This window comes from Hevea brasiliensis, chromosome 9 (genome assembly GCF_030052815.1).
Source record: "Hevea brasiliensis isolate MT/VB/25A 57/8 chromosome 9, ASM3005281v1, whole genome shotgun sequence".
Classification (NCBI taxonomy): domain Eukaryota; kingdom Viridiplantae; phylum Streptophyta; class Magnoliopsida; order Malpighiales; family Euphorbiaceae; genus Hevea; species Hevea brasiliensis.
The window spans coordinates 89,675,865-89,747,635 of record NC_079501.1 but is presented as its reverse complement, the minus strand read 5'-3'; the positions used below and the strand labels follow the sequence as shown (position 1 = coordinate 89,747,635).

Below are 71,771 nucleotides of genomic sequence, written 5' to 3'. Positions count from 1 at the left end.
AAAAAAAATGATGGCATAAAACTTAATAATGTGGCATGCCACGTCAATACCACGTCATAGATGGTGTCACATCAAAATGCCATGCAAGCACCATATTAACATTTCATGTCATACATGAGTGCAACATCAGCATGCCACATCATATATAGCGCCATATCAGTAATGCCATATCAGTGTCATTTAATACCGCTAGTAATTTATCCTTACAGTGCAAATGAAGCCAAAATTTATGTCCTCAATTGTAACAAAACAAAATACATGTCCTCTACACCAAAAAAGCCAAAGTACAAGACACTAAAATGCAATCAAATGCACAATTGGAAAAAAAAAAATGAAAAGCAAATCATTTAGCACAATACATGGCCACTTATGCAGGAGAAAGATGCCATTAATGGTGATAAGTTCATTCTATAATTGAATTGTTCATTTTTGTTATGTTCATAGTTTCTAAACAATAAGAAAGACTTACCAAATTACTAAATAATGCTCAAATGAACATCATGATGATAATATGCTGTTGTTGTTATTATTATTATTATTATTATTGTTATTATTATTATTATTATTATTATTGATAGAACATATTTAAAACGCTTAAAACAAAAATTATATTTTTTAAAACATTGAAAGCATAAAACATTGATAACACATTTAAAACATAAATTATATATTTCATGATTATTTGATATTTGGTAATAGTATTTGACTAACTAAATTGAATTTTCTAAATAATTTTTTTTAGCTCCCTGTATGATAATCATATAAAACTAAATGTACTTGGCTGAGCTGTTGTCTAAAATTTTGCAAGTTCACAAATCATTGACTAGTAGTATAGAAAAATTATCGTTCTCTCAAAAACTATGTTGACTACTGAATTAAGACAATCATAATTATCTAGATGATCAATTCGAATTTGAAAACAAAAGCGAAATAAATATTACCAAAGTAAAATCTAGACTAGTTAACTAGATTTGAAAATCAATGAATTAAAACATTTCAGAGTTAGGGTTCACACTCTAATTAACCCTAAGTTATCTCAAGTCTTCTATCAAGACACTTGAGATGTATTTCAATTAATTTAAACCCTGTTTTCATACTATTCAATCAATCAAAATCAATTAAAATTCTTTGATTTAGTTTTAGATCCACATTGAATTTTAGTCTCTTTAGATCAAAAACCCTAAGTTCAAAGTCCTATTCATTCAACATCAATTTTCACATTTTAGTCTTTCAATTGATATTTAAAGTCAATATTAAATAGGTACCAACACATAGCATGTATTAAGAACACAAGAAATTGAATCAAATAACAAAACTCTAATTATATTGAATAAAATCAAATCAAATCCATAATTAAATTGAAAATACTACATCCCTAACATTAAAATAAAACAAACTGAGAATTGCAACCCAGTTCATAAAATAAGAGAAACAAGACATAATAGGAAAAAGAATTAAGGAACCTAGAAGGAAATCACAACCTTGAACTTGTGGAACCTCAACTAGAACACCCTCTTGCCACAAAGTGATTCTCCTCCTCAAGCTTGATCTCAAATGTAAATTTCCTTGGAAGAAATGTTGGCTTTCTTGTGCAATTAGGATTCCATATGCAAGTTTCTCATATGAAAACCCTAATTTTAGTGTCCTAAGAGGCTTAGGAAACCCCTAAAAATGGGAAGCAATTGAGAGAAAACACCTATGAATTTCTGCCTTCAAATCATTACACAAGCCGTGTAATTCTTTTAATTTACACGAATCAAACCCGTGTAGTTCTCTGCTTCTCTTAAACTTGAATTTCTTTTGCATAGAAAGTTACATCACCCTGAAAGACTTGTGTAATTTTCTAGATTTACACTGCTCATGTAATTTTAAATATTCAAAAATCAGCATTACATTGGCCATGTAATTCATTACATCTCGGTGTAATTCTCAACCTCCAAAACTTAAAATTAAACTTTTCTTCTTTTCAATCATGTTCATACCTTCACGAACTATTTAATCTTATCCAAAGAAATCCAAAATTCAAAGAATCAGACTGAATTAAATAAAAAATGACGAATAACTAAAAACACATAAAAATTAAATATAAAAATAACTAAACATGTATAAAATGCATAAATAATATAATAACCTAAATGCTTATAAAATGTGATTGCATCATGAACATAATTGAATAAGCGCACATATCAACTGAGGGGCTGGTTAGATAGAATTCCATTAATAGCTAATGATAGGTATGCAACTATGCAAAATTTGAAAAAAACAAAAACCTCAAATATAATTTTTTTTCCTGTAACGGAAAAATATCTACTTCTCTTACATCTCTTACATGTAAAATATTGTATCATTTTCCTTCTATCTTTAAATTTAAGTATAAATTTTAATTATTAATTTATTTTAATGTATTTACGAGCTTCGTTTTCCTATGAAATAAGGTTTTATTTACTTCAATTTATATTAATTTACATTTTTTATTTTTCGTCCTTTTAATCAATTATTTTTATTAGTAATATTAATTGTGAAACAACAAAGGTTTGTTCCCTTTTAAAATTACCACCTATACAAATTATTTGTGCTTTAATAGTTAGTTATATTGTATCGTTAGAAGGTAAGCCTAGTTAAAAGGAGAGATTAGTTGGCAAAAAGAAGAAGAAGAAAAAAAAAGACATTAATTATTTGAACACTAAATTAAGGGGTTCATTATTTAGTTTGGTTGATTTGAATTAGATATTTTAAATTAAATCAAATCAAATAAATAATTGATTTATAAGTAATTAAAACTTCAATCAAACCAAATAAAATTAATATACTCTCTCTCATGAAGATGTTGCACATTACTTGTGTTTTTTGGAACGGAATGACCCATTGATTTCTCAATGAAATGCAAAGTAAAGGGTGTAATGGCATACATGGAAAGATATGAACTTAAATATTATGAAATGTTGGAGATGTCGGGTAAGGCAATTTTACGTCCCTACATCCGAATGTCCAGGTAAAGTAATTTTGTGTCTCTAGCATCTACCAATGCCATGTGATGATTAAGAGAGAAGTCGTGAGGAGATCATATAAAGGTTTGGGCATATTGGATCAATGTTATGTTAAAGGGAAACTTTGATGACATTATTACCATGTTGTGAACTATTTGTGTTGTGTAAATTCATATAAATGTTGCATTAATGAGCTTGTAATTATGGAATTGTATTTTTTTACTTTCCCCTTATAGTTCTCTGCACATTGACTTTATTACTCACTCCCCTTCTTTTGTTTATCCCTTTTTTTTGTTTACCCCTTCAAAAACAAAAGTAGAAGAGCAGTCAGTTGATTTTGACAATAAGATCCAAGATTTGATGAGACTCCTTTTGACGTGATAATTCATTCTTTTTGTTGGAGCTCCCTTTTGAAGGCATGTGTAAATTTGATAACTTTTTGTGTTGTGCATGCTATTAAGAATTTTAAATTGATGTTGTCCATGGAGGACTGTTTGGTGGGTTGTGCCCATTTGTTAAGTACTACGATTATGCCATGTTTATGTTATGAATGGACCGTGTTTACCTTAATTCCACTTAAAGTGCATAAAAATGAAAAATCTTGTTTGCTTATGTTGGCATGAAAGTTATGGTGATTATGAAATTTTATGTTTATGTGAATGATGTGAATTCTCATGTGGATTAATGGAAATTTTTTACATTAAATGCATCATAGTACCAAATGGAATTTGTTCATAAGCAATAAATAAGGTATAAAGTCTAAGTGTTAGCCATGCTATAAGTTCTAATCGCCTTAAACTTACTTGTCCCCTAGAACCGATAACGATCTCGATTTAAGTCATTACAATAGGAAATAAGTTGGCTTAATGGGCTAAGTTAATTAGTTACCTTTAGACCCGATAACTGCAGCACTATTATAAGGCTCGTGGCGGAACAAGAACTTATTAGGCTAGAGGTTTTTGCAAAGGATTATTTTAATTAAATAGTTTTCAATTATTTTTGAATTTTATTGAATTTAAATTTATGGTTATTTTATAATTATTTTTACTAGAAACAAGTGAGCTCTAGTCTACAACCATTGTGAGTATATGTTAAACAGTATTCTATAGCATCAATATTATTTTTTTAAGGCTTAAAATGGAATAATTGTTAAAATACTATGGGTAAATATATTATTATGGTATGTTGGTTTTTTATGGATTTAATGACTATTAAATCTAGGATTATAATTAAGGGAAGAAAATGAGAGAGGGAAAGAGAGAAAATAGATATGCAAGGATAATTTTTAAAATATATGGATGATTTTGTAATTAATCAAAAAATTTGAGGACTTTAAAGTAATTAATTTATATGTTGATAATTTAAATTTAAAAATTTTTAATTTAATGAGATTTATATTTTAAAAATACAGGAATTAAATTGTTAAAAAAATTCAATTTCAGGGACTAAAATATTAAAAAAATAAACCTTAGAAATTAAATTGTTTTCATATTAAAAATAAAAATAAGAGTGTTTTAATTATTTTTATTAAAATTAATAGTGACTTTACGAAATTCTAATGGTAATGATTAAATTGTAAGTTTTATTAAATTTTAAAGATTAAATTGCTTGATTTTAAAAATATAGAGACTAAATTATAAGTTTTATCAAATTTTAAAGACTAAATTATAATTTATCCACGTATAAATAGTTGAGGCTGCATAACATGCCAGAGGTGGGAATAAATTAGACTTATAGATGAAACATGTTTCCACACATGTCGCATATTAGAGAAATTCGCATGTTGTCGATCGACTAAATAATCTCAACTTGTGTGTTACATTGAAATAAACAGCTGGTTTAATTCCATATAGATTATGAAATAAAGACTATTTATTTTGTGAAAAATAATTTATATATAAAGAAATATCTTTTATAAAAGATATTTTTTAAATATTTTTTGTTGTATAGTTGTAATGTTAAATTAATGGTATATATTTATATTATGTATATATAAATATTTTTATATTTTAATAAGATTATTAAAGTCTAAAAAATAGAAAATGACTTTATCTTTTGATTAGGAAAATAAAGCTAATCTAATATCTAGCTAAAAACTCAAAACTTGATATTTAGCTTCATCATTAATTAACACTTAGCATAATTAAAAAATAATAATTTTATTTAGAAATTTCACTTCAATTGATTTTTTTTAAGGGCAAATTATACTTTAGTACCCTATAGTTTGCGCATTTTATTGATAGGGGTCTGATGTTTATTTTTTTGCACTTAAAAGCTCGTGTTATTACACTATCAGCACTTATGGACAAAATTACCAAACGATGTAAATATATACTAACATGACAAGTCTCTTTGTACTTTTCAGTTATCATGGCAAGTGAGCCCCACATATTTAGATGTATATACCAGTCTACTGCTGATTTCCTCAAAATAGATGAGTAAATATTAGCATATTATGTTTTTTTTCCTATTCTTCCTAACTTGGTATTAGATATACAATATGATTATATATAGCTAAATATGTGAAATTCACTTGCTACGCTAGTTTAAAAGCACAGGAAGACTTGTCACGTTAGCATACATTAACACCATTTACCAATTTTGTCCTTAAATACTTATAGTGTAATAACACGAGCCCTTAAATGCAAAAAAAATAAACCTCAGGCCCTGATTAATAAAACGTGCAAGCCACAAGGTACTAAAATGTACTTTTCCCTTTTTTTAATTATTAGTATTAGATAATATTTAACTAAATAATTTTGTATTAAAATATATAGTTTTTAAATTTGAATTATAAGATAAAATGAAAGGTAATATATTTAATATAAATATAGTTTCAGTTTATATATATATATATATATTATTTTAAAAATATTCAATATTTAATCATATTTTTTTCTTAACACATTCATATTACTTCATTCTTTCAAGCATGTTAAAAGAAGTTTTACTAATCATCTTTTGAGACAAAGAATTACAATTTTATCTTTTAAGAATCTTTGTTTACAGAATTTCTCTTATCTTTATTTTAATTTAGTTGATTATTTTAGTTTATATTAAATGCTACTAAATCTATATATATTAGTAAGGGTGGCCATGGTCTGGTTTTGAACCGAAACTAGTTCGGTCAAAATTGGATCAAAACTGGTCAAAATCAAAACCGGCTTTAAATCGGACCGAAACCGTCATTCTGCTATTTGGTTCAGGTTCATAATTTTCAGAAACCGTGAACCGACGGTTCCTAATTGGATTAAACCGGTGACTTAAATACAAAAAAATTCAATAAATATGTTACCTCCTAATTAATTTATATATATCATTATTTCTCTACACTCTCTTCAATTCTCAATACTTTTTTAATTTCTCTCAAATTCTCTAAATAATTATTTACTATACTCCTTTTAATTTCAGCACTCTCTCAATTTTCCTAGTTTATTATTTTATATACTTACTGAAATTTTCAATACTATCTCAATTACTTTGTTATTATTTTAAATCCACAATTAAATTTCTAATACCCTCTATTTTAATTTTTTTTCTCTTTTATTTTTTTTAATTATCAATTATCATATAATTTTAAAAAAAGGCAAGTAATAGAACTAGAAATTTTGATTCCTCTAACTCATAAAGAGATACATAGGCAAAATTAAATTCATACACTTTTTACTAATTTCTTTAAAAAAATTAATTTCATTTCTAGTTTTTTAATCAGATTCAAGTCTTTACTTATTGAATTTTTCTTAAAGATAAATTTTTTTTTCTTATTTTATTTTAATTAAAAAATTTCTAAGAAAAATTAAAATATTTTTATCAATATAACTTAAATTTTGAATCAATAAAAATTTTTTCTAATTTTTTTTGTCTAAGCTACCCTTAAATCGCCCCTACACTGCTCCCAAATTGTCCTCCAAACCATCTTGAATTGTCCTTTTTCGAACTATCATTCAAACCGTTTTAAACTGGGGCTCGAACCAGAACAGACGGTTCAGGAACCGTCTTCCAGACCATCCCGTAGCGATTTGGTTCAGGTTCATAATTTGATTGAATCTAAACTAGTGGTTCATGAACCGTAACCGGCGGTTCCTTAACTGTGGCCACCCTTATATATTAGTATATAAATTAATATGATATTAAATTTTTTGTTAAAATAAATAACTTAATCAATTAAAGTTTAATTAATTTAGATTAAATAAAAATTGAAATTATCACTGCGCAATGCACAAATAGATGGCTAGTTATTGTATAAACTGGAAACATTAAAAATAATGATTCGTTAGATAAATTAAAACCGATTTTTACTTATTTTAGGGAGTTGGGCTCCTATAAATAGAGAGATAGTGCATATGCTCACAGTTTAGTGTCAAATGAGTTACCAAATTAAATAAATTTTCATTTTATGAATTTGGAAATTTTATATCTTACAGATGAAAAAAATAATAATAAATAAAAAATATTTACATATAATTTAAAATAATGTAATTTTAGTATAATTTTTTGTACGAGACAAATAATTTAATTTGACTTATATATATAAATTAAAACCATAATTTTAGTTTGGATTAGATTAAATTAAATTGATTTAGTTTATTTTGTAACACCCCTATTGATATAGCCTAGTACAATTCACTGTTCCGATGACCGGTGTCGGTCCGGACAATTAAAAAAAGTAGAACCACATCTAAGACACCTAGATAAGCCCTGAATACAAATAATTAGTAATTGCCAAATAGTTAAGTATAAAAAAGAAAAACAAAGCATAAAAAGTTAAATGAGCCGGAAGTCACAGCGATGGGTGACCTTCTTAAGAATGACTGCGAGATCAGTCTAAACTCAAATTTCGAACCGTAAAATGTGACGCCGCGGTCCTTAGGACTATTGCGAACATAGTGGAAAAGAGAAAATCATGAAAAAGAATTGTTAAGCAGATCAAATAATTAGGTCAGAAATTCGGAAGAAATATTGAATTACTTACAAATCGGATCGAACCGGTGAGGGGCAATTTGGTCAATTCACCCCTAGAGCTGACTCTTGACCTAACTGTCCAATAAAATTGGAGAAAAGAAAATTTTGGGATCAAGAATTAAATTAAAGAACTAGTGAAAAAATAAATGTAAAAGAAAAAGAAAAAAAAAAGTTTAGTTACATCATGCTTACATCACTATTATGACATCATAAATAATTTTATTTTTGCCCATCAATATTGACCAAGTCAAAAGCAATTTTAAAGACTTAAAAATATACTAAAAAGAAAATGAAAAAGAAAAGAAATTCAAAAAAAATAAAATGCTTTATGACATCATGTATGATCACATAAATAATTTTCCATTTAATTACCATTTTGACCAAGTCAATTTGATGATAAATACACATAAAAACAAATTAAAAGAAAAAAAAAACAATTTAGGTCTTTTTTTTGTGTTGACGTCCTCATCTCTTTCCCTTTCTCATCTCTTTCATTTCCACCATGGGAGCTCACCTCAAGCTCTCATAAACCTTAAGTTTAGCCACAAATTTCCCTAACCCCCTTAAGTAAATCTTGCAAGTGGACCTTGATATGAAGCTTGGATGTTATTAAAACCAAGGAAGTGAGGAAAATTGAAGGATAGAAATTCTGCTCCATAAGGTAAGTAATGGAATTTGAAAACCTTAGTTTATATGTTGTGTTTGTATCTTAATTAAACTAGAAATCAACTTAAAATCAAACAAAAATAATTGTTGAGGGACCAAACATGAATTTCATCCAGCTAGGGTTAGGGTTTGATATGAATGAGTTTGATGGTTTTGAATGGTTATTTGAGGTGAATTAGGTGTGTAGATCATGAATGTACACTTTGAAATGCATTAGATTGAACTTTATGTGTAGCTAGGGTTTTGAGCATGTGAAAAATTGAAGAAAAATTTAAGAATTGGTCAAATGATGTTATTAACCTTATTTGAGTTGAGAAATGGTCAATTGTGACCATTTGTGATGTGTATGAATTGTTGGAAACAAGTTTCAATTCGGATAGGTTAAGGTCAATCTACAGGCAGCTTGACCTAGGTTCCTTTCAGGGATCAAAACTGAAAATTTGTGCCTAAAAAACTTAAGATTTGAGAAAACAACCAAAACCAACAAGTTAGGTAACCAAAATGTGGTATGTGGGTGAAATTAGAATTCCCATACTTATTAAGCATTAGAAAGTCAACAAATTGACTTGAATAGTATCATGAATAGTAACACCGAAATACAAATTTTAAATAACTTCAAGTTAAGCATATTAAAGTTAGATATAAATATATTTAAAATTATTTTTGAACTTATGATAATTTATGGTACTGAAACACTGTAAAATTGTGTGTTTCAGTTGAAAAGAATATCGGGAAAGATATAGAAATTTGTGCACAATATAGAAATTTCTATAAATTTTCTTCTGCAAACTGTTTTGAATGAATTGTGATATTAAATTGTAACTTAATTATATTGAAATGTTTATTATGCTTTTGACTTAAATTGTTGAAAGTTTACTTGTATGTGTTTGAAATGGCAATAAATGTTTAGTAAATTGCTAAGACAGTTTTGAAACCACAGTGTCATGACCATATATTTGAATGTCTCACTAGCATGACTAGTGGGAGAAATTAGTTTTGAATTTTGATTCCTTCTCTAGCTGAAGTGTTGAGGTATGTGCCAGTAGAAGAAGAAATTGAATGGGTACCCATATATTTGAGCTAGCTAGCCTTGTGATTTCTCATAAGCCTCTAGCTATTGAGATAAATATTGTTTCGAATGGCATGATATAACTGTGTATTTTTATGAAATTCATTTTGAGAATTCCTAAATGAAAGTGTTTGGACTAAAAGTTTATAAATCATGTTTTGTATCTATTTTTCATGTTCAGTTCAATATTTGAATAAATGTGATTTGAATTATGCATAAATATTATTTTAATATGTTGTGCAACACTGAGTCATAGTACTCAGCGATGGCTGTTATTGCTGTCGCAGATATAGAGACTAGAGGAGTAGCAGAGTGAGCTGCTGAGGATCTTTGAGCCACATCCCTGAAGTTTTGTCGGGTATAATTTTATACCTTAAATGTAATGTTTATATTTTGGTGTATGTAAATGTATGTACATGTATAAACTGGTCATGAGCAGTTATATAGAGTTTGTAATAATCTTATTTTGGATTTTCTAATGTAAATTTTGATCGATGAATGTAAATTGTTTTTACTTTAATGAAAAATAAATGGAATTATTGAGTACTATATTTGATGATAATTGAGTTGAGAAATGATGTTGAAGTTTGTTGTGATAGTAGTGAGTTGATTTAAAGAATTATTGGAAGTATTTTTACAGGTTTTTGAAGAACTATTTTTCCCAAATATAAACGGTACTCTACCGAAATTTTTCAAAAATTTGCGTAAAAATAAAGTGGACAAAAATTTTTAACTTGCTTTTAAACTTCTATTAAATGTAAGAAAATGCTCACCACTTCTAAAAAGTAGGAAAATGGTTTTAAAATCCCTTGTAGGGTACTTAATGAGTTATTGGTAGGTGAAGTACAGTAGTTTATTAAGTATTCTACGGAATCATGTTATGTCTTACAGAGGGGTAAGGTGTGACATGTTTTAGTGGTATCAGAGCGAAATTTTTGAAGTATGTTTTAACTTGTGAATTTGTGTCTTTTCTTTGATAAGTACAACTGCTCAATGTCCTTATTTGTTATATACAGTGCATTACATCATAAATATGAACTAACGGAGGGAAATCTACTTGTGTTATTTGGTCAAGAGATATCCTAACTCCGGATTGAAATGGAAGAAGGGGATCGCTCTATTGAGCAGTCAGTAGAGGCTGAAGCCCAAGGGGAAGCCCCAGCTCTCCAAAATATCAGTGAGTCAGTGGCACCAGCACCACAAATGCCACAATTTTCGGCACAGTTCGCCCAGCAAATGGCTGCGATGTTCCAACAAATGGCTGGGGGTATGCCTACTGAAGCTCCACCCCAGACTTATGTGGTACAACCTCAAACCCCAGTTAAATAATATGACAAGCTGTTGAAGTATGGGGCGATAGAATTCAAGGGTACAGTAGACCCTTTAGAGGCAGAGCAGTGGCTAGAGAGGATGGATCGAGTGTTTAAGAAGCTGCACTGCCCGGATGAACTAAAGTTTGAATACTCAGTGTCTTTGTTGCAAGGGGATGCGTATGACTGGTGGAAGACCATCCCCCACAGCTTGGCAGAACCTCCAGTATTGACCTGGGACGACTTCATCAAAGAGTTCAGACAGAAATATGTCCCAGATGCATATGTGGATCAAAAATTACAAGAATTTCTGAGTTTGAAGCAAGAGAATAAATCTGTGGCAGAGTATGAAATGAAGTTCTCCCGCTTAAGCCACTATACTGGGAGTCTCCTGTCTACCAGTAAAGAAAGGTGCAAGAGATTTGAGATCGGTTTGAAGCCTATTTTGAGGATATAAGTAGTGGGATTCAGACACAGTAATTTCTCTGAGCTCATCTCTCAGGCACTTGAGTTAGAAATGATTGAATTAGAAGCAACACCAGGGAAAGAGAAATCAGAGAAGACTAAGAAATCAGAGAAAGATAAAGGGGAAAAATCAATAGAGCAAAGTCTCAGTGGTACATCTGGAAAGAAAAAGAAATTTGGGGGACCAAGCAGAGGTAGAGGTGGAAGGTTTGGAAGGGGCAGATTATCTGGACAGAGACCCCCTAGATCTGGTCAGCAGTCGACTAGGGGTTCATATCCTCCCCGCCCCTATGAGACATGTGGCAAGATTCATGAGGGAGAATGTTATTAGGCAACAGGAGCTTGCTTTAACTGTGGAGGCAAGGGCCATCTTCCTAAGGACTGCGCCAGTGCCCCTAGATTTGGTCCAACCCCTACAACTGCAGAAGGATCCATTCAGAGTCCTGCTACCAGAGGTTCACAATCGGTTAGCAAAGGAAGAGGCAAAGGTAGAGGCAATGCTTCTGGTAGTCAGGATACTGTTAGCCAGTCAACACAATGGAGTGCTCCAGCCAGAGTCTACACTATGAGACAGCGGGAAGAAGCTGAAACTTTTGACATTGTGGCCGGTACATTCTCTATCTCTAATCAAGAAGTATTTGTGTTGTTTGATTCGGGTTCAACCCACTCATATGTTAGTGCTAGCATAGTTAGTTCTCTTGCGATTCCGTGTGCCAAAATGGACTTTGAAGTGCTAGTAACTAGTCTATTAAGACAAGAGGTCCGGGTTAACCGAATATATAGAGATTGTCCTTTGGTGATCCAAGGACATGTTTTTCTGTCAGATTTGATTAAAATGCCCTTTAAAGATTATGATATCATCTTGGGCATGGATTGGTTAGCCAGGCATCACGCCATGATTGATTGTAGACTAAAGACAGTCACTTTTGGTCTCCCTCTATACGGTGATGTGGTAATACATGGGGAGAGGCAGTTACTGCCATCAAACATCATTTCGGCTGCACTAGCCAGAAGGATGACCAAAAAGGGATGTGAAGCATACTTGGCACATGTGATAAACACCCAAGTGGGGAGTCCAGCACTGAGGGACATCCCTACAGTATGTGACTTTTTGGATGTGTTTCCTGATGAATTGCCAGGATTACCTCCAGAAAGAGAAGTGCAGTTTTAAATTGATGTTATGCCTGGTGTGGACCCAATCTCCATAACACCATACAGAATGGCACCAGCAGAATTGAAAGAGTTAAAAGTACAGTTGCAAGAGCTACTTGATAAGGGCTTTATCCGCCCTAGTGTGTCACCTTGGGGAGCGCCAGTGTTATTTGTTAATAAGAAGGAAGGCACTCTCCGGTTATGCATTGACTATCGACAGTTGAATAAGGTGACAATAAAGAATAGATATCCATTGCCCCGCATTGATGATTTGTTTGATCAGTTGAGGGGTGCAGCTGTGTTCTCCAAAATTGACCTAAGATCAGGTTATTATCAGCTGAAAGTACAAGAGTAGAGTATTCCTAAAACTGCTTTTAGAACCCACTATGGCCATTATGAGTTCTTGGTCATACCATTCGGGTTAACTAATGCTCCGGCTGCTTTTATGGATCTGATGAACACTATCTTCAGACCATACCTCGACCAGTTTGTTGTGGTATTCATAGATGATATATTGGTCTACTCGAGGAATGCAGAAGAGCATGATAGACATCTGCGGATTGTACTGCAGACTTTGAGGGAGAAACAGCTATACGCCAAATTGTCGAAGTGTGAATTTTGGCTGAAGAAAATATCCTTCTTGGGCACATAGTATCGGTAGAGGGCATCAAGGTAGATCCAAGTAAGATAGAAGCTGTCCTTAATTCTAGACCACCCAGAAATATCACGGAGATTCACAGTTTTCTGGGTTTAGCTGGATACTACCACCGATTTGTGAAAGGGTTCTCCATGTTGGCATCTCCATTGACCAAGCTACTTCGGAAAGATGTGAAATTTTAATGGACGGATAAATGCCAACAGAGTTTTGATGAGTTGAAGAGGTGTTTGACTAAAGCTCCAGTCCTTACTTTACCTACCCCGGGTAAAGAATACACAGTTTACAGCGATGCTTCTCACAATGGGTTAGGCTGTGTACTGATGCAAGAATGGAATGTCATTGCCTATGCATCACGCCAGCTGAAACCGGATGAGAGGAATTATCCGACACATGACTTGGAGCTTGTAGCTATTGTGTTAGCTTTTAAGATCTGGAGACACTATTTGTATGGGAAGAAGTGCTACATCTACACATATATAAGAGTTTGAAGTATTTAGGCACTCAGAAGGAGTTGAATTTGAGACAGAGGAGATGATTAGAGTTAATAAAAGACTATGATTGTCTGATAGACTATCAGCCAAGGAAAGGTAATGTTAAGGCTGACGCCTTAAGTCGCAAGACTATGGCAAGTCTACGGGTTTCTCCTTTGTCTATGGTACATGAGTTGAGAGTATTGCATGCCAGCTTAGAGATTAATGATGAGGGAAGACAGCAGTTGCATGGCATGTACAACCAGTGTTGATTGATCAGATCAGAATGGCTGCTCAGAATGATCAGAAGTATCAGAAGCTGTTAGAGAAAGTCAGACAGGGCAAGAAACCAGAATTCTCAATAAGAGATGACAATCTATTGCTTCACCAGAGCAGAATGTGCATTCCTAATGACATTGAATTGAGACAGATCATTTTGAAGGAAACACATGAGTTTCCTTTTGCTATGCACCCTGGTGGCACAAAAATGTATAGAGGGCTGAAAGAGCACTACTAGTGGATGGGTGTGAAAAGAAATGTAGCAGAATTTGTTTTCAAATGCCTAACTTATCAGCAAGTGAAGGCAGAGCATCAAGTACCAGTTGGTTTGTTACATCTATTACCAGTACCAGAATGGAAATGGGAGAGAATAACTATGGATTTTGTGATAGGACTTCCGAGGACACAGAAGAGTCATGATGTAGTATGGGTTATAGTTGACAGACTGACCAAGTCTGCTCATTTTCTGCCTGTCCGGATGGATTACAGTTTAGAAAGATTGGCCAGGTTATACATTGATGAGATAGTAAGACTGTATGGAGTGCCAGTATCTATCGTATCTGACAGAGATCCTAGGTTCACTTCTAGATTCTGGAGTAATCTTTAGAGAGCCCTAGGAACTAGATGGAACTTCAGTACGACATTCCACCCACAGATAGATGGCCAGTCTGAGAGAGTAATTCAAATCTTAGAGGACATGCTACGGGCTTGTGTGATTGAGTTTGAGGGCAGTTGGGACACACACTTGCCTTTGATTGAGTTTGCTTACAACAACAGCTACCAATCAAGCATTGGGATGCCTCCATATAAAGCTTTGTATGACAGAAAATGTAGAACCCCATTGTGTTGGGATGAGGTAGGTGAAAGAAAGATGATTGGGCCAGAAATTGTTCAAAAGACTGAAGAGAAAATCAGATTGGTTAGGGATCGACTCAAAGCTGCATCAGACCATCAGAAGTCCTATATTGATTTGAAGAGAAGGGATATTGAATATGCAGTGGGTGAGAAAGTATTCCTCAAGGTTTCCCTTTGGAAGAGAATTATGAGATTCGGTAGAAAAGGGAAACTGAGTCCTCGTTTCATTGGGCCATATGAGGTTTTGGAGAGAGTGAGTCCTTTGGCATACCGTTTGGCACTACCTCCAGAGTTGGAGAAGATACATAATGTCTTCCATGTGTCTATGTTGAGGAGGTGTAGATCTGACCCATATCATGTACTACTAGTAAAACAAATTGAAGTGAATCCAGACCTCACATGTGAAGAAGAACCCATAGAGATTATGGCTTTTGAGGTGAAGCAGCTACGGAACAAGCAGATACCGTTAGTGAAAGTGTTGTGGAACCATCATTCAGGCCAGGAGGCTACTTGGGAACGAGAGGAGGACATGAGGAGACAGCACCCACAACTGTTTAGAAACTGATACCAGGTAAAATTTTGAGACGAAATTTATTTTAAGGGGGGGAGAATTGTAACACCCCTATTGGTATAGCCTGGTACATTTCACTGTTACGGTGACCGGTGTCGATCCGGACAATTAAGAGAAGTAGAACCACATCTAAGACACCTAGATAAGCTCTGAATACAAATAATTAGTAATTGCCAAATAGTTAAGTATAAAGAAGAAAAACAAAGCATAAAAAGTTAAATGAGCAGGGAGTCACAGCGATGGGTGACCTTCTCGGGAATGACTGCGAGGTCAGTCTAAACTCAAATTTCGAATCGTAAAATGTGACGCCGCGGTCCTTAGGACTATTGCGAACATAGTGGAAAAGAGAAAATCACGAAAAAGAATTGTTAAGCAGGTCAAATAATTAGGTCAGGGATCCAGAAGAAATATTAAATTACTTACAAACCGGATCGAACCGGCTACGGGCAATTTGGTCAATTCACCCTTAGAGCTGACTCCTGACCTAAACGTCCAATAAAATAGAGAAAATTTCGGGATCAAGAATTAAATTAAAGAACTAGTGGAAAAATAAATGTAAAAGAAAAAGAAAAAAAAAGAAAAAGTTTAGTTACATCATGCTTACATCACTATTATGACATCATAAATAATTTTATTTTTTCCCATCAATATTGACCAAGTCAAAAGCAATTTTAAAGACTTAAAAATATACTAAAAAGAAAATGAAAAAGAAAAGAAATTCAAAAAAAATGAAATACTTTATGACATCATGTATGATCACATAAATAATTTTCTATTTAATTACCATTTTGACCAAGTCAATTTGATGATAAATACACATAAAAACAAATTAAAAGAAAAAAAAAACAATTTGGGTCTTCTTTTTTTTGTGTTGTCGTCCTCATCTCTTTCCCTTTCTCATCTCTTTCATTTCCACCATGGGAGCTCACCTCAAGCTCTCATAAACCTTAAGTTTAGCCACAAATTTCCCTAACTCCCTTAAGTAAATCTTGTAAGTGGACCTTGATATGAAGCTTGGATGTCATTAAAACCAAGGAAGTGAGGAAAATTGAAGGATAGAAATTCTGCTCCAGAAGGTAAGTAATGGAATTTGAAAACCTTAGTTTATATGTTGTGTTTGTATCTTAATTAAACTAGAAATCAACTTAAAATCAAACAAAAACAATTATTGAGGGACCAAACATGAATTTCATCCAGCTAGGGTTAGGGTTTGATATGAATGAGTTTGATGGTTTTGAATGGTTATTTGAGGTGAATTAGGTGTGTAGATCATGAATGTACACTTTGAAATGCATTAGATTGAACTTTATGTGTAGCTAGGGTTTTGAGCATGTGAAAAATTGCAGAAAAATTTGAGAATTGGCCAAATGATATTATTGACCTTATTTGAGTTGAGAAATGGTCAATTGTGACCATTTATGGTGTGTATGAATTGTTGGAAACAAGTTCCATTTCGGATAGGTTAAGGTCAATCTGCAGGCAGCTTGACCTAGGTTCCTTTCAGGGATCAAAACTGAAAATTTACCAACCCAATTGGTGTGAGGCCAATTGGGAATGAAACTAGACACAAAATGACACATTTTTCATTTAGGAATCATGCCCAGAAAGTGACTATAACTTAGTGAACAATTAGGCCAAATTCAGAATTGGGCAAACTGACCTGTACAAAAATGACCAAATGAATAGTAGTTACATAAATGACCATAACTTGGTCTAGGAAGGTCCAAATGACCTGAATTTTATACGGAAAGAAATCTGAGACATAGCCCTACAACTTTCATGAAGAAAACAAACCCAAATTTTGACCATAACCTGTTTGAAAAACCACCTGCAGTCAATGTATAAAAACTACCATAATCCTGGAAATTACCCAGAATTCTGGGTAACACTAAATCTGGCCAATCATGTTCAAATGGCTATAACTAGGGCTACAAAACTCCAAATGGAGTGATTCAAAAAGGAAAATAAATTTAAGACAATAAGGAACAACTTCTATGAAAAAAACTTAGCCAAATTACCACAGCAACATGACCAATAGAACAGTGTAAAACAGGACACCAAAACTGAAAATTTGAAATTTGTGCCTAAAAAACTTAAGATTTGAGAAAACAACCAAAACCAACAAGTTAGGTAACCAAAATGTGGTATGTGGGTGAAATTAGAATTCCCATGCCTATTAAGCATTAGAAAGTCAACAAATTGACTTGAATAGTATCGTGAATAGTAACACCGAAATACAAATTTTAAAGAACTTCAAGTTAAGCATATTTAAGTTAAATATAAATAGATTTGAAATTATTTTTGAACTTATGATAATTTATGGTACTGAAACACTGTAAAATTGTGTGTTTCAGTTGAAAAGAATACCGGGAAAGAATCCGAAGCATCGAGTCAAGGCCAAGAGGTGACTCGCATAAGGTTTGTGCAAAACATAGAAATTTCTGTAAATTTTCTTCTGCAAACTGTTTTGAATGAATTGTGATATTAAATTGTAACTTAATTACATTGAAATGTTTATTATGCTTTTGACTTAAATTGTTGAAAGTTTACTTGTATGTGTTTGAAATGGCAATAATGTTTAGTAAATTGCTAAGACAGTTTTGAAACCACAGTGTCATGACCATATATTTGAATGTCTCACTAGCATGACTAGTGGGAGAAATTAGTTTTGAATTTTGATTCCTTCTCTGGCTGAAGTGTTGAGGTATGTGCCAGTAGAAGAAGAAATTATATGTCCCATATATTTGAGCTAGCTAGCCTTGTGATTTCTCATAAGCCTCTGGCTATTGAGATGAATATTGTTTCGAATGGCATGATATAACTGTATATTTTTATGAAATTCATTTTGAGACTTCCTAAATAAAAGTGTTTGGACTAAAAGTTTATAAATCATGTTTTGTATCTGTTTTTCATGTTCAGTTCAATATTTGAATAAATGTGATTTGAATTATGCATAAATGTTATTTTAGTATGTTGTGTACCACTGAGTTATAGTACTCAGCGATGGCTGTTATTGCTGTCGCATATATAGAGACTAGAGGAGTAGCAGAGTGAGCTGCTGAGGATCTTGGAGCCACATCCCTGAAGTTTTATCGGGTATAATTTTATACCCTGAATGTAATGTTTATATTTTGGTGTATGTAAATGTATGTACATGTATAAACTGGTCATGAGCAGTTGTATAGAGTTTGTAATAATCTTATTTTGGATTTTCTAATGTAAATTTTGATCGATGAATGTAAATTGTTTTTATTTTAATGAAAAATGAATGAAATTATTGAATACTATATTTGATAATAATTGAGTTGAGAAATAATGTTGAAGTTTGTTGTGGTAGTAGTGAGTTGATTTAAAGAATCATTAGAAGTGTTTTTACAGATTTTTGAAGAACTGTTTTTCCCAAATATAGACGGCACTTTACTGAAATTTTCTAAAAATTTGCGTAAAAATAAAGTGGACAAAAATTTTTAACTAGCTTTTAAACTTCTATTAAATGTAAGAAAATGCTCACCACTTCTAAAAAGTAAGAAAATGGTTTTAAAATCCCTTGTTTAGTACTTAATGAGTTATCGGTAGGTGAAGTTCGGTAGTTCATTAGGTATTCTACAGGATCATGTTATGCCTTACAGAGGGGTAAGGTGTAACATATTTTTTTTCCAATCCTACTCTAATATTATACATTAGATTATTGGTCAATGAAAAATGAATTTTTATATAAAAATCCAAATTTTGTATTATATAAAAAAAGAAAAGATAAAATGGAGATAAATAGAGTGCTATTGCCATTTATATTGGACAATGTTAACCCCAGATTGATCTAAAAGAGTAAAAATTATTTAAATAGCGTTTTTTAGTTTGAAAAAAAGCTGTTTACTTATTTTTTTATTTCTTTTGGCTAAAATATGTAAAATTTAATTAATTTTTAATGCCCTTTAATTAACAGTTTTAAGAAGATCTTTAATTAACAATTTTAAGAAGGTATTATTTTCAAAAATAACTCTAACAACTCTAACAGTAATGCTAAATAAACCTTTATTGGGATGCTATCGTTTCCAATGTTCTTTTCTTTAGGCGTACTCCTAAGCTGATGGAAATTGAAAATTAAATTTTTTCTTATGAAAAAAAATTTCTATACAAGATAGATTATAAGTAAAATTGGGTAATTTTTATAATTTTTATTTAAAATAAAGCATACTTATTTTATTTTCAAAAAACTTAAAATTTCTATATTTACATATTTTTTCTAATAAATTTTATATAAAATAATACATTTTCAGAATTAATTATCTTGTAAAAAAATTACTAGATTAATAAAGTAATAACACTTTATAAAAATATAAGTATGTAATTTTTTTAATAAATAAAATAATAAAATTATTTTATAAATACTTATTGTTTCAAAGTTGTAGTTAATTTTTTGTTTATTATATAATTTATACTTATTTCATTATTACATTTTTGAGTTTTTTTATTTATTCGGTTTTAAATTTGAAATAATTTTCTTAAATAAAAAGAAATTTTAAAAATTAAGATAACAATATTAGATATATTATTAATTATTAAATTTTTTTTATTAATATAAAGTTTATGAAAATTAATAAAAATATATATTAAAATTATTAAATAAATTAACAAAATTAAAAAAAAAATGACTAAAGTTGATAATAAAAAAACTGAATTATTTTTATTAATTAATGAATTTAAATATTTTAATTAAATTTATTGTTAAAATTAGAAAAAATATAAAAATTTAAAATTATTTAAAAAGATTATTTTAAATTTAATGGAGGCAAAATGGTAGGTAATAAGATAATTAGAAGTAATCATCTCTTTTTTTTTATAAAGATGAATTCTACTCTTTCCACTTTAAAAATAAAGAAAAAATCTCTAATTTGTAAATTAATTAAAAGATTTAGCTAAAACTAAAAAAAATTACAAAAACTTAAAATTTTTTTATTTAACCTTATAAATAAGAACATTTTGAAATATAAAAGATTAATTGACGAAATTAAAAAAAAAAAAAAAATCAGGGATCCAAATGGGATTTTCAGAGAAGTAAACTTCCTAGATGCTTCATTTTTCCACTTATTCCTTTGAATTTTTCTCTGCCATGCGTCTTACGTAATTGGGTTTCCCATTGACTACTTGCTGTCCAAGTTTTGGAGACAGAACGCTTCAGCCAAGTCGTGGAGCACAGAGGAAGTAGACGCCATGAACACTCTACAAGAGTAGCTCTCCCTTTCTCTGCACCCAATACAAGAATAGCTCTCTCATTCTGTGCTTTTACACCGATCTTAGCTGTTTTGATTGATTCATACATACCCTTTTAGGGAGAGAGGGAGATATGGATTCTGATAACTCTCCCCGGATTAAAGGGGTGGTCATTATTTCACTTCCACCACATGATAATCCTTCTCTAGGCAAAACCATCACTGCTTTTACTCTCACTGATGATTATTATAACTATCCACAATCTCACCAAACCCATCTCCAACCGCCCTCTCTAACCCTTCAAGATTACCAGCTTCCTGTCCAATCCTTACTACCACCAACACCACCACCGATGCCGCAAAATCCTCAAATTCAATACTCATCATCAAGGCTCTCCATTGCTACCCCGAGAAGGCTCTTAGGGCTTGTGTGTATCTATCTTTTTGCTCTTATTCTCTATAGTTCTGTATTTTCAAGAACCCTTCAGGAATTGAATGCTTCTGACGATGATCAAAAGACCAAGTCTTTTATCTTTCCCTTGTTTCATAAAGTTGTTATTCGTGAGATTTCACACAGTGATCTTAAACATAAACCGCTAAGGTTTGTCTACAAGGAGAGTTGGGTAGCACCTGCTGATGATGCGATTGGTCCCCATGAAAATAACAAGTTAGCTTCTTTAGGGGCTGCTGTGGATTCATCTACCAATTTGCCCGTTAGGGGCAACGTTTTTCCAGATGGGTATGTACCAATTTTGTTTCGTTCTAATCGTTTATTTTGGGTATGTAGCAATTGAGAGACGAGGCAAATTTCAACTTCATTTGGTTATTACTTGTTACGGCCTATATATGGAAGAGAAGGTGCAATTTGAAGAGAAATTAAACAAAGGAAAGGAAAAGAAAAAAAAAATGAAGTGTTTGGATAAATTTTAATTTCTAAAAAAAGACTATTGTACCTTTTTTTTTTTCTTGTGTCTATTATACGGTAGAAATATTTGAGTACTGAAACACTCACCTCTCTTTATTTTTTTTTTCCATTTTTCAATAACCGAAAATGTTGAGTTAAATATAAGAAGTTGAAAAATAAAATTTCTCCTCGTTTCTTCTCATTTCTCTTCCTTTGTCAGAATAAAAGAATTTAAAAAAATTAAATTTCTTTTCTTTTTTTATTTCTCTCAATCCAAACAAATACTACTTTTTGTTGTACCTACTATATTTGTATCTTTAACTTCAACTTTAAAATGTTTTGTCTAATAAACATGGGTACATTTTAACAATTACCCTTTATAGGCTTTTTGAAGGATCTTTTTGAGAGCCAAATGTAGCAACATAAACACAATTATTATTGATATTTTATATTTTATTATGGTATTTGGTATTGGAATCCAACTTTAATTAGCTTTTGTTCTTTCTTGCCGTAGGCTTGATTAGTTCAATATGATATGTGCTTACTTCAATATGATATGTGCTTACTTCAATATGATATGTGCTTTTGCTGGATGTACTAGAAACTCCACTCACTTTTCTGATGTGATTTGGTTGCATAATCACTGGGAGTTCCCCTTTAAATGCAAAACTTAATGCTCATCATTTATGTTTAGTATAAACACTTGTATGATGGCATGTAATTGTATGTGACATCATAGCTATCATGTGCTGCAGTACAATTTTAAAAACTGCTGAAGTCTTTACATACTTAAGTGGATGAAATTAAAGTTTCCTTTGCTCCACTTCCTCCCACTCCTAAACCTATCCTCACTTTCCGCCATGCCTACTTTAAACCAATCTTCTGCAATACAAGAGTAAATGGCTAGTTAAACAAGACCTTTTAGAAATAATATTATACTAATTATGGCGAACCATATGTTGCTTTGATGTTGTAGTGATGGCTGTGGAGGTGTGTTGGTTGAAGAAGAAGCTATAGAGTGAACAGTGATGATGTCTCTCTTAGAGCTTTGGCTATGGTAGGGTTTTCTGTTGAGCTGTCGAAGATGGCCGCATATAAACTCAGCCTTTAATACAACTTTGCTAAGGAAATGACCTTGGCGTTTTGCACTGTGGAAGTGCACATTTGAGGTTAAATTCTACAATGAAGCTTCGGGAGTCGTTAATTCTAATGTTTTTACCTTAGAATTGCAAAATACATTTAAATGGCAGCCTCTGTGGTTTGATGTTGACTCGTGGCAAGATTATAGCATAGATAAGTTGATGAAGATAGGTTAGGATAGTAAAATGGGGTTGAATGTGTATGCTGAACTGACCAAACCTGAACTATGTTTCGCTTTCTTGTTCTGTGGCCAGGATGTGATGATTCCTTGCATTTTCATTCTTTGGAGTTTAAATGGTGATGCCAGGAGTCCCTCTGGGATTGTTAGGTTATTGGAATTGAGATTGGGAGAAAGAAAATTTTTAGATGGGGACATATTCCCATGCCTTTTACATGGAATTCATGAATAATTAATTAATTGATGGTGTGCTGATATAAGTGGAGCTGCTGAAGCTACGCCTTTGTTTGGGTGGTTCACAATGGAAGAGTATATTTTCTTACATCTTGAGTTCTTGATCTGCTCGACCTGGAAATTGTTTTCCTCTTACCTCTATGCTTGTATCCTCTCTCTCTCTCTCAACTGTAATTCTTCTTCCTTTTATTGGTCACTACAATCTCTGCCTGACCATTGAGCTTTGGGGGTGTGTGCTATGCAGAATGTCACATTCTCATGTGGGTTAGTCTGTAATTAAGTGTTGGAATGTGAAAATACAACAGTTCTATTATTGCCATCACCTTCAGATGCCTTTTCTTTCGTGTTAAAATTCTTTTTATTTATTATATTTTTTGTGCAGATTGTATTTCACATATGTACTTGTTGGGAGTCCTCCAAGAGCTTACTATCTTGATATTGATACTGCAAGCGATTTATCATGGATTCAATGTGACGCTCCTTGCAGTAGCTGTGCCAAGGTAACGCCTATTTGTTACTGGTTCTTGTGCTAGTAGGTTTAACATAGGAACATGGACAACAATTTTGATTATGAATTTCCTTCTATTCTCAATCTTGTGTTTAATCTGTATTTGATCTTTCTTACGTTAGTGTTGCAAAATTTTTCCTTGAATACGCTTTCACTTGTTATATATAAATGTTTGGTAAATACATCAGTCTACCATGCCTTCTCTCGCTTTCACCTTTTTTTCTTTCCCCTAACCCGACACCCCTCGCTTTTCTGAGCATCTGTCCTTCACAATGTTATGAATAAGAGAACAGTACATTTTAGTACCTGTGGTTTGCGCATTTTATTAATAAGAGGCCTGAGGTTTTATTTTTTATACTGAAGAGCCTATGTTATCCCATTAGTAGCACTTAAGGATAAAATTATTAAACAGCGTCAATATATGCTAACGTAACAAGTCTCCCTATGCTCCTAACCTAGTGTGGCAAGTAGAACTCACATATTTAACTATTCATTACCAAGACAAGAAGAATGGAGAAAATAAAATATGCTGACATTTAGCCCCATATTGTGAGGAAATCAACTGGCAAATTAGTATATACAAGCAAGCAAGTGGATCTACTTGCCATGTCAATTTAAGAGCATAAGAAGACTTGTCATGTTAATATACATTGAGGTCGTACAGCAATTTTGTTCTTAAATGCTAATGGCCTAATAACATATTCCCTTAAATGCAAAAAATAAAACTCAATCCCCTGTTAATAAAAAGGCGTAAATCACAGAGTAATAAACTTTACTTTTCCCTATATATAATTACTTCATTTGTAATGTTGATATAATATGTAAGGAAGGAAAAAAGATAAAAAGAAAGAAGAATATGTGGATAAAATGGGCATTTTTCACTGTCTTTTACTTAATTTTGGCCGGCTGAAAATGAGAAATTTGGAAGATTAGCAGTTTTAGCAGGCTAATCATCGCGGGAAAAAATATGGACCAGTTACTATTATGTACTAATGTTGCAATAATTAAAGGGAAAGAAGTTAATATGCTGTACGCATACTTTATGCTGTCGTTGAAGTGTTCAGAAAAGAACTATTCCCATCACACATCAAAACTAGCATGCAGCCTTAACAAGAATCTTCTATCGTACATATTAACTGACTACAATGGTCAAACCTTAAGGTTTCTTTAAATTTATTGAGATGAAAATTATCTCGAGTCTAACGTACATGGTTGATGTAGGGAGCAAATGCTTTATACAAGCCAAGAAGAGACAATATCGTAACTCCCAAGGACGCATTATGCATGGAACTGCAAAGAAATCAGAAGGCAGGGACAGGGTATTGTGAAATGTGCCAACAATGTGACTATGAGATTGAATATGCAGATCATAGCTCCTCCATGGGAGTTCTTGCAAGAGATGAACTTCACCTTACGATGGCAAATGGATCTTCAACTAAGTTAAATTTTATTTTTGGGTATATCTTCATTTCCCACTAATTTTCAATTGTTATATCTATTTAATTTGATGCCAAAATGTTGATGTGCTTATGTTTGTTTGTCTGGCAGGTGTGCTTATGATCAACAAGGCTTACTTTTAAACACTCTGGCAAAGACAGATGGGATCCTTGGACTAAGCAAAGCTAAAGTCAGTTTACCTTCTCAGTTGGCAAACCAGGGGATAATAAAAAATGTGGTAGGTCATTGCCTTAGCAGTGATGCAGGCGGTGGTGGATATATGTTCTTAGGTGATGATTTTGTACCACAATGGGGCATGGCATGGGTTCCTATGCTCGATAATCTTTCCATGTGAGTCCATACATCTGAAGAATTTATTTTTTTTTAGTTTTATACCCCAGGAATTTGTTTCCTTACAATTTATAGAGAATGTTTCACAGCAAAAGATACATGCTTAAATGGTTCAATTTGGGTTTAGCAATTGTTTTGGTTAAATATCCCACTGTGGTTGGTTGAAATTTTTTCTTGTATTTGATTTTACAAAACACCTGCAATGGCATTTCTGCAGATCTTATTCTTCAAGTTTTGTTATTTTTCTTTCTCAGAGAATCTTATCAGACACAGATTATGAAGGTGAATTATGGAAGCACCCCACTTAGTTCAGGTGGACAGGGCAGAACAAGACAGATAGTGTTTGATAGTGGCAGTTCTTATACATACTTCCCAAAAGAAGCTTACTCTGAATTGGTTTCATCTGTTAAGTATTTTTCATCCACAGCTACATGTTGTCTCCAAACACTTCTCCTTTAAAGTTCTCTCACTGATTCTACTGATTATATATATATAGCTTAAAGTGGCTTCTTGGGAGGGACTTATCCAAGATACATCAGACCCAACACTGCCCTTCTGTTGGCGAGCCAAATTCCCTATCAGGTAGACTAGAAGTTGATTATGTACTGGCATAGTTTGAATTCCCAAAGAAAATTGGGACATGGGATTCCATATAATGTGTATTCTGCGTGTATTCTTTAGATTCAGTTTCACATTAAGGCTTCCTCCAACCACCACTTTTAAACCTGCAACCATTTATGTGCAGATCTGTTACAGATGTTAGGCAGTTCTTCAAGACTTTAACCCTTCAATTTGGGAGCAAATGGTGGATTATCTCCACAAAGTTTCGAATTCCTCCAGAAGGCTACTTGGTCATTAGTGTAAGAATTTCTTGAACTTTAAAGCACAGTTTAATTTCTATATAAGTTGGCTTTCATGTTCAACTTGGTCATCGTGTAATGAGACTAATGTTCTGCAGAATAAAGGCAATGTGTGCTTGGGTATTCTTGATGGAAGCAAGGTGCATGATGGATCCACAATCATACTTGGAGGTATGTTTGTTTAAAGAAACCTCATAATGTTAATATTGTTGTGTTTAAAATTTTTCCGAGAATTGAGAGTTTGAGCCTTTGAGGAACTTCTCAGATGCCAGTATAGTAGTTTCTATCCAATCCGATTCGTTCCGACCTACAAAGTTCACATCTTTTTCAAGTTTGTTTATTTCCATTTCAATTAGACCCGGCCATGGACCGATTTGAACAGTGAACCAAATTGGACTGGGTTAATGGTTCCCCCTCCTTGAACCTAAATCGGAACCAACCCGATTAAAAAAAATATATATATATATATATATATATATATATATATTGGATCCTTTCATTTTTACATTAGAATCAAGGCAGAATTGAACCAAAATCATATACAACCGTTTCAAACCTATACCGTTACGAATCGGAACTGGCACGAACCGTGTGACCAACCAAACTGAGTTCTAGCCTGGAACTGCCCCGTGGCCAGATCGAATTTATTTATTTATTTATTTATTTTATTTTTACTAATGACATGAAAATGGGTGCATTTTTTTCTTTTCCAGTGAACGCTTCATTCTTTACTTTCACTCTGCATTTCTATAATATGCTGCTAATTTGAACTCTTGCAGACATATCATTACGTGGGCAATTGGTCATATATGATAATGTAAACAAGAAAATTGGGTGGGCTCCGTCAACTTGTGTGAAGCCAACAAGACTCGAGAGCCTGCCATTCTTTGAGGGAGAGACCATATCATAATAGTAGTACAAAGTAGATATGTTGTACATTTACCAGTTCAGTTTCTACAAGTTTGTGAATCTTATACGAAAGGCTTTTAATGCTTGTTTAGTATATAAAGATAATTAATGAATTTTTAGTTCATAAATAACATTATTGTCATTACTTGATTTGTCTGCTGCATTGCTCTCAAATGCACAGCAACTTCAATTTTTGCACAGAACACTCAAAAGACAAACAGAAATGCAAAGATCGAAAAACCAGAAATGGCATTAACATGGCATGATACAAGCTATAACCTGTAATGTGTTTCAAGACACTATCCTAAAAATAGAACAGGTGTGCAAGTGAAAAGGAATGTCTCAGTGGAAGAAACCTCAGTCCCTTGTGTAAGCCATTACATATATCAGTAAGATGATGATTGATCACGAATTTGGAAAGGGGGAAAAGAATTCCTAATTACTACATTCAATCTAGGTAGACATCATTACCTGATCACTTGACTGTAGTGCTTGGGTAGCAAAGAATCTCACATCAACATCTGGGTCCTCACTAAGCTCAACCAAACATGGACGAATCGTCTTATCCACCACCTGCAAGGTTGAAGCAGCAGCGTCAATAATCCTCCCATCATTGTCCAGAGGAATAAAAAGCAAATATTCAAGTTCAAAATGACATCCCTATTAAAGAGTGTCAACTGCATCATGCATTGAAAAATAGAGAGAGAGAGAGAGAGAGAGATAGAGAGGAGAAGAAGAAAAAGAAGAAGAATGAAATCAAGCCTTATGATTGAGTTTACATGCTCCTACTTAGTTTTAAGCCCCAAATACATGGTGAATTATGTATTATGTGAGAGAAAATTGTATTGGCATTAACAATATATGTTAATTGCCACAATATATTCTTCTAACTATAGAGCACAGTGCTTCCAGCAATAAATTGTTCAAAAACAAATTAACTAAATTACTTACCGACTGATCAACTATGGGGATAAGAGACTGCAACACCTTAGCCACATTGAATTTAATGTTGGGTACCCTGGAACATGCAACTCTCAGCTATACAGCCCAGGTTATGATGGACAAACATATACTACTCATCAAACTTTGGAACCCAGCTACATACCTATCTTTTGATGTATTGACGACAACAGGGAGAAGTGTGGAACAAGTAATTTCAGAGCCCATAACAGGAGCGAGAAGAGAAATTGCATGTAGAATGGTCATTCGATACAGATAGTGTGGGTTATTAATCATGTCCAAAACCTATCAACACATCAACAAATAGTGAGCATCATATTACACCAAAGAAAAATTGAAAAGTAAAGGAAACTTAACAACTAAATTCAACAGATGGTGGTGACCGTGGAAATTCTCCATTTAGCTCAAGAATTGTTTTTCCTCAGTCTCATATTAACTTTATTCACCATATTTTCCTCTCTCATATGGGATGTACCAGGGGCACATAAATGAAATGAACTTCATCCAACTTTTCAAATGCTCAAACTCAGCTCAGGTTGTTTCCTGTGGCCCTGCCAGGGTCAAACTTGGGTAAAGCCACCATGTTTAAATTTTATGCGAGATAACTCAGCTTACTTATGAAGCCAGTGCTAAACACAGCCACCAGAAGCCACCCAAGTGGAACAATTATATAAACTAATTAGCTCAGCCCATTTTGGCTCGTGAGTCAGCTAGTCAGTAGGCTTATGAGTTGTGACCCAGCTTGAATATAAATTGATTTATAACTTCATATTAAATTGAAGGTCTATTGTTTTTAATTTATTATAAGCATAGAAATACTAAATTGAAGACCTACACATTTTTATCTGGATATGATCAGGTTGCTTGGGACTAAATTCAAGATCTCTAAAATTTCAATGGCAGAATTATAACCAATAAATTAATGGTTTTGGCATATACAATTAGGCAACATATAGAAGAATCCATTTAACAGTTCAATGAGACATATAACAGGCATTTATCATTTTCAGAATCAATACTTGTAAATGTCTTCACTCAAATTTGTTGTGCCAAAAACCTATATCCATGTTGAAAAGCAAAAGGGATCTTACTATCCTTTTCCCCCGAAATAATCAGAAACAAAAACATTCCGATACATAGTGAGACAAACCTGAGGAACTATGTGCTGCATTGCCCAATCTGGGCCAAATTCTTCTGCAAGGCGCTTCACATTATTAGCAGCTGCATCACGAATCGAGTATACCTACAATTTAGCCAATAGAGTTAGCTAAGCACATAATACACAACAAAGATGCTAATTTCTGAGTTTTGCAGGACTATGCCCAGTATAGCTGGAACAGAAAAAACATAATCAAGTGACAAGATACAACCTTCATGTATTACATTGGGCAATACATGATAACAATTTTACTGCAAACCAGTAGAACAATGAAAATGGACTAAAAACTTGATACTGATAGAAGGGGTGCATAGCAATATTTGGGGTGATCCACATATGCTTTTGACATGTTAACCAGGAAAATACAATTTAGCTCTACCTCGCAAAAGAGAGAACTACACAATAATGAATGCTCAATATAACAAGATTGTATGAATGCAATATTAAATGGTGAGCACCTAGATAACCTTTGATCAAAGGAAGAAGTGTAAAAATCTCCAGCATTAAATTGCAGATAATCACAGATTTAAGGACAAGCCTAAATCAACACAATGAAAGGTCTTACAGCTTCACAAACCTTATCTTTTAACCACTGCATGCAAAGAGCACCAAGCTTATCATCAAAAAATCCAACACCCAACTGACTAGCCAATAAAGGTACGTATTCTATGATTGCAAGACGGACCCTCCAATGTCTATCCTCGGCAAGCTCTACAATTGCTGGCAACAGGGACTGGGAAAGCAAGTCAATTCCAATTACCTGCATAATCAGCACTATCATTAAAATGACAATCAGAATAATGTGGGAAAAAACTACCCGTAGGAATTGTAGCTCTAACATTAATTGGCCCTAAATTAAGCCTCTAGAAATCCTATAAGAATGAACTTGTGTGCAATGCATCATAATGAAAAGTGTAAAATCAGAATTTAGTAAGACTAGATTTACATATAGCTAATTTCCTAACCCATATATTTGACATATCAATTTAGAATACAAGTTCAGTTAATCTATGCCAACAAGTAAACAATACATGTTCAATGAAACCCATAAGACTTCTAGAGAATCACATTTCAAGGGGTTTTTCCTAGTGAAAATAATAAATCAGCTTGTGATCTGACATCATCCCCGTCAACTTAATGCTTCAATGAAAGAGAAAACGTATGAAAAAAAAATGTTTTGAATTAGAGTTAGTCCATTAACAGTCTACTGTTCCCCAGTTCAATATGGAATGCATAGAAACAGTTTGATGCTCTACTAAGATTTAAGAAACAAATGCAATGTCAAATATTCCCATAAACGATTAAATTAATTGATAATAATTTTTTAACATTAAATGTTTCTATAATTCACAACAAAAGATGAGAGATGGGACAACTTTTGGTTCACCAAGACAGAAATAGAAGGAGCAAATTCAAGAGCACTAAGAATTAGAATTTAAATTATCATTTGAGTCAAAAAATTTGTCTGCTTCTATGTGTTCATATCAAAATTATTCCTTGGAACAGTGTGTTGTTTCAAATACTGTATTATAGAATGGAAAAAGATGCAACTGCATTCATCAAGATCTTTCATAACACATGAAGATAGAAAAAACAAACATATGAATTTGGATGAACCTGATTGACTTGATCAAGCTTGCTAATAATATTCAGGCGAACATCAGGAAATTCATCTTTCAAAAGAGAGAGAAAAATGGGCAGCAGTTGCTCTATTGTTGCATCCTACAACCATGAATAGTAACTTTTTTATATGCCAGGATAGAAACATTCTCTACAAGGAACATGCAACTTAGATGGCAGTCAATAGCAATAACAAAAATAATGCCAAGTCAATCATTGCATAAAAAAAATTTTGGGACTAGCATGTCTAGCCAAGGAAACAAAGTAAAATGAAATCCAGTGTTGTCAACAGGCGCCTGGGCACTCGCCTAGGCGCCTTGGCGAGGCAAAATCCAAGCATTTTGCCTAGGAAGCCTCCACGTGAGGCGACTTCAACCAAGCGCTGCCTAGGCACCTAGGCGAGGCAAGGAAAGGCGAGAAAAGGAGAGAAAATGCAAGAAATTAAAAAAAAAAAAAGTTGAGAGAGAAGCTGATCATGGCCACCTTTTCCTCTTTCCTTCTTTCTTTCTTTTTTTTTTTGGTTAAACATGTCCATTATTTTTCTTCATTTTTCTCTTCTATCCTCCTCAAATTCTGAAATTCTTTTTTCATTGTCACTTTTTTTTTTCTTAAACTAGTATATTATTTATAATTCTGCATGTATTCTATATTTTTTTTTTGGTCTAAAATTCTGTCACATTTTTACTATTCCAGCCAAGTATGTTTATTGTTCCTCTTCTTGTTCTTATTACTCCTTATTAGAAGTGTCATGGAATTCTTTGGATTTCATTATTCTTATACTCGGTCAATGGAAATAAAAGAATCTTTTCATTCTTTTCTTTCATTGATCTATGATTTAAATTCCTAACTCCATCAAATAAATTGCCCATCCCAAATTTTTTTAACCCCTCTTGAATATTATTTTTTAAGGAAACATTCAACACATGCAATGAATATTGTTTTTCTAAAATTATGTTACATTACACACTACAATCTATTTGAGTACTCTATTACAATAATCTAGTCTATTCTAGTATTTACAAGTTACCATTCTAATCTATTCTAGTGTTCTTAATTCTCATGTTGGAATTTTTTTTTTAATTTTTAAATTTTTTTATTTGGTTAGAATCAAAACAAATGGCTCTATAACATCATCACACATAAACAATAAAAACAATCCAACATGAAAGCATAGATGAATACTTTTGATCTTGAAGCTTAAAACATGTAATATATTATTAAATATGAATATAAAATTTGGCAATTTATTGATTGTGTAATATATCAGAATTTTTTACATTATATATTTAATTATTTATTATTTTAGAATAAATTAGAGCCTCACTTCGCTAGGGCGAGCGCTTTGGCAAGCGCCTAGCGACTTGGGCAATGGAGGACCTTCTTGCCTTAAGGGTGCCTAGTGCTTTTAACAACAGTGATAAAATCTGCAAGCATGTCAACTCCTATGGTATGAGATATTAATATTTCAGAACAGATTCTAGCAGTGTTGAGCAGTATATTAAGAATCTCAAAATATTCTTATGATGAAAATGTGAATGTCCTAACATTGACGATTGACCACTTGCAAGAATTCATAAACAGGACTCCCCTTTACAATCTAAACTAGAAAACACAAGCGTGCCTGCAAAAATCCTCAAATCTTATATGATTCAAACTGTTTGAAACAGATAGCATAGTTAGAATTTTCTGAAAATGCAACTGGAATCTCGTTTAAAAGTTGAAGTAACAATTTAACTACAGAAACATAATGCTTACCTTTCCCAAAATTGGTGCCATTCCCATTATAACTGAAGCCAAAGCAGAACGAACATGTTGGGATGAATCTGTGGACAATTCCTACAGTAGGAAAACTTAGTAAGCACGAGACTGTCAGCAAGGATGAAGCACATACACTGTGCCAAAATTTGATCACAAGTGCATAGTAAACGATAAACGTTCAAATGATAGGTAAATCATTTCATGAGCTTGGAGCAGTGGCTTAGTGCCTGCCTCATAGTTTAGGAGGTTAGGGATTCAAATACTACAAAATGTCAAAACCTCTATCCCTTTCAAGAATTTCCAATCTAAGTGTAAGCGTGTGTGTGTGTGTGTGTGTGTGTGTGTGTGTGTGTGTGTGTGTGTGTGCAAAAGAAGGGAGAAGGAAGAAAAAAAAAAAAAAAAAAAGAAAGGAAGAAGAAGAATAAGCATTTCATGAGCATGTTTACCTTTACACAAGGAATAATCCGCTGGATTGCAAGTTCTGGGTTCAAAATCCGGCAAAATTTAGTTACTTTGCCTGCAGCAGCTATACGTACTTCAGCTTCATTATCACAAAGTAGCCGAACATATGCAGGAACCAGATCCGAACTAAAAGATAACATCAAAACAACAAATTGAAATCCAAGCAACAAGTCCATTGTCAATCATAGAAGATCCGAAAAACTTTACAGAAAACAATAATATACCAAATAAAAATTATAGATCATTTAACAGTAGATTTTAAAATGATTAAAAATGAAGGCCGAGGTATTGATCTCTGCATTAATTTTTGGATAATATTATACAAAAGAAGTCCATGCAGCAAAAGACTACACAACATATTTTTTTATAGATTACACAAAAAAAAAAAATAATAAACAAATAAATAACCTGTGGCACAAAAGTATTTACCTGGTACGTTCAGGGCCAACAGCTTCACATAGCTCATATAATTGGTTAGCAACCATGTAACGAACACGCCAAGACTTATCCTGGTTAAGTAAAAAATTTGCATCATGCATTATATTCAAATACAACAACAACTGAAAATTAATCCCAAACTAGTTCAAGTAAGCTATATGATACAAAATAGGTACTCTGCTTCCCTAAGAGTCACAAAAACTTGTCGAAGATTATTCAAATGCTCTTCTTTAGACTTACTGTAGATCAAAATATCATCAAAATAAACTACCAAAAACTTACCAATGAAAGGTTGTAAAACATGATTCATGACACGCATAAAAATACTAGGTGCATTAGACAACCAACCCTAATTCAATCCTAATTAGGAATTGAAGAATCCCAATTTCATTAGAAACCTAATCTAATTACGATACACAATCATAAAATCTCTAAAATTGTTATTTTCTATATTTTTTCCTAAAATCTTTAGGAGTATATTCTGCATTTAGGAATATATTCTGCATCACTATATTGATTCTTTTTTGTCATTTAGCTTTATTTGAAACTAATTCCGCATCAATATGCAAAAAATTATAAATATTTTGATATTACTTTCCTTCACGTCATTTTAGGTCCCCCCTCCCTTTCCCTTTTCAGCCCATGTCATTTTAGGTCTCCCCTTTTCCCTCCACCACTAACTTATCATACTTTCATACTGGGAATTCAATGCATCATATTCAAATCCCATAGAATATTGCAACTTATCATTCTAGCTGTGATATAACATGAACAAGGACTAACTCCCCTTAGGACATTATTCATCTAGGGAACAAGAAATCAAAATATTTTTTTCAAAAAACAACTAGTGGTGCTCTAAAAATTTCGTACCAATTTACAAACCAACCAATAAGAAAAATAAGACTGCTGCCCACACCAGGAAAATAAAGAACTACAAGAAAACTAACAATATAAAGCTAAACCATGCTATACCTGTGAGAAATTAACTATGACAGGGAGAATATGTGCCACACAGTCTTGGGGTTCCAACAACTTTCCAAGTGCTGCACAACCCTCAACAGCCAATAGTCGAACAGAATCTTGATCTGAAATGAAGATGAATGTGAGACAATTTACACTGCCACCCTCTGACAAAGAATTAATGTAGCAATGCCATATATACTTAAGATAAACCTACCGAGGCTTAACATCATATTGAAACATATTATACTAAGCAATTAAAATTTTCATTCATTCATTCATTCATTATAAAATGCAAGACATTGGGTAAAAATAATTAAAATAATGAACTACTGAAAGGATCCTAGAACCTAGAATCCCTATTCAATTGTGTGTCCCAACAATAAAAGAAGTGTAGTAATTTACAAGGAAAATAAACCAGCATGTATGAAATGCTATACCATCTTGTGTCAAATCCTCAAATATTGACATGATGTCAGTCTTTAAATGGGCAGGCTCAATAGTAGCAGCAAATTTTCCCAGGTTTGTTGCTGCAGATCTACGAACCATGGGCATATCATCTTGACATAGCTGACTGTATATTGCCCTCAGTTCAGTTTTTAAAGTCTCAGGAGCACTTGGATATGCAATATGAAACAAGCAACATGAGGAAACTCGAGCTGTAAACCATTCACCAGCAGCCAGTCTCTGAATGTTGGAAATCATATCATTTTAAGAATAATAAGGCTACAACCATATCACTTAATAAAAGCAGCATTACTAATGATAGAGTGGAGTAAAATCACAAATGGGCAGATAAACAATCATACAACCTGCACCAACAAAAAAACAGAACAAAACAAAGCAAAGAGTGAAAATCAGAATCTGACCTTCACTAATGGTATAAAATACTCGACCAAGTCTTGCTCCCTTATCTGTGCCCCAATTCTACATAAGGACTCCACTGCTTTATCTCTAACGCAAGTTTCTTCAACAGTGCACAAAGTCTCAAGCGGTGGAAGCAACACATTGGCATGCTCCACACCACCAATATAAGGAATAAAAACCCCCAATTCTTCCGCCATTGCAATAAGCACTTCATCATCATCATCATTATTCTCACTTAAGAAAGGAATCAATTCCTTTCGAGTTCTCTCCTCCCCAAGCGCACGTGCAATTGTAGAAAGCTTACGAATTGAGTTCAAACGAAGCTGAATGTCCTCATTTTTCAGCTCATCAATTAGAACAGCAATTGGGTATAAAGGCTCATCGATTGTTGCCATTTTCCCACTCTAGATCTTGCGAATACAACCATAGGAACAAAATTACAGTGACATAATCAATAATTCAACAAAATCCCAGAAAATTTTCAAAAAAAAAAAATTCAGATCTTTTCTATGAGGGAGGCTTCTGTTTGTACCTTAGAAATGAAACGAGAGCAGATTGTTATTGAAGCTCGATCTGTCAAAACACTGTCTCAAACGAAAAGATCCTTTCTGGTAGAAAGAGATTGATCCAAAGATCCTGAATTTTTTTTTTCTTTTTCTTTTTCTTTCCTCGAATTATTCTAATTTGAAGGTTTGAATTTGGGTTTGCGACCGAAGCTCCATAGAAGAAATCCTGCGTCACCGGACTTTCAAATCTTTGCCCGGCCCCGTATTCTTAGCCCATTTTTCCGGATTTCTTGCTTTATTACTACTTTCTCTTTTTTTTTTTCTGGTTAATTAATGAAATTGGAATACAGCGACCAGCACAATTCAAAAGGTGTTTGGCTCAGCGATAAATATTAGTTCACAAGTTAAAATACCTGTTTAATTAAAGTGCTTTTAAATGAATATTTAATGTCCTTAGTAAAAAAATATTTATTATTAAAATAATTAAAAAATATTAAATAAAATTCATAATAAAATTTTAAAAATTAAATAAAAATAATAAAATAAAATATTTTTCCAAATTAATTTATATGTATTAAAATAGAATGATATTTGTCTTAACTTATTAGTTAATTAAATTAATTTATAAACTCTAAAAATAGGTGGTCTGTTTATTTATAATAATTGTTAAACTTATAAGTTGAGCTTATAAATTAAAAAAATAATAAAAATAAATTGAAGGGCTCAATTTTTCTTTTTAATGCTTATAAATGCACGTTTGACATTAAGTTTAGATGGTCTAAATTACTTTTCTGAATAAAAATATTATTTCAGAAACCGTTAAAAAAAGTAATTTGAAAAAAAATTATTTTAATATTTTAAAATTTTTATGATTAAAATTTATTAAATTTAATTTTAAATTATTTTTAATATTACCTAACTAGTATATTTAAAAAAATAATTTTTTTAACAATAATTTCAACAACAATACCAAACAAGCCTTAAGTTAGTTTAACAAAATATTTTACTATATTATTTTTATTTAATTTTTTTAAAATTTCATCATAAATTTTATTTAATATCTTTTTTAATTATTTTAATAATAAATATATTTATAAATTATTTTTTTATTAAATATATTAATTAATTATAAACACTTATTAATATTTTTAATTAAATACATAATTATTTAAAATTTTAAATATTATAAATTTAAATTAAATTATAAATAAATAATATTTATAAATTAATTTTCATATACTAAGCCAAATACCTTTTAAAAAGCTAAATCCTCAACTTAATTTCTTTAGTTTATATTACTTAATTTATAAGTCAAGGAATTATTATAAACATCCTCTTCTTACATATATAATTAAAAAAAAAAATTAAAGAAATAAGCAACCTCACAACAAATATTAGCTAGCAACGGCCAAACCATCCCATCCCGAGCGGAGGAATCGAGTTTATAATTATAATTAAATTTTAATTATTTAAAATCAAATTTTAATATTTATTAAGTTATATAAATTTTACTAGCCTTCTTAAATTTTATATTAAAAAAATTACTTTTAAATATTATTTTTAATATTTATGAGTTATATATAAAAATTTATGTGATTATCTTTTTAATATTTATAAAATATTAATTATATATCAAAATTAAATAAATATATTATTAAGTAAAATTTATTATATTATTATAAAATAAGAAATATATTTTTTAATCATAAATATATAATAACCAACTAACTTAATAGTTATTGACTAAAATAATAGCAAATTATTATAATTTAATAAAATTAATGACTTAATTTCTATACTTTTTAAATATTTCTTATAGACAAATTTTTTCAAAGAAATTTTTACCAAAATGTTTTTTCGAGAAAATATATATTTAAAGAAAAAATAATCTTAAAAATATATATTCCCAGAAAATTTTCTTCCAGAAAATAATTTTGTAAAATAAAAATTTTCCAATTTATTCCAAATGGTTAATTTTTTTTTTAATATTTAAAATTCACCCTTGATTATGCATATTTCAAAGAGAAACAATATTTTATTATTTAAATTTTTATCCGTTGGAAATTTTTTTGAAAATAATCTTTTTGAAATATATTTTAAAAAAATATTGGGAAAATAATTTTTTACTAGATTTTTGTTTTCTAATGGATGAAATTTATGAAGTTTCATGACTTCTAATTACTTTAAGTAATAGAAAATGGCACAAAAAGTAATAGGAGGACATAAAGTATTAACCAAATCAAATATTATTTATTGATTAATTAAATTGATTTTAAAAATAAAAAATAAATTATTAATTTCTAAAAAATTTTAAAGACTAATTAATCATTTTTTTTTATTTTTAACTAATTAAAACACCCTTATTTGCCATCTTATTTTGTTGGTTTGCCTCTGCCATTGTCTCTTTATGGCTTAGCCTATCAAGTCCACCTTCTCTCTTCTCTTCACAGGCCCTACACAGTCCACATTTCCACTAACTGTGCTAAGACCACCCAGGTGCAGGCCGAGCTCCTGGAAGATCATCATGCCTACATTAAGCAAACTCCCTCATGAAAATCTTGAAAATGATGGGCATAAGGAAGTTAAAGAAACTGTATTTTCTAAACCCCAATAAAATCTAAAGAGTTTTCCATGGACAAATAGAAGAATGTTGTTGTTATTATTATCATTTCTCACTTGAGATTATTCTCATACATAGCTAATTAAACTAACCTCAAATGAAAAGTAGTAGAAGAAGAAGAAACCGTAGACTATATGAATGATCAATGCCATTGAAATGGGTTCAGACATCTTATATTATCTATAATATATATCAGGCATATGAACTGATGAATATCAGTATCCTATATATCCATCTTGTATGCAATTAGCAGCTATCTGGGTTTGGCTTGATTCAAGATTCCAAGAACTTGAATTGACGAGGCTTTTCTGTTCTTGATTATTTTGGTTGTTGTCGTTGGTCGAGTTGGGGGTGGTGACCAGCTCTTGTATGTCCAATATCTCAACTCTGCGGTTAGTCTTGTTCCTGATTTTGATAGCCACATCCTGTGGATTGAATTTCCCACACACACTTACCCTGCTCTGCTTCTTCTCTATCAAGTGTGTCTCCAATTCTGTACTAATCAAGTGCAGAAAAAAGGTAAAAAGAGAGCGACAACTGACAAGAAATGCAATTAGAACTGAAAATTATACATTTATACCTTGCATATCAAGAAGGGCTCTTCTTACTTTTCTGTAACAGCCTTTGCAATCAATGTTGATCCTCATCACCATGCAGTAGAACTGCATATGTGATAATGTTTGTCAAGAGAAAACCTCTCCAATCCAAGCTGAAATTGCAGCAGGAGATGGAGGAAATGCTTTTGGAATCAAAAAATAGTTGTATTTGATTACAGAAAAGGCAGTGAATGAGATTTCTTTCTATTGATTTATGGGAATTCTTCTTTTTGAGGTGGAATCTGATTCTGAAGGTTTTTTTTTTTTAGGTTGATGGAGAGCAATGCATGGTGGTGTTTCTCTGGCGTAGCTTGCTCATTATTCTTGTTCTTGACTTGCTTTGTTTGCATAGTTTATGGAATGTGTCCAACAGCAGAGCATCCTTTTCTTGGTTCTAGAGGTCTATATTTCTTGCAAAGAAATTAATTCAGAACCATCTTTAGATCAATGTCCCAAAATTAAAGTTCTTTTTTAGTTTTAGATTTACATGTTTTCCTAGTTGATATTCTTCTTGCAAACAGAAAAGCATCCCTTTAGCGTTTTACACATAAATGTCCCAAAGGAGAAAAAGAGAGAGAGAGAGAGAACAAATCTCCATATTCCCCCTCTCCCTCTTTCACAGTATCTACATGCTCCAGGCTGCCCTCCCTTTTATCATTACAGGTAGGAAGGTAGGAGTGTGTATTATTCGTTATAGTTATAACCAAATCATCGAATGGAATTAATGAAATTCGATTATTTAGTAAAAATAAGTTTAATTTTTAATTAATAATAATAAAAGTTTTCAGTTATCAATTCAATTATTTTTTATTTGATAATTAAAATAACTAAATTTCTATTAATTATTAAATTAATTACAATTTTATTAATAATATATTATTTATAAATATTATTTTTATGATTTTATAATAATATTTAACTTATAATTATTATCTTATTAATATTAAATTATATTTATTATTTTTTATAAATAAAAAATATTGGAAATATAATTTTATTAAATAATTATTAATATAAAATATATTTTTTCAGTTAATTTTATTATAAAAGATAATTAATCGAATAATTTCGATTTTGGTTAATTTCGGTTTTCTCTTGATTTCAGTTTAACTTGTTAATATTTTTAAAATCGATTAACAATTTGGTTAATTAAACATTCGGTTCAGTTCGGTTAGGTTAACTGAATGCTCACCCCTAATTACAGTCAAATTTAAATATTACAATATCTGCTAAATATTCAATTTTAACTTTGTCCAAATTAATCTTTTTTATACTAAATTTATTTTAAATTGAAACTTGTGAACTAATTTAAGCAAAAAATTTAAAATAAACTAAATTGAACATTCCAATAAGTACAAAGTCAGTCAAATTGCATTAAGCCATTTAAAATCTAACCCATTTCTTGCTTCCATGGATGGACATTCACATGCCTTATGCAATGATCTGCAGAATTATATTAGGCTGACTACTGCAACGGCATGAAATTAACCAGAATCAACAACCATCTTTGATTAATCCAAAATGATAATCTCCCCATTAATTTTTAATTAATCAATAGTCAAAAGCAGCTTAATTATTGGCAAGGCTTTTACATAGAAAAGATGCAAACTTCATATATGGAATGAAAACAAAGCAGCCCTTGAGGCTTTGGCAGAAGCAGAAGCAGCAGCAGCAGCAGCAGAAGAGGAACCTTTAGCCACAGATTTACGAGCAAGCGTCACTTTCTTCTCAAACACATGCACCACAACAGATTCAATATCTGCAAACATATGTTCACCATGAGGACAATCATCAAGATTCTATAAGAAAGAAGCTATCTAATATTCAATGGCATTTACCTTCAATTCTTGAAATTTCATCAACCATCCTCTTTTGGCATGTCACACATCCTATATCAGCTGCTAAAACAACTTCCTCAACCTACGATTGTCGTCGCGACTAATTAAATACCCTTTAAACTAAAAACTTAATACTATGATTCGGCGAATGCAATGTAATGTAATTAATTATTTTTTTTTTTGAATTCAAAAATATTAAAGGAGGAAACTAACCGGAAGCATTGTCGGAGAAGTATCTAGTGGAGGAAGGAGTAGTCTATTATTGGACTTGTAGATTCTGAGTTTGGCAAGCTCCTTCTTAACCCAAGATGCCATAAGATCATATGATATAAGGTGTGTTTTTCTATGAATCAATTAAAGAAGTAGAAATAGAAGGTGAGGAAGAGAATATTATATTAGATAATTGGGAATTTATTATTTGGTCCTTGAACTTTGTCCTATATTATACTTTAATCCCTAAATTTTAGAAAATAAATTTTTTAATCGTTGAGTTTTGCACTATATTACACTTTAGTCTTTGAATTTTGATTTATATCACACTTTAATCCTTATTATTTTAACATATAGAATAATCTAATCCTTCTCTCAATGGATGAAATTGTTACAAATATTAAAATTACAGTGACTAAATTGTTCTATATATTAAAATTAAAGAGACTAAATAATTAATTTTTAAAAATTCAGAGACTAAAGTATTATGTAGTGTAAAATTTAAAACTAAATAATTAATTTTTTAAAATTTAAGAATTAAAATGTAATATGGGATAAAAACTAGGGACTCAATTGTAAATTTCCCTTAGATAATTTATGATTGAGAAAACATAACTTTAGGTTGTTGGGAGAGCAAAGAGAGATGGAGGTAGAGCATGTGATGGTGCAACAAATTTGATGTGAGTTTAGTGCCAAGTTGACAATGATCACTTAATTTCCCTTCCCTAATAGCTTGGCTACAATTCCTTGTATTACTCATTGCAATGTTAGATATTTAACTTGTACAATCAATCAAGCATGATTAGAGTAGACAAAGTAGTCAAGGGAGAATGAGTCCTCTAATTACCCCCATGCAAAGAGAGATGGAGCAAAGAGAGCAAAGAGAGATGGAGGTAGAGCATGTGATGGTGCAACAAATTTGATGTGAGTTTAGTGCCAAGTTGACAATGATCACTTAATTTCCCTTCCCTTATAGCTTGGCTACAATCCCTTGTATTACTCATTGCAATGTTAGATATTTAACTTGTACAATCAATCAAGCATGATTAGAGCAGACAAAGTAGTCAAGGGAGAATGAGTCCTCTAATTACCCCCATGCAATTATCATTTTAGAAGAATGTCTAAGTTGATTTTGTGGGGCCAACCCTATTTTGTTAATCAAGCTTTAATAAATATAAATATATTTATTTATATAAAACAAGTAAATATTTTCAAAGGACTAATATGTAATATTAATTTTTTATAATATTGATACATGACATTCTCTGTCAATACGAACAATTTCCTAATTATTATAATATATAATAACAAGTCTATTTTATTGATGTTATAATTCTTTACGTATTATTTAATTAACTTTTACTTTTCTAGAATTTATCTTTATTTTTTTAATTAATTATTTTTTATTATAATTATTAAATTTCTAATTTTAGTTTAGAGTTTTCATAAATTTTAGAATTTTAATTTAAATTTCCTAATTTGATTACACTTCTTATAGCAAATTCTTCTATATTTCTAACTTAATTCTATATATATGGAGATTCCTACTTATACATTATCTCCATTTTATAATTACACAATTTTCTAATACCATTTTAATAAATGAAATTCATTAGCAAATAGAAAATGTAGAATTCTAAAAACTTGAATTCCTTTATAAATGAGAATCATTAAAATCCTAACGGTGAAAAATCAATTTTAATTTAATAGTATTAGAGTCATCTCTAGACTTATTAAGATTTGAGTTCGAGTCTCAATTAAAGCTAATTATATATAAATATATAAAAAAAAATTTATTACCCTTGAGGGAAACTTTTCAAGTTTTAGTTGGATATTGATGGATGATTTATTATTGGCTAATTGGTTCATATTAATGATTGTAGAATATATTATCACATACTATAGGCCATATTTTGGCAAAAATCTTAAAGCATAAGATTAGGATCGAGTAAAATTTTCTTATAATTAATAGAAAAATATAAAATTATTCTTAACATTAGTGTTATCGACATAGTTCGCCGTCGTTGCTATTGGCAAACCCAGTGACATCCTGAAATTGTTTCCCCTTTAGCTATTCGAAATGTCGAAGTGAGGACGTAGAGGATTAGCAGGCAACAAGTTCAGAATGTCACTGGGTCTGTCAATTGCGGCGGCCATGAACTAGGGCTGACTGATGCTAAGAATAATTTTATATCTCTCTAATAATAATTAGTAAATTAAATTAAATTAAACTGTTTTAATTTAATTTTTTAATTCAATTTTTTAGCTCAAATGATTCATTTGGTTCAATTTTTATGTTTTAGAAATTTCAGTTTTTAATTCAATTTAATTATTTTAATATAAGAAAATCTAAATCATCAAAATTGTGGATTAATTTGTTTTAATTGAATTTTGGGTTAATTCCAGCTTTTTTGACTATTCTCCTCTCACACCATTTCCTACCATGCTGTTCTCCTTCTCAAGTCTCATGCCACTCAAATCTTGTATTTCTTACACATGGCTCTCTCTCTCTCTCTCTCTCTCTCTGTGGTCAAGTCATTTATTTCGCCGGCGTCTGATCACATGCGTGTCCACTGTAATTTTCTCTCTCGAGTCCACACCTCCGGTGACATTAAGGACGTTTCTAAAACTTCTAAGTCTCGAGCTTAAGTCCCATTAGAGTTAATTGTACTAAAAAGGTAAATAAATAAAATAAGAATATAATAAATTAAAAATAAAATAATTATAGAAGACACTTCCCTACACCTTTACACCTTTAAAGTGAAGGAGGATCAAGCAAGTTAGCCCAAATTGGCACTCTGATAATTACCATTAACCATTTTATAGAATTTATATCTGATTATTAAAGTATTTCGCACGATAAAATTCTGATTTCTGGCTTCCAACAACTGGCGTTATCCTTTCTATATGGAGTTTTAAAACAAAATTTGCCAGAATTAGAGTGGAAGTTTATGGAAAATAAGAGTATTTTTCACCCAATTAGGAGTGTAAATGAACCAAATCAAGCTGAGCTGAGTTTTAAAAAGTTCAAATTTGGTTCGTTAAAATTTTTTCGAACTTAAACTCAACTTGTGTCAAACTTGAGTCGATTATTTAAAGCTCAAGCTGGTCTCGTTTAGAAAACGAGCTCTAAACGAGCCGAGTCAAACCAAGTTTTTATCGAACTGAACTTCGAGTGGCTCGACTCATTTACAGAGTAAGTTGTAGTTTTATGGTTATAAAGTTCAAACTATATAATTTTGATTAGCTCTCATATAAAAAATAACTTAATTTTCATAAAAAATTAAATTTAAATTACAAATAACTATATTTAATAAATATAATTGATTACATCGTAATTTTAAATAATATATTATTTTTAAAACATTTTTAAATAAAATGATAAGTATTTATAATGCAAAGAAATAAATAACCAATATAAATATTTACAAACGAGTCTATTTAACGAGCCAATTCATAAGCCTGTAAATAAATCGGCTCACAAATCTTAATAAGTCGAATTAGCCGTTCATTAAACAAGCCTAAAAATTAACATTGAGTTCGGCAAATTTTCTAAACGAATCAAACCGAGTCGAGCTTGAATCAAACCATACATAGAGCAGCTCGCAAACAGCTTGGTTTATTAGCAGCCCTACACTTAATTATGTAAGAGTAAAATAGCAAAATATATACATATATATATACACACACACACAATTATCCTGAGCTCGATAGCTAGGTAAGTACTGTGAGAGAGTGAACTGAACAAGATGTGCATGCAGACTGAAGAACAACACACACCATGCATGTAACAGCTCATGCTCAAAATGCATTTTCATCTTATTTAATTAGTCACTTCTTAACACGAATTTCTCTGTCCAATTAGCTAATAAAACAGCATGGCTTTCCTTTGTCTTCACACTACATCCCTTGTTTTACTGTTCCTCATTTCCCTTCCAACCAAAGGCCTCTCACAGGACACCCCTATCAACCCAGACCCAACAATAGCTGATTGCACCCCACGGCTGCTTCCACTGACCCCATGTGCACCATTTGTGCAAGGCATGGTTAGGTCACCACCGCCATCTTGTTGTAACAACCTCAAGCAACTCTACTTGCAGCAACCTGGTTGTCTTTGCCTCATGCTCAATGACACTAACTTGATTTCTTTCCCAATTAACAGTACCCTTGCCCTGAAGCTCCCTGCTCTCTGTCACAGCCAAGTAAATACCTCTGCTTGTTCAGGTACCATATGACTAGCTACCAGTTTTGAACTTTCTCAAAAAATTGACAGTGTTAATGTGCAAGTAATGGTATATTAGAGTATCTTATTGTTTTTTTTGTTGCAATTTTTTCACGGTTTTCTACAAGGGCTTCCTGAAGTGCCTTCTAGTTCACCTGCTTCTCAAGTTCCCCTAGGGGCTCATAACAATTCTTCTAACGGGAAACACACCAACTCTTCTGTCGCTGGTATGCAAATACACACACTTTCACACACATAGAGCTTGTACTTATAAATTGCATCACGTCCTTAAATTTTTAATTTTTTCTCCTAATAATACTTTGATTTTGTGGATTTTTAGCATCTCCAATGGTTCAAGTGGCACCAAGACCTGTTATCATGGGATTAGGGCTCAGTCGGAATGCTGGTAGAAAGTTAAAGGCAAAAAGGCTCTTGGTGCTTCTGGTGACTGTGGCAGCTACTCTTCTTACAAAAGCAACTCACTGAGTCTAACTATGAGCAAGTTGTAGCTTTTGATGGGTGTAGTCTAGTATTTAGGATCAATATGAATCATTTTGAACTGGTTTTGATGTTGATTTACGACTTCTGTTTGTATTTTGCTGCTACCCATTACCCTTTCTACTGGTTTGGAATAATAGTTAACAGTTTCTTGCAGATAATTTTACCTATATCAGAATCCTTAACCCTGAAAACTGCCAAAGATACCTCAATACTTGAGAACATATGTATCAGATCGGAAGGAATTAAATAAAACACATAACAGAAAGTCAGTCATGCATATGTATTCAATTTGAATCTTCCGAATAGACATGGGCCCAGTCCAGGTTTAGACAGGAACGGACCAGTCAAACTGGACCAAAATCAGACCAAAACTGGTCAAAATAGGACTTAACCAGAACCATCTTGAACAGACCCATTTTAACCATTTCAGCCTGGTTCCAAGTCAAAACCTGGAATTTTCTCTTTTTATAAAAAGCAAAATCAACCATCAGATGAAATGGATCAAACTGAACTGGGACTGGGACTGAGGAGAACCCTTTGGTTGGACCAGTCCCGGGTCCCAAACCCTTAGGACTGGAACTGCCGGTACAGTTCTGGTTCCAGCCCAAAACCAGACTGCGCCCAAGCTTACTCATGAAAGTGTTCAACTACTTTCCAAATGCACTTCTCTTAATTCCCCAGATGATATGTGTTCCCACATGATTATCTATCCCATTCCAGAATCAGAGGTTGAACCCCTGCCTATATACCAAATGAAGTTGATTTCCATTTGAATAGCTCTTTCAAAGTAACTAGCAATCCGCAAGATTTACATAACAGAAACTTAGACTATGAAAATCATCAGTAATCAAATAGCCTAACATTTCAAACTCGCTAGTAAACTGAATTCATACTAACAAATCTTCTGTATGTTTGACATGTTACAGCATGGAAGCATTACCTTATCAACCAAGGACAATACTTTTCTTAGGATTTGTTTTTGCCATGATTACTGCCAAGGCTTTTCTTCACATTTTTTTCAAGAAACTAGTCCAAACTAGGCGCTACCTCAGTTGGATTGGATTCAAACACATCAGAATTAGATGCTTCAGGTTCTTCTAAAAGCTCTCGAGATTGGATTGACTCTTTGTATGCAGGAGTCTCCTTAAAATCTGTTGCTCCTTCATTGTATGTAGCCACAGCAATTCCACATGCAATTAGCTGTCAAAAGGTGTGTAGAACATATCAGCCTTAAGATTTAAGAATCATAGAAAAACTATTTCTGAACCACCAAAAGCAGCAGAAATAATAGGTAACATTTGAATCTAGAAACTACACTATCCAGCTAGCTTTCACAACATGTCTCAAACATTTTTAACTATCAACACAACAATACGACTTCTCATCATTGGCCTAGTAGTTCAGTGATTAAGTTCCTGTTTCATAGAGGAGCTTTTAAAAATTTTTTATGCAACACCAAAAAATATTACATAAAAGGGCATATCAGGTATCAGCTACCACAAGCCTCACTAGGAAAGAAGTCAAGTGAGGATAGTTTTCCAAGTTCTAAAAGCTCCCACCATCATCCCTTTTTTGGGGAAGTGGGACTCGAACCTTGAGTGAGTAATATGCTTTCAACCAAGTCAAGCTAGGCACCCTCATCCCTCTTTTATTTCCATTTTTTCTTGTATTCTATAAAAAGAAAGGAATTCTTCATCTTTCATAACAAGAACAGTAGTATCATGTGGCTGCAATAAATATAGCAATTATAGTCTTATCCAAATAGATTCCAGGTTTATGGAATTTAATTGAATTCACATCAAATAGAAATTGTTATTCTTATTTCACTATTCTGAATAATATTTATTTGTAAATCAATATGCATAAGTTCTAAACATAAACACAAGGCAAATCTTCAAATTCCCAATACAGGATAACTGCTAATAAGCATTGATTTGTGAAAACAAGAAATAATGAATTATTTCTGATTCTCTCCTCTGTCTCTCCAATCCAACATAATAAGAACAAACAATTGAAAAGCAGAAATCAAAGGAAGGAGATGAAGAGATTACCGCGAAAACAATGCCAAAAGCCCACAAATACTGCACAAAGAACCCAAGAGCATCCCACTGCGGACCTTCCCAGAAGTCTGGCTCATCCCCTGGGAGTTTAGGCAAGAAATAGCCATCATCCTCCACATCAACTGTACTTGTACCCACATTTTCAACTTTACTAGCACTAATAGCTTCACTAACATTACTCCTTTCAATCTCAGCAATCCCTTTTTCTTCTTCATCATCTTCCTGGTCTCTGGTGGTGGTGGAGCTCCTCCTGTTCTTGCTGTCAAAGCGGCCAGTTCGAGACGACAACTTCTTGGCCGAGACTATATGGAGAGCTCTTCTGGGTGAGAATGGGAAAAGGATTTGGGGACGATGGAGGAGGCGGTGGCCGTAGGGGTGGTTTCTGATGGGCTTGTTGCAGATGATTCTGCCACCACAACAACCGTTGCCATTGGCTACAAAAAGAGCCATGAGTGAGTGGAGGATAGAAGGCTGAGACTGTTCTGCGTTACTCGAGTGGATAAAATGCCAATTATACGTTTGTTTCGGATCCGGTAATGATCCGAATCCGAATTTTTTAAATGGTTCGGATCCATTAACTTGGGCCTAAGATATTTTGGGGCATTTTGTTTCATTTATTTTTTAATGAAAATTAAAAATAAATTAAAGATTAAGATTATAATTTAGAAATTTTATATTATTAGTATCAAATAGTTGATTGCTAGTAGGAATTTTTTTTTAAATAATACTATAAATTAATTTTAAAATATTAAAAATAAAATAATTATAATTGATAATAATATTTTTTCTATTTAAAAAAAATTAAATGTACAATAAAATAGAAAATGGAGGGGAGATCCTCTCCCTCTGAATATATTTTCTATATATTAATCTAGCACACATTCTTTTTTAAATATAAATTTGACTAAATTATAATTTATTTTTGTGATATGTTCAATATTGATATGTTGATTTTTGTATTTTAAAAATTGAATTAATTAATACTATATTTTAATTTTATTAATAAATTAATTCTCTATTTTTTTATATATTTTATCGTTACGGTAAATAGATATTCAAAGATTAAAAAATATATATTTTACATTACTCAAATTACCCTCTTTTTAATCTCCCACTTTCTCTTTTTAAGAAATAAAATATAGAAATTTCATTAAATAGAGGCAGAATATAAATTGAAAGCAAAAAATTTCATACTACTATAATTTTATATAAAAAACTTTAAGATTAATTATTTATACAAAATATAATAACACTTATTTTAATTTGAAGGACCTTATCATATTAACGAAGTTTTTGAATTAGCCAATCAATAAGAAGTATGCGCTATTCGGTAGTAATCTATCATTATTTAACTCCACAATCTTTTTACAAATCCGATTTGAAAACCATTAAACTTTGATAGCTTTATGAAGATAAAATATGTACTTTTTATCATTATCATTGTACTCCTACTCAAATTATAAAGTAAACCACCTAACAATTTCATGATTAAAAAGGAAAAAAATCCTTGTAATGGAGGAAAAAATAAATCCTACAAGAAAATGAGACAACAAATCTTCTCAAATGAAGATATAAAACTCCGATGATCTGAGGACAAATATAAATCTGTTTCAAAAAGATAAATATTTAAAGATTATTGAGAAAAATACAAAATAACTATTAGAAAAATAAAAGGAGAAAGAGAAACAGACAACCGCCGATGAAAATACTATGCGGTGACCACCTCTAAGAGCTTATAAGGGAAAGAAATAAAAGAGAAAGAGAATTTAGAGAGGCAACTTAAGGTTTTTTTTTAAAAAAAATCTTTAGTAATTATCATTTCTCACTTTCTCTTTTCTTTTGTTCTAAATACTAAGAGGGTATATTTATCTTAACTTATAAGCTGGCTAAGCCAGCTATAAGCTATAAAAATAATGTCACGACCCAAATTATGTGCCAAACCAGTACTAGAACTTGGGTTAGCATAAGGCTCTCAAAACCCATAGTAAATCTAACTATTCCAAGTCCAAACCTAAGGCCTATCACTATAGTCCAATTTCAAGAAGACAAACAGACAGAGTTCAGCCATAAATTGAATTATCCAATAGAGAGTTTTTAGCTCACCCGACCTGTAATTACAAAATATATCAATTTGAAAAGCTCAACTCATCCTCACAATCCTCAACATAGCAATTTAATCAAATCAGAGCTCAGCTCTCTCATTCAAGATACATACCCATCCCATATATCTACACATGCATAAATAATAGGTTTACAATTTCAAAATAAATAAGCTATTACAGTCTCAAGCTAAATAAAATATTTTTAGCACATGCAAAGCTCTAAATTCTTAATTAATACTATGAAATACTGATATTGCTGCTAAGAGACCTGCGATGAAGGAAACATGTTAATCACAAGAAGGAGATCCTCCTGTAACATGGAAAAATAGGGTGAACAGGAGTGAGAATTCGATTCATAGAGTAAGATATTGATTTTAAATATAACTTCTATAACTACCTAAGATTAATACATCCCTAAGGATGAAATGCAATAAATACCAACATATTCAACTAAATTCAAATAATATTCTCACAAAGAATAATTTGAAGCACTCATACACCCGTGTGTCACATCAATTAAATATATATATATATATATATATATAGGAGCTGATCCCCTACACAGCTTTCTTAATTCTAACCTCTGTTAACGAGATTAACTCGAGTTGGACTTTCTCTTAATAATCCAAATGTGAGAGTTAGCGAGATCAACTCAAAGTCGTATTCACCCCGACCTATCACAAAAAGGACCGGGCCCCAAGCGAGACTAGCTCAAGCCAATCTGCCTGTCCTACCTATATCCAGTACCACACCTCACACACGCTGACACATGCACACAGCTCCAAATTATCCTAAGGCAACACCTACATCAATTTCATCAAATAATAATGCAATACAAAGCATGCCTATAATAGCTATATACATATAATTATAAGTGAATGTATGATTATGCCTTGTATGTATAATAATATTGAAATTATAAATATAATTAATATCTACTCACAGAACAACTGAAGATCATTGAGGTGGCTGAGAGGAGGAAGAAGGTTGACTAGGATCACCTAAACAATTATACATATGAATCTATCAATATTAAAACAAAACAATAATTTACGCATAAAATAATTATTTAAAAATTTGGGGTGTTACATTCTTTCTCCCTTATAGAAAATTTGTCCTCGGTTTTTTACATAAGGCAGAAAAACGATATAGAACCATATATTAAACAAATATCCCACTGTGACTCCCAGGTGCATTCCTCCATAGATTGACTCTCCACAGAACTTTAACCATAGAGATCTGCTTTGATCGAAACTGTCTCATTTGATAGTCTACTATAACTACTGGCTGCTCCTCAAAGGTCAAATTCTCATTTAACTCCACTGAGCCTAGTTACAGCATATGAGAAAGATCGGGAACATACTTTCTAAGCATGGAAATGTGGAATACTGGGTGGACATGAGAAAGGTTTGGTGACAACTCCAACCAGTAGGCAACTACTCCCATTCTATTCGTGATCTCAAAAAGTCCTATATAACGAGGTGCCAACTTGCCTTTCTTTTCAAATCTCATGACCCCTTTTATAGGAGAAACTTTTAAGAACACATAATCACCCACTATAAATTCTACATCTTTCCTCCTTGGATCTGCATAACTCTTTTGCCTGTTGAAAACTATTTTTAAATGTTCCCTGATTAAAGAAACCATCTCTAAAGTATACTGCACTAGATATAAATCATATACCTTCACCTCTCCAACTTCTATCCAACATAAAGGGGACCTACACTTTTTGCCATATAATGCTTCATAGGATGCCATTCCAGACTAGAATGATAGCTGTTATTATAAACAAATTCCACTAATGCTAGTTGATCATCTCATTGAGCTCCAAAATCCAGGACACACTTGCAAAGCATATTCTTCAATGTCTGAATTATCTTTTCAGACTGCCCATCTATCAATGGGTGGAAATCCGTTCTAAAATTTAGCTGTCTTCCTCTAGTTTCCTCCAGAATCAAGTAATGAACTGGGGCCCTCTATCAAATTTTATGGAAGCAGGAATCCCATGTAATCTATCTCATAGATGTACAACCTTGCACACTAAGCAATAGAATATGCGGTTCGTACAGGCAAAAAGTGAGCTGACTTAGTCAGACGATCCACAATCACCCATATAGAGTCATACCCACATGTAGTATGAGGCAACTCAGTCATAAAATCCATAGTGATCATTCCCCACTTTTGTCACACCTTATCCCTCTGTAAGGCATAACATGATCCCGTAAAATACCTAATGAACTACCGAACTTCACCTACCAATAACTTATTAAGTACCCTACAAGGGATTTTAAAATCATTTTCTTACTTTTTGGAAGTGGTGAGCATTTTGGTAGGAATTAAAAACATTTGATTGAAGTTTCAAAACTAGTAAAAATTTTGTCCATTTTTATTTTTACGTAATTTTTGAAAAAATTTCGGTAGAGTGCCGTCTGTATTTTGAGAAAATAGTTCTTCAAAAACCTGTAAAAATACTTACAATAATTGATTTCACAACTCCCAACACCAAAACAACTCAAGTCAACAAAATTCAATTTAAGTCCAAAATTCAACCAAAGTTTGTCATCTCAAATACTTCATAAATTCATTCACATTGTATATGGTACTTAATTTACAAATACAGATCTTAATTTACAAAAAGAAAATTCAAAATAACATTATTATAATTTATTATACAGCTACTTAACTTTACATTAATACATATGACATTACAATATTTACATCAAATAACTACAAGAGTATAAACAAATATCCGTCCAAAAGATCAGTGAAGTCCTTGTCAATTCAGCAACTCACCCTGCTGCTTTTTCCTTGCCCTTTTCTGCGACAGCAAAATAAGCTATTGCTGAGTATAAAAATACTCAGTGGTGCACAATAAAAATTTGAAATGTAATACATATAACATTTGTTGATAAATCACAATTTAAATATTTCAGAAATTACCAAAACTTATTATAGCATAATTTTGGTCAAACAATTTAATAAACATAGTATTGCTAATTCATACACAACTTAAGCCATGACACAAAATTTTCGATCAATACTGCGTTGTACATCACGACAAAGTAATCTACAACCCCACTAATCGAAATCAATGAGGGAGGCTAGCTAGCTAATGAGTACTCATCCGATCTACAACCTCAACTGGTAAACCAGAGAGAGAGGAAAATAATCGATCTCAATTCCATAAATGGAGGAGGAATAATAAGGCACTATCATGCTAAGTGTGAATCAGAAATCAATTTCAAACATTTTATTCAAATATTTCATGAGAAATCCGATAAATTTCCAAAGTCATAGCTTTATTCACAAAGTGGCAACACAATTCATGATTTACACCAAATTTTCATAAATCATACCCAATCAAATTGGTAATAAGAAAATGATGAAATAAGATTTATTGTGCATAAACCTGACGTGAGTCGCCTCTAGGCCTTGACTCAGTCTCTTAGACCTTTCGGGTCTTTTTCAGCTGAAACACGAAATTTATAGTGTCTCAGTATCTTTGCCTCACAATAATTCCAATAATTAATTCATATATGTTCAATTCTAGCCCCAATATGCTTAAACTTACATTCTTGAAAATCTTCATGTTGAGGTTACTATTCATGGTACTATTCAAGTGAAAATATTGACTTTCTTATGCTTAATAGGTATGGAAAATCCAATTATACCCACATACCACATTTTGGTTACCTAACTTATTGGTTTTGGTCATTTTCTCCAATCTTAAGTCTTTTAGGCACAATTTCAAATTTTCAGTTTTGGTGTTCTGTATTGCACTATTCTATTGGTTATGTTGCTGTTAGAATTTGGCTAAGTTTTCTTCATAGAAGTTGTTCCTTATTGTCTTAACTTTATTTCCCTTTTTGAATCACTCCATTTGGAGTTTTGTAGCTCAAGTTATAGCCATTTGAACATGGCTGGCCGGATTGGTCTAACCCAGATTTTTTGGGCACCAACTTGGTTCTGGCAGTTTTAGGTTACTAAATTTGGGTGGCTAAATGACTTGGTTAAGGGCATAATTTGGACTTGTGTTCTTCATGAAAGTTGTAGGTCTATATCTCAACTTTCTACTGATAAAATTTCAGGTTATTTGGATCTGCTAGCCCAAGTTATGGCCTGTTCATTTGGTCATTTTTGTACAGGACAGTGTGCCCAATTCCGAATTTGGCCAATTTATTCACTATGCTATGGTCACTTTCTGGACATGATTCCTAAATGAAAAATGTGCCATTTTGTGTCTAGTTTCATTCCCAATTGGTCTCACACCAATTGGGTTGGTAAATTTTCAGTTTTGGTCCCTGAAATGGACCTTAGTCACGCTGCCTGCAGAATGACCATAAGCAATCCGAATTCAAACTTAATTCCAACACTTCCTACACACCCCAATTGGTCATACATGACCATTTTTCAGCTCAAACAAGGTCAAACACATCATTTAGCTAATTCTCACATTTTTCCTCCCAAAACCCTAGGTCAAAACCCTAACTTTCATGTTTAGCTCACTTGATGAAATTTAAATGCACATTTACTACTTATACACTCATGCACACTTAACTACTTCATAATTTGCATCAAAATCATTCATTCTCAAACCTAAACCCTAGCTGGCGAAATTCACAATTGGTCCTCCAAAGATGTTTTCTTTTGATTTTTAAGTTGAGTTCTAGGTTAGTTAAGCTACAAACACAACTAATAAACTAAATTTTTCAAATTAGATTGCTTACCTACACTTGGATTTGAATTCTCCAATTTCTTCAATTCTCTTCTTTTTTTCCCTTTTCTTTGCTTCTTCAATCTTCTTTTCAAAGCTCAAACACAAGGTTTAACTAAGGAGTTTACACTTTCTATGGCTGAATTTATGGTTTCTTCAAGCTCAAAATGAGCTTTAATGGAGGATGAAGTGAGGGAGAGAGGAGTGGGGCGGCAACCTAGGAAGAAGAAGACTTCTTTTTTTTTTTTCTTTTCTTTTTAATTTTTATTAGATATTTATCCATAAAAGTGATTTAATTAAATAATAATTATATTTGTTTTTATGATGTCACGCTTACCTCACTAGGATGATGTCATAAACTTTTTTGATTTTTGATTTTTCATTTCTTTTTCATTTACCTCTTCAATTTAATTATATATTTCACAATTTTAATTTCTCACATTTTATTGGACAATTATGTAATGAGTCACCTCTAGAGGTGAATTGACCAATTTGCCCCTCGCCAGTCTGATTCAGTTTGTAAGTTATTTGATATTTCTTCTAGATTCCTGACCTAATTATTTGACCCACTTAACAATTCTTTTTCGTGATTTTTTCTTTTCCACTGTGTACGCAATAGTCCTAAGGACCGCAACGTCACATTTTATGGTTCGAAATTTGAGTTTAAATCGACCTCGCAATCCTTCTTGAGAAGGTCACCCATCGCTGTGACTCTCGGCTCATTTAACCTCTTATGTTCTGTTTTTATTATTTATACTTAACTAATTGACAATTACTAATTATTTGTTTTTAGGGTTTATCTAGTTGTCTTAGATGTGGTTCTAATCCCCTTAATTATCCGGACCGACATCGGTCGCCGAAACAGTGAAATATACTAGGCTATAAAAATAGGGGTGCTACAATTCTCTCTCCCTTAAAATAAATTTCATCTCGAAATTTTACCTGGTATCAATCTCTGAATAGCTATGGGTGTTGTCTCCTCATGTCCTCCTCTCGTTCCCAAGTAGCCTCCTGGCTTGAATGAAAGTTCCACAGCACTTTCACTAATGGTATCTGCTTATTCCGTAGCTGCTTCACCTCATAAGCCAGAATCTCTATGGGTTCTTCCTCATATGTGAGGTCTGGATTCACTTCAATTTCTTCTACTGGTAGTACATGAGATGGGACTGATCGATACCTCCTCAACATATACACATAGAAGACATTATGTATCTTCTCTAACTCTGGAGGTAGTGCCAAACGATATGCCAAAGGACCCACTCTCTCCAGAACCTCATATGGCCCAATAAAACAAGGACTCGGTTTCTCCTTTCTGCCGAATCTCATGATTTTCTTCTAAGGGGAAACCTTGAGGAATACTTTTTCACCCACTACATACTTAATATTCCTTCTCTTCAAATCAATATAGGACTTCTGACGGTCTGATGCAGTCTTAAGTCGATCTCTGATCAATCTGATATTCTCTTCAGTTTGCTGAACAATTTCAGGCCCAATCATCTTCCTTTCACTTACATCATCCCAACACAGGGGAGTTCTGCATTTTCTACCAGACGAAGCTTCATATAGAGGCATCCCAATGCTTGATTAGTAGTTATTGTTGTAAGCAAACTCAATCAAAGGCAAGTGTGTGTCCCAATTGCCCTCGAATTCAATACACAAGCCAGTAGCATGTCCTCCAAGATTTGAATTACCCTCTCAGACTGGTCATCTGTCTGTGGGTGAAATGTCTTGCTGAAGTTCAATCTAGTTCCTAGGGCTCTTTGAAGACTACCCCAGAATCTAGAAGTGAACCTAGGATCTCTATCTGACACAATCAATACTGGCACTTTATGTAGTCTTACTATCTTATCAATGTACAACTTGGCCAATCTTTCTAAACTGTAGTCCATTTTGATCTGATCAATCAACACTAGCTGTGCATGCCATGTAACTGTTGTCTGCCCCTCATCATTAATCTCTAAGCTGGCATGTAATGATCTTAACTCATGTACCATAGACAAAGGAGTAACCCATAACTTGCCATAGTCTTGCGACTTAAGGCGTCAGCCACAACATTAGCTTTCTCTGGCTGATAGTCTATCAGATAATCATAGTCTTTTATCAACTCTAACCATCTCCTCTGTCTCAAATTCAACTCTTTCTGGGTGCCTAAATACTTCAAACTCTTATGATCTGTGTAGATGTAGCACTTCTCCCCATACAAATAGTGTCTCCAGATCTTAAGAGCGAACACAATAGCTACTAGCTCCAAGTCATGTGTTGGATAATTTCTCTCATGCGGTTTCAGCTGGCGTGATGCATAGGCAATGACATTTTGATCTTGTATCAATACACAGCCTAACCCATTGTAAGAAGCATCACTATAAACTGTATATTCTTTACCGGGTGTAGGTCAAGTCAGGACTGGAGCCTCAGTCAAACACCTCTTCAATTCATCAAAACTCTGCTGGCATTTATCCGTCCACTGAAATTTCACATCTTTCCTAAGAAGCTTGGTCAATGGAGATGCCAATATGGAGAATCCTTTCACAAATCGGAGGTAGTATCCAGCTAATCCCAGAAAACTGCGAATCTCAGTGATATTCCTGAGTGGTCTCCAATTAAGGACAGCTTCTATCTTGCTAGGATCTACCTTAATACCTTCTGCTGATACTGTGTGCCCCAAAAAGGATATCTCCTTCAGCTAAAATTCACACTTCGATAATTTGGCGTATAGCTGTTTCTCCCTCAAAGTTTGTAGTATAATTCGCAGATGTCTATCATGCTCTTCTGCACTCCTTGAATAAACCAATATATCATCTATAAACACAACTACAAACTGATCAAGGTATGGTCTGAAGATAGTGTTCATCAGATCCATAAAAGCAGCTGGAGCATTAGTTAACCCGAATGGCATAACCAAGAACTCATAATGGCCATAGCCGGTTTTAAAGGCAGTTTTAGGAATACTCTGCTTGTCACACCTTACCCCTCTGTAAGGCATAACATGATCCCGTAGAATACCTAATGAACTACCGAACTTCACCTACTGATAACTCATTAAGTACCCTACAAGGGATTTTAAAACAATTTTCTTACTTTCATAAGTGGTGAGCATTTTCTACTAGGTATTAAAACATTTAATTTGAGTTTGAAAACTAGTTAAGATTTTTATCTCATTTTATTTTTTCGCAAATTCTATAAAAATTTCGACAGAGTGCCGTCTGTATTTTGAGAAAACAGTTCTTCAAATGCCTGTAAAAAGAACTTCCAAAGATTTATCTCAACAACTTCATCAATTTCACAACCATCTCAACCAATTTCAATATTATTTCTCAATTTCCAAAATTCAACAATCATCAAAGTACTATTAATCAATTTCATTCAAATCAAAACAAAATATTTCCATTCATATTTCATTAAAGATAAACCAATTTATATACATCATTACAAAAATTTATATTAGGAAAAATCCAAACCAAAATTTATTACAAGCTTAATGCAACTTTATACAACTGCTCATAACTAATTTTACATGTCCATACAGTTACATACATCAAAATAGTTTTTACAATCAGGGTATAAAATATACCCGATAAAACTTCAAGGTAGGTCGTTCCACAATTCTCAGCAGCTCACTCTGCTGCTCCTCTAGTCTCTATATCTGCGACAGCAATAACAGCCATCGCTGAATACTAGGACTCAGTGGTGCACAACATACTAAAATAAACTTTATGCGGAATTTAAATCATATTTATTCAAAATTTAAATTGAACATGAGCAATAATTTCAAAACATGACTTATAAAATTTTAATCCAAACAATTTCATTTCAAAAGTCACAAAATAAATTTTATAAAAACACACAGTTATATCATATTATTCGAAACAAATATCATCTCAATAGCCAGAGGCTAAGGAGAAGTCACAACACAAGGCTAGCTAGCTCAAATATATGGGAACCCATTCTTTTTCTTCTTCTACTGGCACACACCTCAACACTTCAGCCAGAGAAGGAATCAAAATTCGAAACTGATTTTCCCCACTAGTCATACTAGTGAGGTATTCAAATATATGGTCATGACACTGTGGTTTCAAAACTTATCTTAACAATTTACTAAATATTTATTGCCATTTCAAACATACACAAATAAACTTTCAACAATTCAAAGCAAAAGCATAATACACATTTCATGCACTTTGTAAATGAATTTTTAAGCATATTGATGTTGTGCACAAACCTTAAGCGAGTAGCCTTTTGGCCTTAACTCGATCCCTCGGGTTCTTTTCCGGTATTCTTTTCCACTGAAATACACAGTTTCACTGTATTTCAGTATCATAACTCATTATAAATCCAAAAATAAATTCAAATTCACTTATATCTAGCTTTAATATGCTAAACTTGGCGTTCTTTAAATTTTGTATTTTGGGTTTACTATTCACAATACTATTCAAGTCAATTGTTGACTTTCTAAGGCTTAATAGGTATGGGAATTTCAACTTCACCCACATACCACATTTTGGTTCCCTAATTTGTTGGTTTTGGTTGTTTTCTCAAATTTTAAGTCTTTTAGGCAAAATTTCAAATTTTCAGTTTTAATATTCTATGTTTCACTGTTCCATTGGTCATGTTGCTGTTAGAATTTGGCTAAGTTTTCTTCATAGAAAATGTTCCCTATTGTCTTAAATTTCCTTTTTTGAATCACTTTATTTGCAGTTTTGTAGCTCAAGTTATAGCCATTTGAATCATGGCTGCCGGATTGGACTTAACCCAGATTTCTGGGCAAATTCTGAGTTCTGGCAGTTTTAGGTCACCAATTTTGGGTGGCCAAATGACTTGGTTAAGGGCATAATTTGAGCTTGTGTTCTTCATGAAATTTTTAGGTCTATATCTCAGCTTTCTACTAGTAAAATTTCAGGTCATTTAGACCTGGCTAGCCTAAGTTATGAACTGTTCATTTGGTCATTTTTGTACAGGTCAGATTGCCTAAGTCCGAATTTAGTCAATTTGTTCATTAGGTTTTAGTCACTTTTTGGGCATGATTCCTAAATGAAAAATGTGTCATTTTGTGTCTAGTTTCACTCCCAATTGGTCTCACACAAATTGGGTAAGTAAATTTTTATTTTTGGTCCCTGAAAGGGACCTTGGTCATGCTGCGTGCATACTGCCCACATCCAATCCAAATCTAAACCTAATTCTAACACTTCCAACATACCTCAATTGGTCACAAATGACCATTTCTCAACTCCAACAAGGTCAAACACATCATTTAATAATTTCTCACATTTTTGTCTTTTAGGCCCAAAACCCTAACTTCCATGTTTAGCTCATTTATTGAATTCTAAATGCATATTTAGTATTTATACATTCAATCACACTTAACTACTTCATAATTTGCATCAAAATCACTCATTTTAACCTAGATTTACTGCTGGCCGAATTTACATATGGTTCCTCAATAATAATTTTCCTTTCATTTTAAATTAAAATTCTAAGCTAAAGTAACTCAAATCATGTATTTTTAAACATTAAATTTCAATCTAATGCTTACCTCAACTTGGAGTTTCCTCTTCCTCAATTCTTTCCTTTTTCTCTTTTCTTTCCTTGCTCAAACTTCTTTTCAAGTTCTCTAAACAAAATTTAGTTATGGTAGGTAAATTTTCTATGGTGGAATTTGGTGTTCTTCAAGCTCAAAAGTGAGCTTTCATGGTGGTTTTGGAGAGGGAAGGAAGAGAGAGATGGGAGACAGCTTGTTTTGGGAAGATGACTCCTTTTTTGTTTTTTTTTCTTTCTTTATGAATTTTAACCTTATGGAAGACCACAAATTAATCTAAATTTAATTTTTTTTATTGTTATTATGTTTATTGCATCATGCATGATGTCATCACTTTTCACTTTTCTTTTTTCTTTTTTTTTCTATTTATTTTTCCATTAGTTCTTTAATTTAATTCCAGATTCTAAAATTTTCTTTTTTGCGATTTTATTTGACAGTTATGTCAAGAGTCAGCTCTAGGGGTCAATTGACCAAATTGCCCCTCACTAGTTCGACCCAGTTTACAAATAATTTAATATTTCTTCCGGATCCCTGACCTAATTATTTGATTGGCTTAACAATTCTTTTTCGTGATTTTCTCTTTTCCACTATGTTCGCAATAGTCCTAAGGACTGCAGCGTCACATTTTACGATTCGAAATTTGAGTTTAAATCGACTTCGCAATCTTCCCGATAAGGTTACCCATTGCTGTGACTCTCGACTCATTTAACCTCTTATGTTTTGTTTTTCTTATTTATACTTAACTATTTGACAGTTACTAATTATTTGTGTTTAGGGCTTATCTAGTGGTCTTAAGTGTGGTTCTAATCTCCCTAATTGTCCGGACCGACACCGGTCACCGGAATAGTGAAATATACTAGGCTATACAAATAGGGGTGTTACAATTCTCCCCCCCTTAAAATAAATTTCGTCTCGAAATTTTATCTAGTATCAGTCTCTAAACAACTATGGGTGTTGTCTCCTCATGTCCTCCTCTCATTCCCAAGTAGCCTCCTGGCCTGAATGATGGTTCCATAGCACTTTTACTAACGGTATTTGCTTATTCCGTAGCTACTTCACCTCATAAGCTAGAATCTCTATGGGTTCTTCTTCATATTTGAGGTCTGGATTCACCTCAATTTCTTCCACTGGTAGTACATGAGATGGGTCTGATCGATACCTCCTCAACATAGACACATGGAAGACGTTATGTATCTTCTCTAAGTCTGGAGGTAGTGCCAAATGATATGCCAAAGGACCCACCCTTTCCAGAACCTCATATGGCCTAATGAAACGAGGACTCAGTTTCCCTTTTCTGACAAATCTCATAATTTTCTTCCAAGGGGAAACCTTGAGGAATACTTTCTCACCCACTGTATACTCAATATCTCTTCTCTTCAAATCAATATAGGACTTCTGACTGTCTAATGCAGTCTTAAGTCGATCTCTGATCACCCTGATCTTCTCCTCAGTCTGCTGAACAATTTTAGGCCCAATCATCTTCCTTTCACCTACATCATCCCAACACAGGGGAGTTCTGCACTTTCTACTATCCAAATCTTCATATGGAGGCATCCCAATGCTTGATTGGTAGCTGTTGTTGTAAGCAAACTCAATCAAAGGCAAGTGTGTATCCCAACTGCCCTCAAACTCAATCACACAAGCCCGTAGCATGTCCTCTAAGATCTAAATTACCCTCTCAGACTGGCCATCTGTCTGTGGGTGGAATGTCATACTGAAGTTTAATTTAGTTCCTAGGGCTCTCTGAAGACTACCCCAGAATTTAGAAGTGAACCTAGGATCTTTATCTGATACGATGGATACTGGCACTCTATGCAGTCTTACTATCTCATCTATGTATAACTTGGCTAATCTTTCTAAACTGTAGTCCATCCGGATAGGCAGAAAATGAGCAGACTTGGTTAGTCTGTTAATAATAACCCAAACTGCATCATGACTCTTCTATGTCCTCGGAAGTTCCATCACAAAATCCATCGTTATTCTCTCCCATTTCCATTCTGGTACTAGTAGTGGATGTAACAACCCAACGGGTACTTGATGCTTTGCCTTCACTTGCTAACAAGTTAAGCATTTAGAAACAAATTCTGCCACATCTCTTTTCATACCCATCCACCAGTAATGCTCCTTTAGCCCTCTATACATTTTTGTACCACCAGGGTGCATGGCAAAAGGAAACTCATGTGCTTCCTTCAAAATGATCTTCCTCAAATCAACATCACTAGGAACACACATTCTGCCCTGCTATAGCAGTAGACCATCATCTCTTAAAGAGAATTCTAGTTTCTTGCCTTGTCTGACTTCTTCCAACCACTTCTGATACCTTTCATCATTCTGAGCAGCCATTCTGATCTGATCAATCAACACTGGCTGTACATGCCCTGTAACTGTTGTCTGGCCTTCATCATTAATCTCTAAGCTGGCATAGAATGATCTCAACTCATGTACCATAGACAAAGAAGTAACCCGTAGGCTTGCCATAGTCTTGCGACTTAAGATATCAGCCACAACATTAGCTTTCCCTGGCTGATAGTCTATCAGAAAATCATAGTCTTTTATCAACTCTAACCATCTCCTCTGTCTCAAATTCAACTCCTTCTGAGTGCCTAAATACTTCAAACTCTTATGATCTGTATAGATGTAACACTTCTCCCCATACAAATAGTGTCTCCAGATCTTAAGAGTAAACACAATAGCTGTAAGCTTCAAATCATGTGTTAGATAATTCCTCTCATGCAGTTTTAGCTAGCGTGATGCATAGGCAATGATATTTCGATCTTGCATCAATACACAGCCTAACCCATTGTGAGAAGCATTACTATAAACTGTATATTCTTTACCCGGAGTAGGTAAAGTCAGGACTGGAGCCTCAGTCAAACATCTCTTCAATTCATCAAAACTCTGCTGGCATTTGTCCGTCCACTGAAATTTCACATCTTTTTGAAGTAATTTGGTCAATGGAGATGCCAATATGGAGAATCCCTTCACAAAATGATGGTAGTATCTAGCTAAACCTAGAAAACTGCGAATCTCCGTGATATTTCTGGATGGCCTCCAATTAAGGACAACTTCTATCTTACTTGGATCTACCTTGATGCCCTCTACTGATACTACATGCCCCAAGAAGGTTATTTCCTTCAGCCAAAATTCACACTTCGACAATTTGGCATATAGTTGTTTCTCCCTCAATGTCTGTAGTACAATCCGCAGATGTCTATCATACTCTTCTGCACTCCTCGAATAGACCAATATATCATCTATGAATATCACAACAAACTGGTCAAGGTATGGTCTGAAGATAGTGTTCATCAGATCCATAAAAGCAGCTGGAGCATTAGTCAAACCGAATGGCATGACCAAGAACTCATAATGGCCATAACGGGTTCTGAAGGCAGTTTTAGGAATACTCTGCTATTGTGCTTTCAGCTGATAATAACCTGATCTCAGGTCAATTTTGGAGAGCACAGCTGCACCCCTCAACTGATCAAACATGTCACATCCCGACATGCTCAGGGCCTAGAGGCGGTGCGACTCACAGTCTTGTCGCTTTGGTGGAGTTCAATCCCTTCGCCCTGCAGAGCTAGGATTCGAACCCTTATCACCTCACGGGTTTGCAGCTCAATTGGTGAGAGGCGAAGCAAACCCGTGAGGTGATAAGGGTTCGAATCCTAGCTCTGCAGGGCGAAGGGATTGAACTCCACCCAATCGACAAGACTTGTGAGTCGCACCGCCTCTAGGGGTACGCAAGAAGATGGCCACCCAGAGAGGGGCTTGAGCTGGGGCCCGCTAAGTCGGGATGTGACAATAAAAAGGCGCCTTTTTTGCAGCTCAATTGGTAAGAGGCGAAGCAAACCCGTGAGGTGATAAGGGTTCGAATCCTAGCTCTGCAGGGCGAAGGGATTGAACTCCACCAAAGCGGACAGTACCGATTTGAGTTGCATCGCCGGCCTCTAGAGGGGTACGCTGGCAAGATGGCCACCCATAGAGGGGCTTGAGCTAGGGCCCACTAAGCCAGGGTGTGACAAAACAAGTCATCAATACGAGGTAATGGGTATTTGTTCTTTATTATCAACTTATTCAACTGTCGATAGTCAATACATATGCGGAGAGTGCCATCCTTTTTCTTAACAAACAACATTAGCGCTCCCCAAGGTGACACATTAGGATGGATAAAGCCCTTGTCAAGTAGCTCTTGTAATTGCACTTTTAACTCTTTCAATTCTGCAGGTGCCATTCTATATGGTGTTATAGAGATTGGGTCCACACCAGGCATAACATCAATCTCAAACTGCACCTCTCTTTCTGGAGATAATCCTGGCAATTCATCAAAAAACACATCCCGAAAGTCACATACTGTAGGAATGTCCCTTAGTATTGGACTCCCCACTTGGGTGTCTATCACATGTGCCAAGTATGCTTTTTCTGATCATCCTTTTGGCTAGTGTAGCCAAAATGATGTTTGATGGCAGTAAATGCCTCTCCCCATGTATTACCACATCACCGCATGCAGGAGATCAAAAGTGATCTTGATCTCTGATCAATCATTGCGTGATGCCTGGCTAACCAATCCATGCCCAAGATGATATCATAATCTCTGAAGGGCATTTCAATCAAATCTGACAGAAAAATATGTCCTTGGATCACCAAAGGACAGTCTCTATAGATTCTGTTGACCCAGACCTCTTGTCCTAACGGACTAGTTACTAGCACTTCAAAACCCATTTTGGCACACGGAACAGTAAGTGAACTATTTCCTCTTCCCAGAACCACTCTCAGTAGCCTGGCCCATAGCCTTTTCAGTCTTCTCTTTCTCTTGTGTACCCTTCTTAACGACCCCTTCTAGTTCTATCCTTTCCAGTTCCAGGGCCTGTGAAATCAGCTCAGAAAAATTCTGGTGTCTGAATCCCATAACTTGCATTCTTAAGCTAGGCCTCAACCCAGCCTCAAACCTCTTACATCTGTCTCTGGGGGCGGAGACTAAGCTTCCAGCATAGTGGCTCAGTCAAGAGAAGTCTCTCTCATGCTCTGCTATGGTTCTGTCCCCTTGTTTCAAACTCAGGAATTCTTGTAACTTCATATTCACATAAGCATCAGGGACCCACTTCTGCCGAAACTCCCTCAAAAAGTCTGATCAGGTAAGGACTAGAGGTTCTACCAGGTTGTGGGGGATGGTCTTCCACCATTTATAGGCATCCCCTTGTAATAGAGAAACAGAGTACTCGAACTTCAGCTCTTCTACACACTGCAGCTTTCTGAAAACCCATTCCATTCTCTCTAACCACTGTTCTGCCTCTAGTGGGTCCACAGTGCCCTTAAACTCGGTGGCCCCAAATTTCATTAATTTTTCATATTGCTGAGCCGAGGGCTGTGGTTGTGCTGCAGGTGCTTGCATCTGAGCTTGAGGTGGCACATTTCTCGCCATTTGTTGAAAAAACGCAGCCATCTGCTGTGCAAACTGAGCAGGAAATTGCGGTGCTAGAGTAGGAGCTGGAGTGGCTGATCCACTCACATTCTAGAGTGCTGGGGCTTCCCATTGGACCTCAGCCTCGACAGATTGGTCCACGGAATGATCTCCCTCTTCCATTTCATTTCCCAAAAATTTCTACTTCCTGAGATCAAACACAAGGAGGTTGACCTCCGTAAATGCATATTCATGATGTAAATATATCATATGTATCAACTAAAGACACTTGAGCAGTTGTACTTATCAAGAAATATTCACATATATAGTCAAAATTCATTGCAAAACCATGCTCTGATACCACTAAAACATGTTACACCTTACCCCTCTGTAAGGCATAACATGATCCCGTAGAATACCTAATGAACTACCGAACTTCGCCTGCTGATAACTCATTAAGTACCCTATAAGCGATTTTAAAACCATTTTCTTACTTTTTGGAAGTGGTGAGGATTTTGGTAGGAATTACAAACATTTAATTGAAGTTTCAAAACTAGTAAAAATTTTTGTCCATTTTTATTTTTACGTAATTTTTGGAAAAATTTCGGTAGAGTGTCGTCTGTATTTTGAGAAAACAGATCTTCAAAAACCTGTAAAAACACTTCCAATAATTGATTTCACAACTCCCAACACCAAAATAACTCAAGTCAACACAGTTCAATTTAAGTCCACAATTCAACCAAAGTTTGTCATCTCAAATACTTCATAAATTCATTCACATTGCATATAGTACTTAATTTATAAATACAGATCTTAATTTACAAAAAGAAAATTCAAAATAACATTATTATAATTTACTGTACAACTGCTCAACTTTACATTAATACATATGACATTACAATATTTACATCAAATAACTACAAGGGTATAAACAAATACCGGTACAAAAGATCAGTGAAGTCCTTGTCAATTCAGTAGCTCACCCTGCTACTTTTTCCTTGCCCTTATTTGCGACAGCAAAATAAGCTATCGCTGAGTATAAAAATACTCAGTGGTGCACAATAAAAATTTAAAATGTAATACATATAACATTCGTTGATAAATCACAATTTAAATATTTCACAAATTATCAAAACTTATTATAGCACAATTTTTGTCAAATAATTTAATAAACATAGTGTTGCCAATTCATACACAACTTAAGCCATGACACAAAATTTCCGATCAATGCCACGTTGTACACTACGACAAAGCAATCTACAACCCCACTAATCAAAATCAATGAGGGAGGTGGCTAGCTAGCTAATGAGTACTCATCCGATCTACAACCTCAATTGGTAAACCAGAGAGGGAGGAAAATAATCGATCTTAACCCCATAAATTGAGGAGGAATAATAAGGCACTGTCATGCTAAGTGTGAATAAGAAATCAATTTCAAATATTTTATTCAAATAATTCATGAGAAATTCGATAAATTTCCGAAGTCATAGTTTTATTCACAAAGTCGCAGCACAATTCATGATTTACACCAAATTTTCATAAATCATACCCAATCAAATTGGTAATAAGAAAATGATGAAATAAGATTTATTGTGCACAAACCTGACGTGAGTCGCTTCTAGGCCTTAACTCAGTCTCTTAGACCTTTCAGGTCTTTTTCAGCTAAAACACGAAATTTATAGTGTCTCAGTATCTTTGCCTCACAATAATTCCAATAATTAATTCATATATGTTCAATTCTAGTCCCAATATACTTAAACTTACATTATTGAAAATTTTCATGTTGAGGTTACTATTCAAATCAAAATATTGATTTTCTTATGCTTAATAGGTATGGAAAATCCAATTATAGCCACATACCACATTTTGGTTACCTAACTTATTGGTTTTGGTCATTTTCTCCAATCTTAAGTCTTTTAGGCACAATTTTAAATTTTCAGTTTTGGTGTCCTATTTTGCACTGTTCCATTGGTTATGTTTCTATTAGAATTTGGCTAAGTTTTCTTCATTGAAGTTGTTTCTTATTGTCTTAACTTTATTTCCCTTTTTGAATCACTCTATTTGGAGTTTTGTAGCTCAAGTTATAGCCATTTGAACATGGCTAGCCAAATTGGTCTAATCCAAATTTTCTGGGCACCAACTTGGTTCTTACAGTTTTAGGTCACTAAATTTTGGTGGCTAAATGACTTAGTTAAGAGCATAATTTTGACTTGTTTTCTTCATGAAAGTTGTAGGTCTATATCTCAGCTTTCTAGTGATAAAATTTCAGGTTATTTGGACTTGCCTAGCCCAAGTTATAGCCAAATGAACAAATTCATTTGGTCATTTTTGTACAGGATAGTGTGCCCAATTCCAGATTTGGCCAATTTGTTCACTATGTTATGGTCACTTTCTGGGCATGATTCCTGAATGAAAAATATGCCATTTTGTGTCTAGTTTTATTCCTAATTGGCCTCATACCAATTGGGTTGGTAAATTTTCAATTTTGATTCCTGAAAGTAACCTTGGTCATGCTGCTTATAGAATGACCATAAGCAATCCAAATTCAAACTTAATTCCAACACTTCCTACACACCACAATTGGTCATACATGACTATTTTTCAACTCAAGCAAGGTCAAACACATCATTCAGCTAATTCTCACATTTTTCCTCCCAAAACCCTAGGTCAAAACCCTAACTTTCATGTTTAGCTCACTTGATGAAATTTAAATGCACATTTAGTACTTATACACTCATGCACACTTAACTACTTCATAATTTGCATCAAAATCATTCATTCTCAAACCTAAACCCTAGTTGGCCGAAATTCACAATTAGTCCTCCAAAGATGTTTTCTTTCGATTTTTAAGTTGAGTTCTAGGTTAGTTAAGCTACAAACACAACTAATAAACTAAAATTTTCAAATTAGATTGCTTACCTCCACTTGGATTTGAATTCTCCAATTTCTTCAATTCTCTTCTTTTTTTTCCTTTTCTTTGCTTCTTTAATCTTCTTTTCAAAGCTCAAACACAAGGTTTAACTAAGGAGTTTACACTTTCTATAGCTGAATTTATGGTTTCTTCAAGCTCAAAATGAGCTTTAATGGAGGATGAAGTGAGGGAGAGAGGAGTGGGGCGGCAACCCTGGAAGAAGAAGACTTCTTTTTTTTTTTCTTTTTTTTTTAATTTCTATTAGATATTTATACATAAAAGTGATTTAATTAAATAATAATTATATTTGTTTTTATGATGTCACGCTTACCTCACTAGGATGATGTCATAAACTTTTTTGATTTTTAATTTTTCATTTCTTTTTCATTTACCTCTTTAATTTAATTATATATTTTACAATTTTAATTTCTCATATTTTATTGGATAGTTATGTCATGAGTCTCCTCTAGGGGTGAATTTGTAATGATCAGGCTCCAACCACTGAAGGAATTATCCGCTTTGGCCATAAGCCTCACGGTTTTGTCCCATAGGTGGAATGAAGAACTTCCCAGGAGGTCACCCATCCTAGGATTTCTCTCAAGCAACCACGTTTAACCCTGGAGTTCTTCCAACTCTCCAGGCCATTCCACCAAAAGGCGCCCCTAGTGATTATTTCTCCCATTTTACATGTCATTACTTTTTGAACCCAAGACCAATTCCGTACTTGTAACACTCCTATTTGCATAGCCTGGTATATTTCACTGTTTCAGTGACCGGAGTTGGTCCGGACAATTAAAGGGATTAAAACCACACTTAAAACAACTAGATAAGTCATAAATACAAATAATTTGTAATTATCAATTAGTTAAGTATAAATAAGAAAAACAAAACATAAGAAGTTAAACGAGCTGAGAGTCACGGCGATGGGTGACCTTCTCGGAAGGGACTGCGAAGTCAATTTAAACTCAAATTTCAAATCATAAAATGTGACGCTGCGGTCCTTAGGACCATTATGAACACAGTGGAAAAGAGAAAATCACGAAAAAGAATTGTTAAACCAGTCAAATAATTAGGTCAAGAAGCCGGAAGAAATATTGAATTATTTGCAAACCGGGTTGAACCGGTGAGGGGCAATTTGATCAATTGACCCCGAGAGCTGACTCCTGACCTAACTTTCAAATAAAATCAGAGAAAAGAAAATTTCAGAGTCGGGAATTAAATTAAAGAACTAATAGAAAAATAAATAAATAATAAAAAAAAAGAAAATGAAAAATGAAGGGAAATGACATCATGCATGACATCATGCATGATGCCATAAAGATTATAATTAATAAATTAAATTAAATTGATTTATGGTCTTCCTAAGACATAAAAAAGGAAAAGAAAAGAAAAAAAAAAACATAAAAGTCTTCTTCCTCATGCATGTTGCCGCCCTCACTCTCCCTCACTTCTCCATGGTTGTGCTCCATTGAAGCTTGCACTCAAGCTTGAATTCCCTCACTTAACCTTAATATTTTCCATAAACACCTCATCAAAGCTTGTTATCTCAACCTAAGAAGAAGATTGAAAGAGGAAAGAAAGGACAAAAGATAGAGAATTAAAGGATTTGAAGTTCTAAGAAAGGTTAGTAAGCAAATTTGACAATTTTAGTTTGATTTCTATATTTTTAACTTATTGAACTTGTAAATAAACTTTAAATAAAAAGAAAATTTTTGTTGAGGGACCATGAGTGAATTTCGGCCAGCATGTGCGTGGAGGTATTATTGCATGGTTTTATTGAATTAGAAGGGGATATGAACATCTAGGAGTTAAGTGATTATAGTTAAAGGCACTGAATTAGCTAAATGCAAAGAATTTGTGAACTAGGGTTTTGGACACTTAGGGTTTAGAGAAAAAAATGTGAAAAATTGGTAAATGATGTCTTTGACTTAGTTTAAGGTGAGAAATGGTCATTTGTGATCAAATGAAGTGTGTTAGAAGTGTTTGAACCAAAAGCAAATTCGGATTCAATGTGGTCATGCTACTGGCAGTAGAACCAAGTTCCCTTTGAGGGACCAAAAATGAAAATTTACAAGTCCAATTGGTATGAGACCAATTGGGAATGAAAATAGACACTAAATGACACAATTTTCATTCAGGAACCATGCCCAAAAAGTGACTAAAACCTAGTGAATAAATTAACCCAATCCGGAAAATCTCAGTCTGCCCTGTACAAACTGACCAAATGAATAGTATTTGTTCATTTGGTCATAACTTACGCTAGGCAGGTCTAAATGACCTGAAATTTTACCAGTGCATAGATGAGATATAGACCTAAAACTTTCATGAAGAACACAAACCCAAATTATGCCATTAACCAAGTCATTTGGCCACCCAAATTTGATGACCTAAAACTACCAAAACCAAAATTTGCCCAGAAATCTGGGTTAAGTCCAATCCGGCAACCATGGTTCAAATGGCCATAACTTGAGCTACAAAACTCCAATTGGAGTGATTCAAAAAGGAGAATAATGACTAATGGAACAGTACAACTTAAGACACTAAAACTGAAAATTTGTAAATTTGTCTAAAAGACTTAGAATTTGAGTAAACAACCAAAACCAACAAATTTAGTGACCAAAATGTGGTATGTGGGTGAAGTTGGAATTCCCATACCTACTAAGCCTTAGAAAGTCAACAATTTAACTTGAATAGTGTAATAAATAGTAACCCCGAAACACAAAATTTAAAAAACGTCGAGTTTAGCACATTAGAGCTAGGTAAAAGTGAAGTTAAATTTATTTTTGGATTTATGCTAATTTATGATACTGAAACACTGTAAAATTGTGTGTTTCAGTTGAAAAGAACACTGGGAAAGAACCTTAGGAATCGAGTCAAGGCCAAGAAGCGACTCGTTTAAGATTTGTGCACAACGTATAATTTATGTAAATTAATTTCTGCATATTGTTTTGAATAATTTGAAATAGTGAATTGTGACATTATTTATGATGTTTTGATTTAAATTGTTGAAAGTTATTGTATATATTTGAAATGAGAATGTTTAGTAGATTATTAAGATAAGTTTTGAAACCACAGTGTCATGACCATATATTTGAACACCTCACTAGCATGACTAGTGGGGGTAATCAGTTTTGAATTTTGATTTCTTCTCTGGCTGAAGT

The 71,771-nt window shown here is 33.2% G+C and overlaps 6 protein-coding genes across 7 annotated transcripts; 2 read left to right on the top strand and 4 right to left on the bottom strand.

Moving 5' to 3' along the window:
• The first annotated feature begins 20,552 nt into the window (after positions 1-20,552).
• LOC110647702 (aspartyl protease APCB1-like) lies at positions 20,553-27,288 on the top strand. 2 transcript variants are annotated; one of them, XM_058153920.1, is made up of 9 exons: positions 20,553-21,393; positions 23,493-23,610; positions 24,840-25,057; positions 25,167-25,406; positions 25,661-25,811; positions 25,903-25,988; positions 26,152-26,266; positions 26,365-26,437; positions 27,046-27,288. In XM_058153920.1, the coding sequence occupies exons 1-9, from the start codon at positions 20,789-20,791 to the stop codon at positions 27,174-27,176; spliced, it is 1,737 nt and encodes a 578-aa protein (XP_058009903.1). In that variant the 5' UTR covers positions 20,553-20,788; the 3' UTR covers positions 27,177-27,288. The 2 variants fall into 2 exon arrangements, with proteins under 2 accessions (XP_058009903.1, XP_021657347.2); XM_021801655.2 differs by having other exon boundaries at positions 20,556-21,393; positions 24,840-25,075.
• Positions 27,289-27,399: 111 nt separating this feature from the next.
• Positions 27,400-36,242, bottom strand: LOC110647701 (serine/threonine-protein phosphatase 2A 65 kDa regulatory subunit A beta isoform). The gene is made up of 13 exons (XM_021801654.2): positions 35,932-36,242; positions 35,402-35,809; positions 34,973-35,219; positions 34,545-34,657; positions 33,564-33,643; positions 33,119-33,260; positions 32,670-32,750; positions 30,912-31,016; positions 29,872-30,054; positions 29,286-29,378; positions 28,281-28,420; positions 28,127-28,193; positions 27,400-27,748 (listed from the first exon to the last, which is right to left on the bottom strand). Exons 2-13 carry the CDS (start codon positions 35,792-35,794, stop codon positions 27,629-27,631), a joined length of 1,764 nt encoding a protein of 587 aa, XP_021657346.2. The 5' UTR covers positions 35,795-35,809; positions 35,932-36,242; the 3' UTR covers positions 27,400-27,628.
• A 2,411-nt stretch (positions 36,243-38,653) lies between these two features.
• Positions 38,654-39,379, bottom strand: LOC110647705 (heavy metal-associated isoprenylated plant protein 25). Its single transcript, XM_021801659.2, has 2 exons — positions 39,106-39,379; positions 38,654-39,018 (listed from the first exon to the last, which is right to left on the bottom strand). The coding sequence occupies exons 1-2, from the start codon at positions 39,191-39,193 to the stop codon at positions 38,741-38,743; spliced, it is 366 nt and encodes a 121-aa protein (XP_021657351.2). The 5' UTR covers positions 39,194-39,379; the 3' UTR covers positions 38,654-38,740.
• Positions 39,380-40,531: 1,152 nt separating this feature from the next.
• Positions 40,532-41,300, bottom strand: LOC110647709 (uncharacterized). The gene is made up of 3 exons (XM_021801663.2): positions 41,173-41,300; positions 40,960-41,041; positions 40,532-40,880 (listed from the first exon to the last, which is right to left on the bottom strand). The coding sequence occupies exons 1-3, from the start codon at positions 41,272-41,274 to the stop codon at positions 40,732-40,734; spliced, it is 333 nt and encodes a 110-aa protein (XP_021657355.2). The 5' UTR covers positions 41,275-41,300; the 3' UTR covers positions 40,532-40,731.
• Positions 41,301-45,009: 3,709 nt separating this feature from the next.
• On the top strand, positions 45,010-46,175 carry LOC110647708 (non-specific lipid transfer protein GPI-anchored 10). Its single transcript, XM_021801662.2, has 3 exons — positions 45,010-45,393; positions 45,520-45,618; positions 45,732-46,175. Exons 1-3 carry the CDS (start codon positions 45,048-45,050, stop codon positions 45,875-45,877), a joined length of 591 nt encoding a protein of 196 aa, XP_021657354.2. The 5' UTR covers positions 45,010-45,047; the 3' UTR covers positions 45,878-46,175.
• Positions 46,176-46,636: 461 nt separating this feature from the next.
• Positions 46,637-48,435, bottom strand: LOC110647707 (uncharacterized). The gene is made up of 2 exons (XM_021801661.2): positions 47,944-48,435; positions 46,637-47,092 (listed from the first exon to the last, which is right to left on the bottom strand). The coding sequence occupies exons 1-2, from the start codon at positions 48,400-48,402 to the stop codon at positions 46,919-46,921; spliced, it is 633 nt and encodes a 210-aa protein (XP_021657353.1). The 5' UTR covers positions 48,403-48,435; the 3' UTR covers positions 46,637-46,918.
• Positions 48,436-71,771: the final 23,336 nt, after the last annotated feature.

What these genes read in the sequence shown, in the direction of transcription:
- LOC110647702 (XM_021801655.2), top strand. Translation starts at nt 20,789, where the DNA reads ATGGATTCTGATAACTCTCCCCGGATTAAAGGGGTGGTCATTATTTCA. An exon ending in GGCAACGTTTTTCCAGATGG is followed by an intron (nt 21,394 to 23,492) that starts GTATGTACCAAT and finishes TTTTTTGTGCAG; the next exon opens with ATTGTATTTCACATATGTAC. An exon ending in ACTCTGAATTGGTTTCATCT is followed by an intron (nt 25,812 to 25,902) that starts GTTAAGTATTTT and finishes ATATATATATAG; the next exon opens with CTTAAAGTGGCTTCTTGGGA.
- LOC110647701 (XM_021801654.2), bottom strand. Translation starts at nt 35,794, where the DNA reads ATGGCAACAATCGATGAGCCTTTATACCCAATTGCTGTTCTAATTGAT. An exon ending in GGATTATTCCTTGTGTAAAG is followed by an intron (nt 32,751 to 33,118) that starts GTAAACATGCTC and finishes TTCCTACTGTAG; the next exon opens with GAATTGTCCACAGATTCATC. An exon ending in AGCTTGATCAAGTCAATCAG is followed by an intron (nt 30,055 to 30,911) that starts GTTCATCCAAAT and finishes CTGATTATGCAG; the next exon opens with GTAATTGGAATTGACTTGCT.
- LOC110647705 (XM_021801659.2), bottom strand. Translation starts at nt 39,193, where the DNA reads ATGCAGTTCTACTGCATGGTGATGAGGATCAACATTGATTGCAAAGGC. An exon ending in AGCCCTTCTTGATATGCAAG is followed by an intron (nt 39,019 to 39,105) that starts GTATAAATGTAT and finishes TGATTAGTACAG; the next exon opens with AATTGGAGACACACTTGATA.
- LOC110647709 (XM_021801663.2), bottom strand. Translation starts at nt 41,274, where the DNA reads ATGGCATCTTGGGTTAAGAAGGAGCTTGCCAAACTCAGAATCTACAAG. An exon ending in CTTCTCCGACAATGCTTCCG is followed by an intron (nt 41,042 to 41,172) that starts GTTAGTTTCCTC and finishes CGACAATCGTAG; the next exon opens with GTTGAGGAAGTTGTTTTAGC. An exon ending in TGAAATTTCAAGAATTGAAG is followed by an intron (nt 40,881 to 40,959) that starts GTAAATGCCATT and finishes ATATGTTTGCAG; the next exon opens with ATATTGAATCTGTTGTGGTG.
- LOC110647708 (XM_021801662.2), top strand. Translation starts at nt 45,048, where the DNA reads ATGGCTTTCCTTTGTCTTCACACTACATCCCTTGTTTTACTGTTCCTC. An exon ending in AAATACCTCTGCTTGTTCAG is followed by an intron (nt 45,394 to 45,519) that starts GTACCATATGAC and finishes GTTTTCTACAAG; the next exon opens with GGCTTCCTGAAGTGCCTTCT. An exon ending in CACCAACTCTTCTGTCGCTG is followed by an intron (nt 45,619 to 45,731) that starts GTATGCAAATAC and finishes GTGGATTTTTAG; the next exon opens with CATCTCCAATGGTTCAAGTG.
- LOC110647707 (XM_021801661.2), bottom strand. Translation starts at nt 48,402, where the DNA reads ATGGCTCTTTTTGTAGCCAATGGCAACGGTTGTTGTGGTGGCAGAATC. An exon ending in CTTTTGGCATTGTTTTCGCG is followed by an intron (nt 47,093 to 47,943) that starts GTAATCTCTTCA and finishes ACCTTTTGACAG; the next exon opens with CTAATTGCATGTGGAATTGC.